Below are 72,089 nucleotides of genomic sequence, written 5' to 3' on the forward strand. Positions count from 1 at the left end.
AAGACAGAAATGGAAGGTGCGCACACCTAGTGCATTATGAGAGATAATTTAATAATAAGAAATATTCGTATAAAAGTGGGTGCTCACAAAATGCAACTGACAAAAGGTCATAAACACGGGGTACAGCTAACGCATTTCAGGGGCGCACCCCCTTCCTCAGAGGTAGGCTAGTGAGTACCCACTTTTATACAAAAATTTCTTATTATTAAATTATCTCTGGTAATACACTAGGTGTGCACGCCTTCCATTTCTGTTTTTCTTGTAGTTCCTTTCGGATTACCCCATCTGAGGAAGGCAGCATCCACCTAGTTTTGGGATACCATATATACCTTTCACACCACCATTTTATCTGACATCTGTTACTCCACACCTTGGAAGACCTATTAGCGCTGGAAGTGACTGTGTTTTTTGAGGCTCCAAAATACTCAAAACAAACGCATGTGGGAATGTGAGTTTTCGCTACATGGAGATGTGAATAGGGCCTGACAACTGAGTGTCTCTGTCCACTCCCTCTTATGTATTTGTAAAAATGGTCATACACTATTCAATCTGATTGTACAATCTTTGTACAATTTCCTTTAGATTTACCAGAACTATAGAATAAGAGGACACACCTGGCCCTAGTACTACATAGCTGATGGGAGGTCTAAAGGAGATTGTACAATTAGATTGTATAGGAAGTGGGTGGAAGATGGTATTGTAATGAGGGAAGTGTGGTCCAGAGTGGTTAACACACCCTACCACACCCTCTTCTATGATGCAACAAGGAAGTGAAGGCTTCTGGGGGATGACCTGACAGAAAGTGAAAGCTGAGGAAGTAATGGACCAGAAATGTATTGGAAAACAATTCTATTTATTCTAAAAAGTGAAAATCTTCCCAAAAGGGTGAATGTATCATTTAAAGTGAATCATGCACACTAAAATATTTATGTAAAAACAAGCAGTACAGACACTTTAAAATAAACCCTCATTCATCTCTCTATCTGTAAGCATAGTGAACAAATTATTTTTCAAAAATCACAGGCTTAGCTTTTTTTTTTGGCTTTGAGAAAAAAAATCTTGACAGGCTGCCAGTCTATTAATGTAAACAAATAGCAGGTATTTCTAAGCTGTTGGAAAACAGACCTCAAAGTCTTTGAGCTTTTGTGACCTTTGAGGATCTTTGAGAAGAATTAAAGTGATTGTAAACCCTCGATTTTTATTTTTTTAAAATAACAAACATACTTACCTTCACTGTGCAGCTTGTTTTGCACAGTGTGGCCCGATCATTGTCTTCTGGGGTCCCCCGGCGGCTCTTGCAGCTCATCCCTGCATCAGATAACACCCTAGGAGAAGCGCTCTCCCGGGGGGGTTACCTTGTGGGCTTTCTCCCAATTCCAGCATTTGCATCCATAGACACGAATGCTGGACTCAGCCCCGCCCCCCGACGCCCCCATCATTGGATTTGATTGACAGCAGCGGGAGCCAATGGCTGCGCTGTTATCATTGTATCCAATCAAGAGACGGGACCCCGTGGAGAGAGGGAGAGCGTGTCTCCGCCAATGGAAATACGGGGCTCAGGTAAGTAAAACGGGGGCTGGGGGGCCGGTCACTGCCAGGTGTTTTTTCACCTTAATGCATAGGATGCATTAAGGTGAAAAAACAAAAGAGTTTACAACCCCTTTAAAGTGGGAGTAAACTGCATGATTTTTAGCTATAAGTAAGCCTATAATAAGGCTTGCCTATAGGTACTGTAAATATCTTCTAAACAGTGGAAGGTGTTCACTGCACACAGGCCTCAAGGGGGGAGGGGGGCACTGTGACCCACACTGCACCCATGGATGATCGTCTCTGGTTGACAGTCAGGATGATCGGTGCAGTGAGGGGGACAGATGCAAGCACTGATCTCCCTGTATAGCTTTCAGTGAAGCAGCTGACAGCCATTTCTCCTCCTCTCCCTTCCGCGGCTGTCAGCCAAAAGCCATACAGGGAGATCGGAGCTTGCAGTTGTCCCTCCTGCCTTACCAATCATCCCCTCTGAGACCTCCTCTTCTGGCCCCACGTGTGCTCCTACGGCCCCGTGTCCTCCTCCTTCAGCCCCTGTGTGCTCCTCTTCCGCCCCCCCTTCATCAACCTGCATCTGGCTTCCCTCCTCTCCTCTCCCCCTGCTGGGGGGATCTGTCAGGATGGAGGGCAGAGGAAGGGGCCGGTAAATATGTCATTTACCCACCTCTTCCTTTTCTGAATTGAACACAGTGAGCAATTGCTACCGATTGCTCCAGTGTCCTTTTGATAACTGAGAATAGTAAACTGTGTTTACTCTACTTTAATTTATGAATGAACAGAAGCCTCTGTCTTCTGTTCATTCATTTTCAATGCTGAGAATGCTGAGAAAGGGACTGGGGAATCTCTGTCCTCAGTCCCTTTCTCTGTCTCAAAGGGGAGATGTCAGGGGTCTGTTTAGACCCCTGATATCTCTCCAAAACCCACCAACAGGGCTGATAAAAAAATGCAATAAATATTAAAAAATAAAATTGTAAAACAATTATATAAAATAAAATACAACTGACTAAAATCACCCCCTCCCCTTCCCGCCCTACCGACACTGTCCACTGCCCCACCTCCCTCCCCCCCAAAAAAATTCTTGTGAAATAAAATGAAAAAACAATTAATTTGTAAAAAAATAAATACAAAAAAATAAAATACTACTTTGACCCCAATTAATGGTAACCCAGAGTTTCCCCCCGATCTCCCTCTTCACAACGTTAGCCACAGAACCCCAGAGACATCTCCCCGGGCGGAAAACTTCTTTGAAAGAGGCAAACTTTTACAATTCAGTGATCTCCCATCTAAAATCCTTGACCACTCTATCCCTTTCTTCAAGTACCTACAGATTAGGCATTTTCTATATAGCACCAAACCACTATCCACATGGTGTAGGGATCGCACCCCTTTCAAAGCTAGCTGCTCCAGCTCAGAGCTCCAAAGACATGTGATCTCAGATCTTTATTCACTTATGTTCGCTGACCATGATCCTAAAGCAAACAAAACTAGCCAACGCTGGGAAGGGGAACTAGCTATAGACCTATCAGTAGAGGACTGGGAACATATTTATACTCACATTTTTAAAGGTTCAACGAATGTTTCCATACATGAAAATGGATTCAAAATTTACTCAAGGTGGTACAGGACTCCAGGTATACTTCATAATTACTTAATCTTACTTAATCTTAACGTCTCACCACTCTGCTGGAGATGTAACACGGCTAATGGCTCACTTCTCCACATATGGTGGGAATGCCCACTGATACAACCCTTCAGGAAAGAAGTACACCACCTTATTACCAAAATAACAACTTTTTTTGTGATAAAAAAAATTACGTTTATTGAGCATATTAAAAGGGTATACAAACAAGTACAAAGTGCAACAGGCACTATTCAAAAGGAGAAAGCATTGACATAACTTTTCTGTATAGCAAAAATAAAAAGTCTAAGCAGCAAGGATAACCTGAGCATATACCCAACAAGGCTGCCCACACCCAGCAGGGGGATCAACAAACAGTTCTGTACAGTACTACAATGGATATGATATACCCCGATGTGGGGCAGCGATCAAACATTGAAATGAATGGAGTAGGGGGGGCGTGGCCTGGAGAGCAATGGAGTAGGACACAGTGAGAGCTCCACTTGCCCACACTGCTGTACTTACCATCCTGCATCAATCCTGGTTACCTTTCAGCATCTGCACACCTGCAGACCCCCCCTCTGTCCAGCGCCATCCATAGAGCCTATCAGCTTGTCAGAGCACCGCTCTGGGCCACCATCGCAGGCCCTCTTCACCATCCTGCATCAGCTGCCAGGAAAGACTGGGGATTCGGCCTACCCCCTGGAGCGGCGGCCATCTTGCTCCACCCTGCGGCAGCTCTCACAGGTCTGCCTGCCCTCCCTGGATGCTCAGAGCCTGGCCTTTGCTTCACACAGCCACCGGACTGCCTGGAGCCCCTATAGCAGTACCTCCGAGGCGGCTGATAAGCTTGCTAAATACCGCAGGCTTGGAGAAGACCAACAGGCTAAAGATGGTGCTGGCACCTCCCCGGGCATGGAACAGTCCGAGGCAGCCACTAACAAGGTGCTTGATGCCATCGCCTTGTGCCAGAGTACGCTCACCACCAAAATTGAGGAGGTCAAAATTGATGTATCCCTTATCCAGCAGGACCTCTCTACTCTGAGAGACCGCGTTGCTGAGACGGAGACCCGTATTGGTAGAGCGGAGGATATCCTGCACCCCTTACAACACACTACTGACGAGGTACGCCGTCAGCTACAACAGCTTAGTGCGAAGCAGGACGATATGGAAAATCGCCTCCGAAGATGTAATCTCTGCTTTATTGGCCTTCCCGAGACTGCTGAGGGCAACGACCAGGCGAGCTTTCTCAAAAACTTCCTGATATCCAACTTCGGCAGAGACGCATTCTCAGTGATGTTCGCGGTGGAGAGAGCCCATCGAATCCCTGCCCGTCCTCCTCCCCAAGGAGCCCCACCGCGTACCCTTATAGCAAAATTCCTAAATTTCAGAGACCGAGACAAGATCCTCCGTCTAACTAGAGAAAAGGGAAATATCCCACATACCAACACGCATGTGGCCGTCTTCCCGGACTTTTCCAATGAGGTACAGCGACAACGATCCAGGTTCCAAGATGTCAAGAGACGCCTCCGCGTTTTACACCTCAAATACGCTATGCTGTACCCTGCAAAGCTTCGCGTGGAGTGTGATGGCCGGACCCATTTCTTTGAAGACCCCGAACTGGCATCCACTTGGATCGATCAGAGGGACCGTTCAGCCTGACCATGCCATGCTGTCCATAAGGTGTGAGTACTTTTCTCTCCCCCCATCTGCCCCCCCCCATACCCACAATGCTGTACATTTTCATCCTAATGTTTCGCCTCTCAGTGGGTGTATTGTTTGCGTATAACCCCTGGTGGAGCATGGGGAGGAGACTGGAAATCCTTCCACGTACTACCCTGGTCCTCACAGTAGGCCTGCTGCCTCCGGGTGATCTCACGGACTTGTGGTCCCCGCTCTCCCCACGCTTGAGTAGGACCAGTGGAAGATAGTACACTGACCGTTGCTGAGACTTCCTCCTTTACTTTACTAACTGTCCTGATGGCAAGAGGGGCCCCCCTCCTACATAGCTACAATGGCGTTGTACCCTTGTGGCTCCTACACCCCATGCACTTCTCAGAGAAGAAGTCGCCCCCATAGGATGTTCATGAACTTTCTCACCCCCCGTTTACCGGACTGTTTTTTTCTTTTCATTATGGGTATCTATGCTTCCTTGCAACTAAGTCCCTTGCCTCCATTGGGTCCTACCCATTGGATGTCCCCAGTTGATACCTGGTTATGGGGTACTATGTCCATGCCGAGTTGGGGTGGCAGTGGACTGGGTGGGGGGAAAACTGTTATGGGTATTTGTTCCTTTACACCAACGTATTTCCAAATGCCTGTTTATGCTTTAGGTACTATGCTATTGCCATACATACATTATTGATGTTGGATGTCACTGTGTTTTATGTTATCTGATGTGTTTATCTCTGCTCTGCTGGTCCTGGTACAACTGCGGTCTATTATACATGCCTTATATCCACCATGAGTTCCCTGAAATTTCTTACGTGGAACGTCAGAGGCTTGCGCAACAAGGTCAAACGTACAGCCGTCCTGAAATTCCTCAAATCTCAGCGTGCTGACATTATCACGCTAGTTGAAACTCATGTTACGGGCCACCTACAATCCTCTCTTAAAAAGTCTTGGGTAGGTTGGGCCTATCACGCTACCCACACCTCATATTCCAGAGGGGTGTCGATTCTGGTTGCAAAAAGGGTTCCCTTCGACCTAGTGTTGCTGCAAACGGACCAGCAGGGCAGATATGTGTTTATACATGCCACCATTAATGGATCCCCTATTCTGATACTAGCTTGCTATGTCCCTCCCCCATACAACTCGCTTGTAATTAAGGAGGGTCTTGCTTTTATGACGCAAGATCCCTCTATACCGGCAGTATGGATGGGGGACTTTAATATGACCCTCACCCCCGCTCTAGACCGAATGGGCACACCAGACCCTCCCCTTGACCCACGACCCATACCAGACTATACCGCATACTGACTGATTTCGCTATTGTTGACACCTGGCATCACAAGCATCCGCACACTAAAGCTTTCTCCTGCTTTTCAGCCAGTCACAACACAATGTCACGTATCGATTTCATTTTACTTTCCAAGTCCCTGACACCTAAACTGGGAAATGTGGGATTTGCTCCGAGAATACTTTCGGATCACGCCCCCTACTGGATCACGCTCCAGCTCCTGAAAGCCTCCCCTGCTCCATCTTGGCGGTTGAACCCATTTTGGCTGACGGCTCTGGCGGACCAGGAGGATATCCCTGCAGAGCTACAATATTATTTCACAGCCAACAGGGACTCGGCCACATATGACTTGGTATGGGAGATGTTTAAAATCCACGCCCGCTCCCTCCTTTCCATGCGTATTAACAGAGTTAAAAGGTCATCGAAAATTATTGTCCAACAGGCTACAGAACATCTGCAGGTGTTGGAGGAGGCGTTCCATCGGGACCCCTCGCCCAGCACTGCTAATAATCTTAAAATTCAGGCGCGACAAGTTTCCCAACTACACATTGAAAAAGCTAAACAACACATTTTTTTCGGTAAACAAAGGGTGTTTGAATATGGAGAAAGATCGGGCAAACTGCTTGCGTATCTTGCTCATTTAGATGCGCGTCCCCCTGTGGTGGTGTCGTTGACGGATCCGCAGGGGAACGACATCACTGATCCCCAACAAGTAGCGGAGGAATTTGGGAAATTCTACCGTACTCTCTACACTTCCCGTGTCACTCACACTCCCCAAGAGACCAGGGACTACTTAGCGGGAGTTAAATTCCCTAAACTGACCAAAGACCAGCTTGACCTTTTGGAAGCCCCTATCACTAAGGAGGATATCTCTGAGGCTATCTCCTGCTTGGCCGCATCTAAGGCCCCAGGATCAGATGGTTTACCACTCGAATTCTATGCCACCTACTCTGAAATTCTAATCCCTAAACTTTATGACCTGTACAAATCCATATTTGATGCGGGCATTTTACCCCCCTCCATGAGAGAGGCCCAAATTGTGGTAATCCCTAAGCCTGGTAAGGACCCTAAATACCCAGAATCATATAGACCTATTTCCCTGCTACAGGTCGACATAAAGATACTGGCCAAGATTTTAGCCTCCCGCCTTAACCAGGTCATTCTGTCACTGATCCACCCTGATCAGACTGGCTTCATGCCAGGGAAAAATACCGCAATGAATATTCGCCGCCTATTCATGAACATTCAGGGATCCCACGATGAAATCGGTTCTAGGGTCGTGGTGGCTCTGGATGCCGCCAAGGCCTTCGATTCTGTGGAGTGGAACTACCTATGGGAGTGCCTTTTGGGATTCGGATTTGGCCCCAACTTTATCCGTTGGGTTCAGCTCCTCTATCAATCTCCAAGGGCCAGAGTGTTCGTGAACGGCTGGCTCTCTGACCAATTCCCGCTAGAAAGGGGGACCCGACAAGGCTGTCCTCTTTCCCCTATGCTATACGCACTTGCTGTAGAGCCATTGGCCATTATGATTCGTGCAGATACTAGCATCCATGGTCTCAAGATAGGGAATCTGGAAGAAAAGATTGGCATGTACGCCGATGATACGCTTTTGTATCTGGCGGACTCTGGTCACTCTCTGATTGCAGCCCTCCATTCTATAGAACGTATCGGTACCCACTCGGGCCTGAGCATTAACTGGTCTAAGTCCCAGATCCTTCCGATTGACCATTTCCCCTCCCCGTTCACATCCCCTCCTCTGACCCTCCCAAGGGTCTCCGTGATCAAGTACCTTGGTGTGCAGGTCACTAGATCACTCGCAGACTATACACTCTTAAACATTGAACCTTTGTATGCCCTGATCAAGACCAAAACTCAGATTTGGGCCAGACTTCCCCTAGGTGTTATGGGACGCATCAGTTTAGTCAAGATGATACTCCTCCCAAAGATACTCTATCTGGTGTGGCATGCCCCCCTATACATACCACAAAAATTCTTCAAGGCAATTGAATCTATTCTAAATTCATTTATATGGGGGCACAGTAGACACAAATTATCTTGGAAAACTTTAAAAAATCCGGTGACACTGGGAGGAGCTGCCCTTCCAGACTTTCAGGAGTATTACCTTGCTTCCCAGCTGTCCCATTTCTTTCATTTTGATAAAAGTGAGCGACCTCGATACCAGTCACTGCTATGTGAGCACCCTGATGACCTAGCCCACACCCCGCTTCAATCAGTCCTTAGAGCTCCCTTGACAAGACGTTCCCCCCACCACAACACAGACATGCTGACACACCACCGGAGGGTGTGGCGGGTGGCATTACAAAAACTCGGAACCCCACGGATCCATTCCCATACACCTCTCTGGTTTAACACACATATACCTGAACTGTTGTCCATCCCAGACCCTGCGGTGTGGATACGCCATGGGATTTTGTACTTACATCAGGTCATGACCACTACGGGACTTAAAACATTCCAAACGCTACAGGACGAATATTCCCTCCCTAACTGTCTTCTCTTTAGATATTTACAACTTCGTCACGCTATACAATCCCAGTTTACCAGTCTTAACCCTTCCCTGGCAGTTCCCTCTATAGTAGACACAGTCACTGGTACTGAGTCTGCCAAATTAATCTCCACTCTATACTCCGCTATCCGTCTCCCCAGTACCACGGCCTTGGCCTATGCTGTCAAGACAAGGTGGGAGGCAGACATCGGACAGATTGAGGATGAGGATTGGGATGAGATTTTGGAAGACGTGAAAAAGGTATCCCCTAAGTTATCAGACCGCCTTACGCAGTTGTATATCATACATAGGACGTATCTGACCCCCCAGAAGATAGCGCGTTTTAAACCCATGTACAATCCAGGGTGCTGCCGATGTGACCACACCCCAGGCTCCTTCTACCACCTTTTATGGTCCTGCCCAACTATCCAAACATACTGGATACAGGTGATCCGTTTCTTGCATGATCAGATGGGCTCTCCTGCTACACTAGACCCAAAAATGTGCCTACTCGGTCTGCTGACGGGTTTAGACACAGACAAACCCCTCCGTACCTTTTTGCACGAGACGCTATTCTTGGCGAGGAAAGCGGTAGCCCGTATGTGGATGCAGGCCCTGCCCCCTACAATTCAATGCTGGAAGAAGGAGGTTAATGACACTCTTCCATATAAAAAACTGATTTACGTCCATAGAGGGTGTTCGCTCAAATATGAAAGGGTCTGGAGCAGATGGTTAGCAGATGGTGAAACGTGCACCTAATAGCCTCGTCTCCTATTCCCCCCTCCCCTTTTTGTATTCTCTCTTTCTTTTATACAGTATATGTTGTACATTGACTCCATTTCTATTGATGTGTTTTACTGTAGGCTATACAGACATTTCAATATATTCATGTATGTACTATTGTCAAGGCTATGTTGGTCTATGTTGATTTATGTACCATGCATACTTTTTTCAATAAAGTTGGTTTTTCCAATTAAAAAAAAAAACATTGAAATGAAGGGTCAAGGTGTATGGCAGGAGATACATCTAGTTCCCATTTATAGGTGAAAGCTACTCCTCATCTGTGCAGGTAGAGGGGTCCCAGATTTTGTTATATTTGGCAGGGCATCCTCTATGTGAGTACAATACTTTTTTGTAGGGGAGAGTAGTATTAACAGCCCTGATCCACTGCTGAATAGTGGGGGATGAGTCCCTGATCCATGACCAGCTATTTGCACTCTGGCCAGGAACAAGGACTCCTGCAAAATATGTTTAGGTATTTTTCTTCTGCAGAGATGGAGAGGAGGCCTAGTAGACACTGACAGGAGCATAGAGTAAGAGGGGAGCCCATGCGGTCATGAAGAAATGTAACCACCTGTGACCAGTAGCCCTGAAGGGAGGAGCAGGACCATATTAGGTGATAGAATGTTCCCCTGGGGTCCCCACATTTAGGACAGGCTGGGCTGTGGCCCAGTTTGTATCTGGAAAGGTGTATCGTGTGAGATGGGACCTATGGGGAACATAAAGGTGCGTAAGGCGGTCCGACAATTTAGGGGACTTTTAGGGAATTTATTTCAATATTTCATCCCAGTCCTCGTCCGTCACATCTCCCAAGTCCGTCTCCCACCTGGATTTCAGGTGATAGGACTGAGTGGTGGCCTCGGGTAACATAAACTGGTTATAAAAGGTTGAGATCAACTTCTTGGGGTTTTGACCCAGGACCACCTCCACCCAGTGCAGCGATTTAAGGCTAGGGATGAATTTGCTAAATTGGGAGTTGAGAGCGTGACGGAGTTGGAGATAGAGGAAGAATATATGGTTAGGTAGACCAAAAGAATCCTTGAGGGTTTAGAATGATGTAATTGAGCCAACAACAATGACTTGTGACAGAAATACTACCCCCGAGTGATCCATAGTTTGTAGTCAGGGATGGTCAACATTTCGGGCAGTTGTGGGTTGTCCCAGAGTGGTGTGTGGAATGTGGGAGCCTTGGTGATGGACATGGTCATCTGCCAAATTTTACAGTGGTGGAACATCATGTGGGCCCTGTTGCCCCTATGAGGCGACTCCTGGGTGCCCCAGAGTAAAATTTGGAAGGGGTGAGCCACTGGGCTAGAAGCAGAGGAGCATACAAGAGTGGAGTACCTGTCCCTGTCTGCTTGATTGAAATAGAAAAAGTGGAATAATTGGGAGGCAACATAATACTGGGCTAGGTCGGGTAAAGCAGTACCACCCAGGTGGACAGGACACTTCAGAACTCGCCATGAGAGTTTGTGACGGGAGGGACCCCATACGAACATATTGAGGATGGATTCCATGGATTTGAAGGACCTTGTGGGGATGTATAAAGGGGCATGCCAAAAAAGGTATAACGGCTTGGGAAGAAGTATCATCTTCACCAAGTTTATACGTCCCATGATTCCAAGGGGGTGACGGAACCAGGTCTGGGTTTTAGTTTTAAGTAGGTTGTATAAGGGTTCTATATTCAAGTCTATGTATTCTGTGAGGGTACGTGAGATCTGTGCACCCAGGTATCTGATCCTACTGGTTCTGACCAAGGGGAGTGCAGCTTGGTCCGCTGTAGGAGCATCTACATCTAACGGGAGAAATTGGGACTTAGACCAATTGATCTGCAACCCGGAGTATGAGCCAAACTATTTGTTGAGTTGCAGAGCCACTTGGAGTGAGGCGCCAGCATCCTCAAGGTATAGGAGCATGTCATCCCTAGTAGAGGCTGAGGACTGTGGTCAACCAGCCCATGCGGAGACCTTTGATGTCTGTGTGTGCCCTGAGGGCAATGGCAAGGGGCTCAACTGCAAGGGCATATAGTAATGGGGTGATGGGACAGGCCTGACGGGTACAATGGGACAGGGGGAAAGGTTCGGAAATCCTACCATTGACTTGGATCCGGGCAGTGAGAGCCTGGTATAGAAGCTGGAGTCATTTAATACATTTTGGGACCAAGCCAAATCTGCATAGACATTCCCACAGATAGCTACATTCCACAGAGTTAAACACCTTGGCGGCATCCAGGTTGACCACTACCCAGGATCCAATATTATCACGCGTAGTGATAGTCTAAAAATAGATGACTAATACTTAATCCATAAATGCAACTTGCATATGAAGAAGTTCCAAATGACTCCAGATGCATTCTTGCTTACATTAGTCCAAGAATACCTCGCCTACCTTCCCCTCCCCCTTCCCATATCCTTTTCTCACCACAAAGGGGTCTAGACTCCCCAGTATTGGCCCTTAATAATACTTTAGGGAAAGAAAAATGAAGAAGAAATAACTATTGGTTCTAAATACTCAATTTTTACAGTTATTTAGATAAACAAGTTCTAAACTAGATGACCTGCATCTCGCAGACTTCATTTGTTACACAACAACTTATTGTTATTATGAAATGCAAACATTTCTTGTTTTCTGACTAATACACTATTAGGAGGCAGGAAGGGATAAAAGACTGAGAGCTGGTTGGATGTCCACAGTTTGTTCCCACGTGTGGTGGATGAGTGGACTGGAGGCATATCCGGCATACTCAGCAGAACTGACACAAGGTTCCTTATTCCCAGTACTTTATCTTCTTCATTGCCCAGCTTTATTTGTTCTCTAAAGTCCGCAAGGCTTAAGTTTAACCGTGTACCTTTGTTACCACCACCATCACCACATTTATTGGAAATGGAATATACTCAAAATATATAATAAAAAACAATCAGTGCAAACAAAATAAAGCCACAATTAATGCCAGCTGAACACTTTAGGTAAATCACATCACCTCATAAACATATAAAAAACAAAATAAGTGCAGCGCAATGAGAAATAAAGTCCGTAAGCACAATAAATTATGCAGAGGAACCACAAGTCCCAGAATAAGGAATGGAGAAAACCTCATGCAGAATAATGCAGGTTCCTGTGAGACACCACCTCCACCAGCTGATACAAATAAGGCGCTTACCAGATTCGGTGGACCTCTGAACAGATGGTCAAACGAGCATATATCCTCAATGGGATAATGGTAACCAATCCAATGCTCAAAATGGGACAGGACAGCCAGATTTGGTGGACCTCTGAACTATCAGATGGTCAAAGAAGACCATGTGAATGCTATAGGGCCTGGGATGGCATGGGGTGTCTGTGCAAAAAACAAGCAGCTTCAACCATTTTCAACTGGCAATATCAGCAGAAACCCGGCCTGGCTCGGGACGAGCAGTGAACTTGGCGAGCTTGGCTGGTCGGACCGTGACATCTGAATGAACCCACCCATTCAACGAACACCAGAATTATCGGGGTGTTCGACCATTTGTTCAGCCTGCCGAATGACCATAATGCACAGCACCGCTATGCATTGGAAGCCCTGATTGGCTGAAGCAATGAAAGCTTTGCCCAATCAGGGCACAGAGCACTGCTGCAGTGCATGTTTAACAAAGTTTATTTCAGTGCTTTACTGCACGTTTAATGTAGTATATTTCATTGCGTTGCTGCACGTTTAACACTGTATATTTCAGTGCATTACTGCATGTTTAATGCAGTATAGGTCAGTGTGTTAGTACACGTTCAACAAAGTATATTTCAGTGCGTTACTGCTCATTTAACGCAGTATATTTCAGTTCATTAGAGCACTGCTGTAGTGCATGTTTAATGAAGTATATTTCAGTGCATTACTGCACATTTAACGCTGTAAACTTCAGTGCATTAGTGCACGTTTTCTCCAGTATATTGCAGTGTGTCAGTGCAGTTTTACTGCAGTATATTGTAGTGTGTCAGTGGAGTGTGTCTCTGTAGTGAATACTCAAGTTAAAGTGCACCAAACACCACTTTCCATTGATTAAAGTGCACATTTTTACACCTCTATTACATTTTGTAATAAGCACTCCCCCCATCATGTCTGGGAGACCAACAAGGAGATGCAGATGTTCCCATGGCACTGTGAGGGGGGCCAGCAGCAAATGTGTCCACAGGCAAAGGTGAGCATTGTCCGTCCTCAGGCAGGGCATCATTTCCTTTGTTTAGTGATATTGCACGTGCTATCCAGCCACAGCATGCAGAGGAGGTGGTAGACTGGCTTACTAAACCATCTTCATCCTCCTCATCGGCACCCAAGCAGAAACTAGGGTGCAGTCCGCTGCAGCTGCCAGTTATTCTGCCTGCTTGTCCACAGCTACTCCTATCATAGCCCCAGCATCAGGCATGAAGGTGTCAGCTACGTTATTTGAACACATCATCAGTCACTTACTCCTTGACAATGCACAGCCATTAGTTGATTGAGATCTTGGTTCTGAGGTTGAGGATGGTAGGAACATGAGCCTACAAAGAGGGAAGAACACTGGTAAAACAACAAATTGACAGTCATGTTTCCCCAGCCGCAACATATTTCCAAGATGTCTCCAGTGATAATGAGGATGGATGGGGTGATACTGATAAGGTCACTAATGTGACTTGGGTGCTGGATAGAGCAGAGGAGGAAAGCGGGGGTGAGGTACAACCTCAAAGAGGCAGCAATCATGGAAAAGTAGAGAGCAGCCACACTATTCCACCAGATCTCCTGACCCACGTGCCATAGCTCAGTTGTTTGGGCCTTTTTTTACCACATGTGCAGTCGATCGCACTGTTGCAATTTGCAAACTTTGCCTCAAGCGCATCAAGCCTGGCAAAAAAACGTCATTTGGGTATCACATGATTGACAAGGCATTTAACCTCCCACCACTCAGCCCGTTGGCAAAAGCACCTGAAAGGCACACAAAAGGGATGCACACCACCAGCTGTAAAGTATAGCCAGAAAATTTCTTTGCCCCATCTGCTGCAGCGAAAAAAAATAATACAGTCACTGCCACCCACATGCCCAGCGTCTAAATTCAAGCTTGTCAAAGCTGCTGGCTTTACAACTCCTGCCTTTCCATTTGGTAGATTCTGCCCCCTTCTGTGATTTTTCAGACTGTGCTGTACCACAATGGCAGGTTCCCAGCTGCTATTTCTTTTCACGTAAGGTCATTCCAGCTCTCTACCTTCATGTGGAAGGCAATGTTGTGGCATCGTTGGGCAAGGCAGTCAGCCGCAAGGTCCACATTACTGCTGACACATGGTCCAGCAAGCATGGTCAGGAATGATATATTTAGTTCACAGCACACTGGGTATCTTCTTGCAAATCGGAAGGATGCAGGACAGGGCTCAGTTAGTGGTGATGATGTGAGATTTGTCAGCTCTACCCCCTCTTCCTCCTTCTCCTCCATGCCCTCCTCTGCTGAATTGTCTCATGAACCACAAGTACCCCCTAAGCGTTCAAGGGACTATTTAATGAATCAGGCTAAAAGATGCCATGCAGTGCTTCAGCAGGTCTGTCTAGATGACAGAGGCCACACCGGGGCAAAGATTCTTACAGCTCTGCACGGGCAGGCCCAGGGGTGGTTCATGTCATACCAGCTGGAGCCAAGAATGGTGGTGTGTGATAATGGCACAAACCTCCTGTCCACTCCTAGACAGGGAAAGTTTACACATGTGCCATGCCTGGCACATGTCCTCATTTGGAAAGTGCAACGTTTCTTAAACAGGTAGCCAGGGTTGGAAGACTTGCTAAAGCAGGCTCGGTTGGCTGAAATTCAGCAGGAATTCCTCCTGCCCGTAAACCGCCTGATTTGTGATATGCCCACCAGGTGGAGCTCGATTTTGGCAGTCAACAAGTACTTGTGTGAGTATGGCACAACGACAGGCCGACTCTGCTTTTTTTTCCCCATGCCAATGGCTGCTTATAAAGGATGCATGCACTGTACTGTCACCATTTGAGCAGGCCACAAGGATGGTGACTTGGTGAGCTGTGACAATGCATGCATCAGTGACACAATCCCTGTTGTGTTCCTGCTGGAGCAGACTCTACATGGCATTATGAACAGGGCACTCGAGGCAGAGCATCGGGAGGAAGAGGACTTACTTTCCTCACAAGGCCCGCTTTATGCAGACGCCATTCTTGCCACGCCACAGAACACACAAGAGGAGAGGAAGGAGGGGGATTCTGACAGTACTGGAGGCATTGACGCAGAGCAAGACATACGTCAACCCTTAACAGATGGTTTTCCATAACCAGACCCCCTGGGAGTAGTACGTGGCTGGGAGGAGGATACTGTAATCCTCAGTGACCCTGAGGAGTCTGCTTCTCATGCCTCTGCAAACTTGCAGTGCATAGGCTTCCTCATACTTCAAAGCCTGTGAAAGGACCCAAGAATATGTGACATCAAGGAGATGGGTCACTATTGGTTGGCAACCCTCCTTGACCACCATTACAAGGAAAAAGTCTCAGAACTCATCCCGTCCCTACAGAGGGAGCAGAAGATTAAATCTCTTGAGGACACTTTAACGATGCATTTATGTAACACCTTTCCCGACTCTGGTAGGTTACAGTGTTGTGGAAAATGTAGTTTTGAGGCTTCTGTTGGTCAGGAGAGGAGCGCGGTGGAGAAGGGGGCCGCCTCAGTGATGCCTTTCAAAAAAAATGTAATCCTCTACGCCTGCACTTTCAGATTCCACATCTCATTGGCAACATCTGCATCATATGGTGGAAGATAATCTAGGTGCGAAAACAGACATGGAGAGCTTTTCAGTTGATGATCCACTAAGTTACTGGGTCATGAGAATAGACCACTGGCCAGAACTTGCCTAGTTTACAATTGAGCTGCTGGGCTGCCCTGAATCCAGAGTGCTTTCACAACGGGCATTCAGTGCTGCTGGAGGTTGTGTGACAGATAAAAGAGCATGTCTGTCCACAGACTCCGTGGACTGGCTGACATTTATCAAAATGAATCAGTCCTGGATTAGCAGAAGCTACCATCCCTAATGCCAATGTCGGTGATTAGGGGTTTCTGGATATGGAATCTCTGCAAGACTGTCTAGGTTGCCTAGCTTTGTGGGTGTTTATTTCATCTGGAAGAATTTTTTTGTGTAGGCTTCATGGGCCCAATTAACACCCAAGGACCAATTTTTCCACCCGAAAGGTGCATATCATTTCAATTTTTGACAACATGGCCAATTCTTGCTTTCATCAAGAGTACCTCTATAGGTTTACAGTGTGAAGGCACCACCGACACCCAAAGACCAATTTTTCCGTACTTCTATCCAAAGTCTGTGAAAGAGACACCTGAATTTATGCAAAAAATCTGTAATCTTGTTCTGAGTGCACAAAATTGTGGCCTCATCATGCAGACTGGCTCCCCAAGCTATTGTTGATAAAATAAAGAAAACTTGAATGGAAAATGTCATTTTTGGGCTTTATAAATGTCATTATTGCTGCAGCAAGCTCTATACACAGTACAGATGCGCCACATTACAGGAAGACTAAGGGGACCCCCCAGGCACTGATGGGGTTACTTTAACAGGTGCAAGGAAACTCCCATATCCTTCAAACATACTCATTCCCATATTCTTCAAACATACCCCCCAGGCACTATATTTAAAGGTTTTATTCATTTTTAATGTTATTTCTTATTTTTATGGTTTCACTTTAAGCATCAGTAAATCAGTGCCCATCTCTACTATCTATCTGTCTCTCTGTTTTTCTGTCTGTCTGTCTGTCTATCTGTCTATCTATCAAAGGATTCTCTTGATCAGAGACTAGCATGTTTAAATCAAAAAGGCAATGTTTAATGCAAGAAAATTTTATTTTGATGAGGTTACTTTAACAGATGCAAGGAAAATCAGATGTTGAACAACTAATATTATATACAAATTTACTGAATCAATGTATGAATGATGTATCATTTTATTTATGTATTTTAGATGAGGAGACTAATATTACATAGTTACATAGTTAGTCAGGTTGAAAAAAGACACAAGTCCATCTAGTTCAACCAAAAAAAAAAAATCATACAATCCCATACACGCAATCCTTCACCCACAGTTGATCCAGAGGAAAGCGAATAACCCAAGCACAGCATGCTCCACTTTTCTATAACAGGGGAAAAAATTCCTTCCTGATCCCCCGAGAGGGAATCAGATTTTCCCTTGATCAACTTTACCTATAAATGTCAGTACCTATTATGTACATTTAGGAAAGAATCCAGGACTTTTTTAAAAAAATCTACTGAGCTGGCCAGAACCACCTCTGGAGGGAGTCTATTCCACATTTTCACAGCTCTTACTGTGAAGAAAACTTTCTGTATTTGGAAATTAAATCTTTTTTCCTCTAGATGTAAAGAGTGCCCCCTTGTCCTCTGTGATAACCTTAAAGTGAATAACTCAACACCAAGTTCACTATATGGACCACTTTTGTATTTGTACATGTTGATCATATCCCCCCTTAATCGCCTCTTCTCAAGAGAGAATACATTCAATTTCTCTAATCTTTCCTCATAGCTGAGCTCCTCCGTGCCTCTTATCAGTTTGGTTGCCCTTCTTTGCAGTTTCTCCAGTTCCCCGATATCTTTTTAATATATTTTAATATAGCTCATCTCCAAGTATCACACCAAGTCACCCAAGATGGAAGGAGGGTCTAAAAAAAGCTTTGACTGTGCAAAGATATCAGGACCAAGATTTTGGAATTTTCAGTTTCCAAAAGAAATTGTGAGATTCTCTTTAAAAATGTGCATTAAGACTGTAGACTACTTGTAAGTGTCTATAAAAGTAGGTAATTTGTAAACTGTACAACTCTTGCTTTCAATGGATGAAAGCGGTCTATTATTTATATAAATGTTAAATAATTACCATATGCTATCAAGGTATGTACATCATGGATTTAATCCACATTGTAAAATGTGTATGAAATGATAAGAAGGAGGGTATGGAAGCACTTTAGTTTGATTTGCTAATGTGGGTTTTTCAAAGTATATTCATATTTTCAACTACTACTGTGGCGGCCCTTTTCAGGGGTCCTAAAAGTTATTTAGTTTCATAGGACTTGGGGGTGTACTATGTGATGCAGAAGTCTCATAAAATAAACAAAAATACCTTTATCTCTTATGAGTGAGATGACTCCTTTTCCCTTGTGCCTCCTACGCCCCCTCCCAGACACTACAGCTCACACTGGTAGGATCCCAGCAGCAGAGGCAGTACTGTAAGTTCAGCTAAGAAATGGCCAGCTGCTAATTAATGAGAAGGCCTCTATTTGTAGGAGTTGGGCTGTATTTAAGACCGCCCTCTAGCCTCCATTTTCTGTTGACGTTTCTCTCATTTACAGTCGACAAGCGTCATTTCCGGCGCGACCTTTCTGACGTCACTTCCGCATTTTAGTTTCTACTGGGTGGACATGCGGCTGCAGCAGGCTCTGCTTCTCCCCGCTCTCATCTGCGGGATACAGGGTGGGGTGGGTGGACCGGATTTTTCGTTGTCATATACATGGTACATGATTTTGCCTTCATGTTTAGGTCACGGCATACACCACTGCAGTAGTTACCAATCACGTTTATAGGTATTGACAGGTTGAGATAATCGTTTCTTTTTGGCTTGCGCGGTGGCAAGTCTCCTTATACGTTTCTCATACAGCATACATTCGACTGTTTCATACGTTTTTTCTTTGCACTCACTTCGCAGCCCTGACACGCTTATCAGGTTTTGTAGGCTCGAGTTTACGTTTTTAATTTGCCTGCTTCGCTTTGGGTTACTCGGCCTCTGTAACTTCATGTGACTTACATTTTCTCAGTCTTACACAACACATACGTCGTCTTTAGCTGCGGTGGAAAAAAATAAGTAAAATAAAATAAAATAAAAAATTAAGAGGGACAAAGAAGGGTTAATCCATGTCAAGGTAAGACACAGGTTCGGTTTTTCAGTTTTCAGTCCATTTCAGGTAGGTATTGTTTGTTTCTGCCAAATATCGGAAATCCGTGGTGGTGGTTAAAAATGTTTTTGGAACTGACATCATCGGTCTGTACGCATGGATCTGAGGGGTAGCTTTTCATGTGGTTGTGTCCCTTTTTTATAGTGTGGGTTTCTACATATCAACAGGTTGCATGGAGTTCATCCTTGCAGTTCATTTCAGGTTGGTACCTCTTGTCTCCCTTTAACATCAGGTTCGTTGTCATTGTATACACAGTTTATGATCATATCTCCACATTGTAGGTATTACGGCGTCACACCACTGTAGTGTTACCTATTACGTTTATGGGTACCAATGGATTGAGATGGTCGTTTCTAATTGGCTTGTACGGTGGCAGGTCTCCTCATCCATTTCCTCACTCAACATACCTTCTTAAATCACGGTGTTTTCCCTACTGAGGTCATTTGGCTGACACATTTTAGGTTTCCTAGGCCGGACTTAATATTTAATTTGCCTGCTTCGCTCTGGTGATTCGGCTTTTGTCTAAATCCCAAGTCTGACACGTTTTAGTCCTGCAAACGTACTTTTCATTTTTCATTGTCATCTCATACATGTGTCAGGTTCATATCTTCACGTTTTAGATCTTGCAGCAACACTCCACTGCAGGTTTACCTGTCACGTTCATGGGTACCAACGGATTGAGATGATCATTTCTAATTGGCTTGTGCAGTGACAAGTCTCCTCATCTGTTTCTCACACGGCTTACATTGCGATTTCATATGTCATGACATCTCACTACTCATATCACTTGCCTGACACGTCTTTAGGTTTTGCAGGCCTGAGTTTAAGTTTTTAATTTGCCTGATATGCCTCGGGTAACCCGGCCTTGCTAGTTTCTTGAGACTGACACGTTTTCAGTCCTGCACAATGTATACTTCGTCATTTAATCATGGTCACCTTTAAGAGGTTGTTTAAAAAAAAAAAAAAGCAAAGAGATTTTCCTTTCCTTAGGGTAAGTTGGTTTTAACTCTTGCTTATGACAGTGATGTTCTCGATTATATAGGTCATGTCACAGGCAGCGGATATCAAAGACTTTGCCTCCATCCCTCCTGCTCAGGCTAGGGGTTCTGAACATGGTATCACGCCTTCCTTAAGAACCTGGACCGTCCCAAGACTCATGGCAGAACTGCAACACAGGGGTATTTCGTACCTGGCTCGCAAAGTGGAGCTATTCAGATTATTAGTCCCCTGTGCTTCAGGCTCTATTACTGAGCAGGTTACCCTATGGTCTGTTGCCTCATCCCTTTCACAGATTCACGACACCCTGAACTCACTGGCAACCGAGTCCGGCCCCATAGGCTCCTACCATTCTAGGAACATCAGCAGGTTTTGAGACCCCCTTGGTACCATGCCCTGTACCTTTAGCTTTAGGTAAAGTACAAGTGCTCCTGCTAATACACCGGCGTTCTACCAGGTACGTCCAGGGCATTCCAGAGTTTACTCCTGGCACCAGCTCAATCGGCTGACATAGCGGATGCTTTCAAACTTCTGCCATCATTCTGGCAGTGGCATGGGATAAAGTGGAGGGATCTGTTTTTTTGTTTTTTTTTTTTTTTTTTACTAAACTTACCTTTGGGTCCAGAAGCAGCCCCTGACTGTTTGATACTTTCGCGCACGCACTCAGCTGGATACTCACCCATATAGAACGCTGTCAAAAAGTCATCCACTATCTAAACTATTTCTTCCTCATCGAAAGTTCCAAACAGGCCCCCGCCGATCTACAGAAGCTGACATCGGTTTTCTCTGCTTTCACTTCCCACTGGCGGTAAGGTAGATGGAAGGCCCGGTGACTGCACTTACATTCCTGGGTATCACGCTGGATACTCAGGCTATGCAGGCCAGCCTGCCTGCAGACAAAGTAGAGAGGATCAGAGACTGGATACATGCGTTCACAATCTCCCAAGCCTGTTCCAGTTCCAGGGTAGAATTGCAGTCACTGTCAGGCATGCTAAATTTTGCCATGAGGATCATTCTCCATGGTAGGTCATTCATTTCCCATTTGTTGTCCTTGTTACCTTTAGCCCCTGACTCTGACTCTCGGGTCAAGTTAGATTCCGCGGCTCTATCCGACTTACATATGTGGGACGAGTTCCTCTAACATTGGAATGGAATCGCCATGTTCGTTCCTGCAGAGTCGTTTTTTTCTCCTCAAGTCTAGACTGATGCAGCAGCTACCAAAGGCTATGCGGCTATTTTTTGGCACTCACTGGCTAGCTGGGCCACAGCCAGACGAGATCTTGGCTATTCCAGGGTTTGGGGAGACGTCCGCTTTGTTCGAGATTTGCCCCATAGTGTCGGCAGTGCAGGCATGGGGTCGCTTTTGGACAGGTTAAACAGTTGTTTTTTCCACGGACAATCAGGCTACCTCAGAATTTGTTAATAAGGCAGATCCAGGTCTGTACTCATTATGTCTTTTGTACATAGCCTGATTTGACTGTCGCTTCAGTTCCATTTCCACATACACTGTAGGTTCATCAGTGGTGTATAGAATACAGCACCTGATGCTCTGTCCCATTTTAACTACCCACTATTTTCTGACAGATTCCAGACACAGACACCTGTGCCACACCATCCCCATATTTCACACTGCTAACGATGGTCTAGATCCCCACTGGGCCGACGCGGCAAGTTTGATCTACAAGTCATTGTCAATTGACACCAGGAAGGCTTTTAACATGGCCTGGAATACTGTCCAGGCTTTCCAGTGTCAGTATCCTGGGATTGATTGCCACAACATTCAATATGTACTGGCTTTTGTAGCCTTCTGCCAATCATAGCTCAAGCTATCCTACAGCACTATCAAGACATATCTGGTAGGAATCCTACTCCCTGGTGCTCCCCTCTCCTTAGCACAGTTCATGATACATTGACGCAGCTTGCTGTCAAACCTAGGTTTGAACCCCAAAGCTTATTCCGGACATTCTTTCAGGATGGGTGCAGCTTCCATTGCTTTTGCCAAGGTGCCCCAGTTCACGTGATCAAGAAGTAAGGTAGGTCGATTTCAGCATGCTTCTCCAGATATATCCCGGATCCACATGATGAGATGTCACAAGCTTTCATGCATTGGGCTGTTTAATGTTACATACAATTACTTTCAATAATTTTTTTTTTGCTAGTTCCTTCTGTCTTTATTTTTGCCCCCTTTAGGTATACTGACCACGTGACTACGGCAAACCCCAGGTTCCCGTTTCCCCTCATACCTTTCCTAATACAGTCTACTAGAGACTCCGAGTACACATGGGAAGGTTGACCGCAGGTCAGCCTGTATTTGTAGGAGGAGTCGGGCTGTATTTAAGCCCGCCCTCTAGCCTCCATTTCCTGTCGACGTTTCTCTTGTGTTCCACTCGCCCTTTCCCTTTTCTTTCAATTTCTTCTCTTTTACTTATACTTGGGTATGTTTCCTTTAGGCATACTGACCACGTGACTACGCCACACCCCAGGTCACTTTTCCCATTTCTTCTCATACCTTTCCTAATACGGTCTACTAGAGACTCTGAGTGCAAATGAGGAATACACTTGTGAATCAGAAGTGACAATTAAAGTCACACCCCTTGCAACATCTTATTGCATGCAGGTGTAACCCAATGAGAGTGTCAATGCTGCTTTGAATTTAGGAGCAGTGTGGCAGCATTTTTACCCCATCAAAGGAAGTTGTAGGTGGTGGATCTTACTGGCAGGATCAACAGGTGTTTGCTTTTTCGGGGGGGGGAGGGGGGCTGAGGAAAAACTATAAGTGCAGATACACATTCAAAAAGCCAAAAAAATTCATTTTGCAAAGAGTAGGAGAAGGTTAAACACGATGTCAGTTTTTTTGCCATCTATGTCTCATTAGGGAGATTTTTCTTTACTTCTTTCCTGCCCTATAGATTAAACAGGAAGTGAGAGGATAGCTTTCCAATGTGAGGAAAATCCCCTCTTAGACACTTGTCATGAGAAGATCTACCCTCATTTTCACTCTCAGTGACCATGGTGATCAGTAGAGTTGGAGATCGTAAGGTTGATTTACCAAAACTGGACAGTGCAAAATCAGGTGCAGCTGTGCATGAGTAGCCAATTAGCTTCTAACTTCAGCCTGTTCAATTAAGCTTTGACAAAAAAAAAACTGGAAGCTGTTTGGTTTCTATGCAGAACTGCACCAGATTTTGCACTCTCCAGTTTTAGTAAATCAACCCCAGTGTCACAAACCTGGTAGAGGCTGAGTTGACAAGGGGGCATCCTCTACACCTTTTGTTGAAAAACTCCTGGAGTTGGTAACAGAGCATAGCAAGACAGGGAGTGGCACGGGTGCCTGCAGTGAATCCAGACCCAGTGGGTGATCCAACGAAAAACTGGTTACTGCTGGAAAGCTGTGGATGTGCGGACCAGATCTGATGCAGAATGCAGGCACACAGGTGGAATAGGAACCTACAGATGTGAAAGGCAAGCTATAGTGAAGATGAACTGAAATCAGCAACACCCAGGTAGCAGCAGTACCAAACAAGAGGATAGAAGCATGGTCAGAATCCAGGTTGGGGACGGGTCAATATCAGGCAAGCAATACAGGTATCAAATCAGACTGCTGGTTGGAAGCTAAACAGTGGGAACCTTGAGTGGAGAGTGTGAACAAGTTTTGCTTTTGACTGTTGGTGATTGCTGTGTTGTATTTTTAGGTTATTTTTGGGGCTTTTTCTTGTAGCTTTTTAACACCTTTTTCTGTCACTTTTTAAATAGCCTTTTTTTTCTTTGCTTTCTTCAGCCTACTAATTAAGGGGAGTGGTTAATTGGTCACAGGTGCTTGAGGCCTATATGGCTAATTTCACACCAGAAAATTCGGAAATTCAGAATTAAAAAATTAGAAAATTCGGAAATTCGGAGATTTGGAAATTCAAAAATCCAAAAATCCGGAAATTCGGAAATTCAGAAATTCAGAAATCCAAAAATAAGAATGAAAATCCGAAAATTCCAAAGAACAAAAATCAGAAAAAAAGAACAAAAATCTGAGAATTCAAAAACCCGAAAACTTGAAAATCTGAAATAATAACTAACTAATCATAACTTAACTATTAGTAACTATTAAATTATAGGTATTGGAGTTTAATTTTAAATTTGGCTTTTAGTGAACGTAAAGAATATGAATTCATCAAAAGAATGGAACGTAACAAATTATTAATAATAAATAAAAATAATAATAATAATAACTTATTATTATTATTTATTATTATTTAGTTTCATTCCATTTGTTTAGATGCGGCATTCTTTATTTTGGATAATTCTTAATTTCAGATAAATTTTCATTTTTTTGAATTTCCGAATTTTCGAATTTCCAAATTTCCAAATTTACGAATTTATGAATTTTTGAATTTACAAAATTCGAATTTACGAATTTTCAAATTTACGAATTCCGAAATTTCGAATTTACGAATGTATGAATTTTCAAATTTACAAATTCTGAATTTTCAAATTTACGAATTTACGAATTTATGAAATTTTTGAATTTTTGAATTTACGAATTTTCGAATTTACGAAAAAAACAAAAAACAAATGAAACCAAAATGAACAAATTTTTTGGCAGTGCACATGTCTAGTTGGCACCAATGACAAAGTCAGAGGCAGATGGAGTGTCCTAAAGAACGATTTTAGGGACTTGGGAGATAATTTGAGGAAAAGGACCACCAAGGTAGTATTTTCAGGAATACTACCGGTACCTTGAGCCACACCAGAAAGGCAGAGGGAGATTAGGGAAGTAAACAAGTGGCTGAGGAGCTGGTGTAGTAAGGAGGGGTTTAGGTTCCTGGAGGACTGGGCCAACTTCTCAGTCAGTCAACAGTACTATAGAAGGGATGGACTGCACCTAAATGAGGAGGGTGCAGATCTGCTGGGAGTGAAGATGGCCGAAAAGTTAGAGGGGTTTTTAAACTAGGCGATGGGAGGAGGGGGTCCAGAGGTAGAGATAGTCAGGGAGGAACATATTTTAGAGGATTGTAATGGGGGCATTAGTGGTAGGTTGACTAAAGCACATAAACCCAAGGTACGTATAGTAACAAGTCCTAGTTGCAATCTCGGAACACCCAATAAGAAGATAGTATGCGACCGGTCTAAACTAAGTGTCATGTTCACCAATGCCAGGAGCTTGGCGGACAAGATGGGTGAGCTAGAGATACTGTTGTACGAGGAGGATTTGGATTTTGTGGGAATTTCAGAGACCTGGTTCAACAGCTCTGGCATCCATTGAAGGGTATATCCTTTATTGCAGGGATAGAGAGGGTAAAAAAGGGGGAGGGGTATGCCTATATGTCAAAAACAATGTACAAGTGAATGTGAGAGATGACATCACTAAGGGAGCTAGGGAGGAGGTGGAATCCTTATGGGTAGAGTTCCAGAGGTATGAAGCTCAGATAGCTTGAGGTATAGGTCTCCTGCATTTAGGGGAATGTCCATGTCTGGGCCTCCAGGGGTAGTGACGGTATCCAGGCGGGCTGGGGTTTCCCCCATAGGGGATAGCCTATAATTGTCCAGTGATCGCTCAACGAGCGATTCTGGAGATGGGGATATGTTGTGGGTGATGCTGGTGGATGCCAGGGGAGTGAAGGCTAGTGTTGCTGGGGCAAGGACTTGCCTGTGTTCTGTTTGTCCTCCTGCATGCTGATCTCGTGGCTGAGGCGCGGCCACCATCTTGGATTCGGCCTGTTTCCCCTCTGCGGATAATTGTGGTCCCAGGTCTCGTTGAGCTGAGCTGCCAGGCATGTTGGTTGCTGCTGGGGGTTCCCCGAATGATTCCCGCTGTTTGCGGGTGTCCCACTGGCTATGATCCGGCACTAGGGTGGCTCGATGACTGAGGCAGTGTGGAGCTCCCAGCTTACGTGGCTATCTCGGAAGCTTCAGCGCATGCGCCCTCATAATGGGGGATTTTAATTATCCAGACATAGACTGGGTGGAGGGAACCACACATTCGTCTAAGACTCACCAGTTCCTAAATGTCTTGCAGGACAATTTCATGGTTCAGATGGTAGACGCACAAACTAGAAATAAAGTGTTACTGGATTTACTGATTACCAACAATACAGACCTGATCACGGATGTGGAAATACTGGGCAATTTAGGAAACAATGATCACAGATCTGTTGGCTTCAGTATAAATCACACAAATAGGAAACATAAGGAGAATACAAAGACCAGTGGCGGCCCGTCCTGTCCACCCAGCAGTCATTAAAAAAAAATTAAAAAGGCCCCTTTAAAAAAAATAGAAAAAATGTTCTTTAACCACTTGACGACTGCCTCCCGCCGATATACGTCGGCAAGGTGGCACGGACAGGCAGAATCACGTACATATACGTGATCTACCTTCCGCGGGTGGGGGGTCCGATCGGACCCCCCCCGATGCCCGAGGCGGTCGCCATTTCTTCCCGGGCGATGAGAGGTGAGGGGGAGGCCATCCATTTGTGGCCACCCCCTCCCGATCGCTCCCGGCGAATGAAAACACTTCCTTTCCCTCTGTAATGTAAACGGAGGGAGAGGAAGTGATGTCATCCCTCCTCGAGCTGGTCTTTTCGATCCGGCGCCGAGGAGAGAAGACATCCAAGTAAGTGCACCAACACTACACTTCCAGTAGAACACGCCAGGCACACTTTTCACCCCCCATCACCCCCCGATCACCCCCCTGTACCCCCTGTCACACTGACACCAATAGCAGTTTTTTTTTTTGCATTGGTGTCAGTTTGTGACAGTTATAAGTGTTAGGGCAGTTAGGTTAGCCCCCTTTAGGTCTAGGGTACCCCCCTTTAGGTCCAGGGTACCCCCCTAACCCCCCCAATAAAGGTTAACCCCTTGATCACCCCCCCGTCGCCAGTGTCGCTTAGCGATCGTTTTTCTGATCGCTGTATTAGTAACACAGGTGACGCTAGTTAGGGAGGTAAGTATATAGGTTCGCTGTCAGTGTTTTATAGCGATAGGGACCCCCATATACTACCTACTAAAGGTTTTAACCCCCTGATTGCCCCCTAGTTAACCCTTTCACCAGCGATCACCGTATAAGTGTTACGGGTGACGCTGGTTAGTTAGTTTGTTTTTTATAGTTTTAGGGCACCCACCGTTTATTACCTTATAAAGGTTTAACCCCCTAATTGCCCGGCGGTGATATAAGTTAAGTTTTTAGGGTCAGATAAGGTCTGCGTCGCCCCAGGCAGCGTCAGGTTAGCGCCAGTACCGCTAACACCCACGCACACAGCATACACCTCCCTTATGCCCCGTACACACGGTCGGATTTTCCGACGGAAAATGTGTGATAGGACCTTGTTGTCGGAAATTATGACCGTGTGTAGGCTCCATCACACATTTTCCATCAGATTTTCCGACACACAAAGTTTGAGAGCAGGATATAAAATTTTCCGACAACAAAATCCGTTGTCGGAAATTCCGATCGTGTGTACACAAATCCGACGCACAAAGTGCCACGCATGCTCAGAATAAATAAAGAGATGAAAGCTATTGGCCACAGCCCCGTTTATAGTCCCGACGTACGTGTTTTATGTCACCGCGTTCAGAACGATCGGATTTTCCGACAACTTTGTGTGACCGTGTGTATGCAAGACAAGTTTGAGCCAACATCCGTCGGAAAAAATCCTAGGATTTTGTTGTCGGAATGTCCGAACAAAGTCCGACCGTGTGTACGGGGCATTAGTGCTATAGTATCTGAGCGGATCGATATCTGATCCGATCAGATCTATACTAGCGCCCCCAGCAGTTTAGGGTTCCCATAAACACAGTGTTAGCGGGATCAGCCCAGATACCTGCTAGCACCTGCGTTTTGCCCCTCGGCCCAGCCCTGCCCAGCCCGCCCAAGTGCAGTATCAATCGATCACTGACACTTACAAAACACTAAGCACACATAACTGCAGCGTTCGCAGAGTCAGGCCTGATCCCTGCAATCGCTAACAGTTTTTTGGTAGCGTTTTGATACAGTCGCTGACAGTCAGGAGCTTTTTTGCCTGTGAGTCTCACTAGTGTACACCTAAATTTAGAGCCCAAAATGGCAAATCGAAGGTACACTAGTGAAGAGGCCTACATGTTTCTGAGCATGACAGATAGTGAAGAGGAAGTCACTCATCTGTCAGATTCAGGATCAGAATACGATCCTGTAGAGGACAGCGGCTCCATGACAGATAGCTCTGACGACGGAGTTGTGGTCCCTGCCAAGGTCAGGCGTACCAGACACCAAACTTCTTCTTCTGTCCTTGAAGTACAAGAACCGCAGGTCCCTCGTATGGAGCAGAGAAGTACTAGCGCCGCTATTCCTTCTGGTGAACTGGCAAGCACCAGCGGCCTAGTACACCCTGGTCTTACATCCAGCACTGCAGTATCACGTGGTGACGTGGCGAGTCCCATAAATGCAGTTCAAGCTAGCGAGCTGGCAAGCACAAGTAGTGTCCCGCTGTCACCAAGAAGACAAAGACAGGCCCGTCGTGCCCATAGTGCCCTTCCTGCTGCATTCGTCAATCCGAATTGGGAACCCACCACTTCTGCAGCACCCGTACTTCCCCCATTCACTGGCCAACCCAGAATTCAGGTGGAAACAGTTGATTTTACGCCACTGGATTTTTATTCGCTGTTTTTCACAGAAGATCTCTATAGATCTATTGTTGACCAAAGCAATTTATACGCTGGTCAACACATCGCCGCTAATCCCCAGTCCTCCCTTGCCAGAGATTGGAGACCAATTACGGTCTCCAAATTTAAGATCTTTCTGGGTCTTTCCCTCAACATGGGCATAAATAAAAAGGGTAAGTTGCGGTCATATTGGTCCACTGACCCAGTTTACCATATGCCCGTGTTCTCTGCTTCCATGGCCAGGGCACGATACGAGCAGATTTTGCGGTTCATGCACTTCAATGACAATGAACTCTGTCGTCCTCGTGGAGACCCTGGATACGATCGACTCTACAAAATTCGGCCCCTCGTAAACCACTTCAACCAATGTTTTGCAGACTTGCTTACTCCCCATCAAGTTGTCTGCGATGATGAGTCCCTGATTAAATTTTCTGGCCGCTTGTCATTCAAACAGTACCTTCCCAGCAAGCGTGCCAGATACGGGGTCAAGATGTATAAGCTCTGTGACAGGGCCACAGGCTATACATGTAGTTTTATAGTTTACGAGGGCAAAGATAGTCACGTAGAGCCGACAAACTGCCCTGACTACATAGGAAGCGCTGGCAAGATAGTGTGGGACTTGGTGTCACCCTTATTCGGAAAGGGGTACCACTTGTACGTGGACAATTATTTTTTAGTCACTTGTTTGATCAGCAGATTGGAGCATGTGGCACCGTGCGACCTAATCGCTGGGGCTTTCCCCAGCGGCTTGTAGATTCTCATCTTAGGCTGGGGGAGAGAGCCTGCTTGAAGTGTAATAACTTGCTCGCTATGAAGTGGAGGGATAAGAAGAATGTTTTCGTTCTCACCTCCCTTCATGCAGACACGACAACCCAAATTACTACGGCGACTGGTGTTGTGGAGAAACCCCTCTGTGTCCACGAATATAACCAAAATATGGGAGGGGTGGACCTCAACGACCAGTTGTTGGCGCCGTACCTAGTTGCCCGTAAGGCCAGACACTGGTACAAAAAAGTGTCTGTTTATTTATTTCAATTGGCTTTGCTGAATGCTTATTTGCTATACAGAGCTTCAGGACAGACTGGATCCTTCCTTAATTTCCAGGAAGAGATCGTCAGAGCCCTTCTGTATCCAGAAGGTGCTCCACCTCACCATCCCCAACCAAATGCAGTAAGCCGGCTGCATGAGAGGCATTTTCCTTATGCCCTCCCGAGTACCCCTACCCAAAAAGCCCCCCAAAAAAGATGTCGTGTCTGCAGCAAGTGCGGATTTAGGCGTGACACCCGGTGTTATTGTCCCTCCTGTCCTGGCAATCCTGGTCTTTGCATGGGTGAATGTTTTGAACGCTACCATTCACTAGTTGAGTATTAGCGTGGGGTACAGCACTGCACAGACTAGGACACACTTTCACAGGGTCTCCCAAGATGCCATTGCATTTTGAGAGACCCAAACCTGGTACCAGTTACAAAAGTTAAACGTTACTAAAAAAAGTGTAAAAAAATAAATAAATAAATAAATAAATAAATAAATAAATAAAAAAAATAAAAACACAAAAAAATATAAAATAAAAATACCAAAAATAGTTGTTGTTTTATTGTTCTCTCTCTCTCTATTCTCTCTCTATTGTTCTGCTCTTTTTTACTGTATTCTATTCTGCAATGTTTTATTGTTATTATGTTTTACCATGTTTGCTTTTCAGATATGCAATTTTTTTATACTTTACTGTTTACTGTGTTTTGTTGGTAAATTGTTTTCAGGTACGCCATTCAGCTGCAGAGCGGATTTATTTATCTTGACAGCAACAGCGTTTGCTCCCACGATACATAAAGCCGTGACTCCAGCGCTGTCGGAGGTGATTTCACCACCACAGTTACATACTTCAGCATATATGCCGAAGCGTGGGGGCAGCAGTGGGTGGAGGAGCGATTTACTCCTGCCTTTTGTGGGAGGATGCCCCCATGCTTCGGCATATATATATTTTAGGCACAGGTTGCGTTAAATGTTTTATTATTTACTATGTTTTTTTTTGTATTTGCTTTGCAGGTATGGTAAGTCTTACTGTTATACTGTAATGTTACTTTGTTTTATTGTTAACCATCATTTGCTTAGCTGCGCGGATTTATTTATCTTGTCAGCAACAGCGTTTGCTCCCACTATATATAAAGCCGTGACTCCAGCGCTGTCGGAGGTGATTTCACCACCACAGTTACATACTTCAGCATATATGCCGAAGCGTGGGGGCAGCAGTGGGTGGAGGAGCGATTTGCTCCTGCCTTTTGCGGGAGGATGCCCCCATGCTTCGGCATATATAAATGGTGCATGTATGCCCATCATTAGAAGTGGGTGGATGAAGGGAGGTATTCTAACGGTGGGCATACCCACCGATCAATATCTTTTTTTCGTTCAGCCCACAGGCTGCATGAAAAAAAAGTTTACAATATATGCCCAACAAGGACCAGCAACGTACTGGTATGTTGCTGGACTTTGAGTGGTTATACCAGAATGATGCCTGCAGGTTTAGGTATCATCTTGGTATCATTCTTTTCAGCCAGCGGTCGGCTTTCATGTAAAAGCAATCCTAGCGGCTAATTAGCCTCTAGACTGCTTTTACAAGCAGTGGGAGGGAATGACCCCCCCACCGTCTTCCATGTTTTTCTCTGGCTCTCCTGTCCCAAAAGGGAACCTGAAAATGCAGCCGGTGATTCAGCCAGCTGACCATAGAGCTGATCAGAGACCAGAATGGCTCCAAACATCTCTATGGCCTAAGAAACCGGAAGCTACGAGCATTTCATGACTTAGATTTCGCCGGATGTAAACAGCGCCATTGGGAAATTGGGAAAGCATTTTATCACACCGATCTTGGTGTGGTCAGATGCTTTGAGGGCAGAGGAGAGATCTAGGGTCTAATAGACCCCAATTTTTTTTAAAAAGAGTACCTGTCACTACCTATTGCTATCATAGGGGATATTTACATTCCCTGAGATAACAATAAAAATGATTAAAAAACATAAAAATGAAAGGAACAGTTTAAAAATAAGATAAAAAAATAAATAAATAATAAAGAAAAAAAAAAAAAAAAGCACCCCTGTCCCCCCCTGCTCTCACGCAAAGGCGAACGCAAGCGTCGGTCTGGCATCAAATGTAAACAGCAATTGCACCATGCATGTGAGGTATCACCGCAAAGGTCAGATCGAGGGCAGTAATTTTAGCAGTAGACCTCCTCTGTAAATCTAAAGTGGTAACCTGTAAAGGCTTTTAAAGGCTTTTAAAAATGTATTTAGTTTGTCGCCACTGCACGTTTGTGCGCAATTTTAAAGCATGTCATGTTTGGTATCCGTGTACTCGGCCTAAGATCATCTTTTTTATTTCATCAAACATTTGGGCAATATAGTGTGTTTCAGTGCATTAAAATTTAAAAAAGTGTGTTTTTTCCCCAAAAAATGCATTTGAAAAATCGCTGCGCAATTACTGTGTAAAAAAAAAAAGAAATATCCACCATTTTAATCTGTAGGGCATTTGCTTTAAAAAAATTTATAATGTTTGGGGGTTCAAAGTAATTTTCTTGCAAAAAATAATAATTTTTTCACATAAACAAAAAGTGTCAGAAAGGGCTTTGTCTTCAAGTGGTTAGAAGAGTGGGTGATGTGTGACATAAGCTTCTAAATGTTGTGCATAAAATGCCAGGACAGTTCAAAACCCCCCCAAATGACCCCATTTTGGAAAGTAGACACCCCAAGCTATTTGCTGAGAGGCATGTCAAGTCCATGGAATATTTTAGATTGTGACACAAGTTGTGGGAAAAAGACAATTTTTTTTTTTTTTTATGCACAAAGTTGTCACTAAATGATATATTGCTCAAACATGCCATGGGGATATGTGAAATTACACTCCAAAATAAATGCTGTTGCTTCTCCTGAGTAAGGGGGATACCACATGTGTGAGACTTTTTGGGAGCCTAGCCGCGTATGGGACCCCGAAAACCAAGCACCGCCTTCAGGCTTTCTAAGGGCGTAAATTTTTGATTTCACTCTTCACTGCCTATCACAGTTTCGGAGGCCATGGAATGCCCAGATGTCACAACCCCCCCCCCCCCAAATGACCCCATTTTGAAAAATAGACACCCCAAGCTATTTGCTGAGAGGTATAGTGAGTATTTTGCAGACCTCACTTTTTGTCACAAACTTTTGAAAATTGAAAAAAGAAAAAAAAAAAATTTTTCTTGTCTTTCTTCATTTTCAAAAACAAATGAGAGCTGAAAAATACTCACCATGCCTCTCATCAAATAGCTTAGGGTGTCTACTTTCCAAAATGGGGTCATTTTGGGGGGTTTTTTGCTATCTTGGCATTTTATGGCCTTCGAAACTGTGATAGGTAGTGAGGAGTGAAATCAAAAATTTACGCCCTTAGAAATCCTGAAGGCGGTGATTAGATTTCGGGGCCCCGTATGAAGCTAGGCTCCTAAAAAGTCCCACACATGTGGTATCCCCATACTCAGGAGAAGCAGCAGAATATATTTTGGGGTGTAATTCCACATATGCCCATGGCATGTTTGAGCAATATATCATTTAGTGACAACTTTGTGCAAAAAAAAAAAAAAAAAAATTGTCACTTTCCCGCAACTTGTGTCAAAATATAAAATATTCCATGGACTCAACATGCCTCTCAGCAAATAGCTTGGGGTGTCTACTTTCCAAAATGGGGTCATTTGGGGGGGGGTTTGTGCCATCTGGCTATTTTATGGCCTTCAAAACTGTGATAGGTAGTGAGGAGTGAAATCACAACTTTACGCCCTTAGAAATCCTGAAGGCGGTGCTTGGTTTTCGGGGCCCCGTATGCGGCTAGGCTCCCAAAAAGTCCTAAACATGTGGTATCCCCATACTCAGGAGAAGCAGCAGAATATATTTTGGGGTGTAATTCCACATAAGCCCATGGCATGTTTGAGCAATATATCATTTAGTGACAACTTTGTGCAAAAAAAAAAAATGTGTTACTTTCCCGCAACTTGTGTCAAAATATAAAATATTCCATGGACTCAACATGCCTCTCAGCAAATAGCTTGGGGTGTCTACTTTCCAAAATGGGGTCATTTGGGGGGTTTGTGCCATCTTGGCATTTTATGGCCTTCAAAACTGTGATAGGTAGTGAGGATTGAAATCAAAAATTTACGCCCTGAGAAATCATGAAGGAGGTGCTTGGTTTTTGGGGCCCCGTACGCGGCTAGGCTCCCAAAAATCCCACACATGTGGTATCCCCATACTCAGTAGAAGCAGCTAAATGTATTTTGGGGTGCAATTCCACATATGAACAAGGCCTGTGTGAGCAATATATAATTAAATGACAACTTTTTGTAAATATTTTTTTTTTTTGTCATTATTCAATCATTTGGGACAAAAAAAATAAATATTCAATGGGTTCAACATGCCTCTCAGCAATTTCCTTGGGGTGTCTACTTTCCAAAATGGGGTCATTTGGGGGGGTTTTGCACTGCCCTGCCATTTTAGCACCTCAAGAAATGACATAGGCAGTCATAAACTAAAAGCTGTGTAAATTCCAGAAAATGTACCCTAGTTTGTAGACGCTATAACTTTTGCGCAAACCAATAAATATACGCTTATTGACATTTTTTTACCAAAGACATGTGGCCGAATACATTTTGGCCTAAATGTATGACTAAAATTGAGTTTATTGGATTTTTTTTATAACAAAAAGTAGAAAATATCATTTTTTTTTCAAAATTTTTGGTCTTTTTCCGTTTATAACGCAAAAAATAAAAAGGGCAGAGGTGATCAAATACCATCAAAAGAAAGCTCTATTTGTGGGAAGAAAAGGACCCGAATTTCGTTTGGGTACAGCATTGCATGACCGCGCAATTAGCAGTTAAAGCGACGCAGTGCCAAATTGGAAAAAGTCCTCTGGTCCTTAGGCAGCATAATGGTCTGGGGCTAAAGTGGTTAAGCGGGAGAGGGAAGAGGGAAACCGAAAGTGACGTTGGCAGCTCTGTGGAATGCACAGCCCGAACGGAGCTGCCTGTATGGTAAGTAAGTATGAGACTCAGTGAGGCTGCATTGATGGGGCACAGTGAGGCTGCATTTGATGGGACACAGTGAGGCTGCATTTGATGGGGCACAGTGAGGCTGCATTTGATGGTGCACAGTGAGGCTGCATTTGATGGGGCACAGAGAGGCTGCATTTGATGAGCACAGTGAGGCTGCATTTAATGGGCACAGTGGCTACATAAGATAGGCACAGTGGCTGCATAAGATGAGCACAGTGGTTGCATAAGTTGGGCACATTAGCTGTATTTAATAGGGCACAGTGGCAGCATTAAGGGCACAGTGGCAGCATTTGAAGGCACAGTGGCAGCATTTGATGGCACAGTGGGAGCATTTGATATGGCACAGTGGCCGCATTTGATGGGCACAGTGGCTGCGTTTGATGGGCACAGTGGTTGCGTTTGGCACAGTGGCAGCAATTGATGGGCACAGTGGCTGCGTTTGATGGCACAGTGGCTGTTTGATGGTACAGTGGTGGCAACTGATGGGCACAGTAGCTGCGTTTGATGGCACAGTGGCTGCATTTGATGGTGAAGTGGCTGCATTTGATGGTACAGTGGCGGCAATTGATGGGCACAGTGGCTGCGTTTGATGGCACAGTGGCTGCGATTGATGGGCTTTTTTTCAGAACTTTTCAGTTTGTTTGCACCCCCCAAAAAATTTTGAGCACCAGCCGCCACTGACAAAGACACTGAATTTCAAAAGTGCAAACTTCCCTAAACTACGAACCTTGCTAGAAGGCATGAATTGGGATAAAATATTAGGAACAAAGAACACGGAGGGGAGATGGGTTTGCTTTAAGAGCATATTAAATAAGGGCATTAGTCAATGCATCCCATTGGGTAATAAATTTAAAAGAGCAAACAAGAGTCCTGGATGGCTTAACTCCAATGTAAAAATGCATATAAAAGCAAAGGAGAAGGCCTTCAAAAAATACAAGGTTGAGGGATCATCATCAGCATTCAGACTTTATAAAGAATGCAACAAGAAATGTAAGGGTGCAATCAGGGCGGATAAGATAGAACACGAAAGACACATAGTGGAGGAGAGCAAAAAAATCCCAAGAAATTTTTTAAGTATGTGAACAGTAAAAAAGGGAGGACAGACCATATTGGCCCCATAAAGAATGAGGAAGGACATCTGGTTACAAAGGATGGGGAGATGGCGAAGGTATTGAATTTATTATTCTCCTCAGTCTTCATGAGGGAATCGGGGGGCTTCAGGAACCAAAAACTGCAGTGTTATCCTCATGGCACATCACAGGAAACACCTCCATGGTTAACAGATTACAGAATTAACCACTGCAGCCCCGGAAGATTTGGCTGCTCAATGACCAAGCCATTTTTTGCGATACAGCACTGCGTCGCTTTAACTGACAATTGCGCGGTCGTGAGATGCTGTACCCAAATAAAATTTAGAGCTTTCTTTTGGAGGTATTTGATCACCTCTGCATTGTTCATTTTTTGCTCTATAAACAAAAGAAGAGGGACAATTTTGAAAAAAACACTATCTTTTACTTTTTGCTATAATAAATATCCCCAATTTTTTTTCAAAAAACAATTTTTTTCCTCAGTTTAAGCTGATATGTATTCTTCTACATATTTTTGGTAAAAAAATCGCAATAAGCTTATATTGATTAGTTTGCGCAAAAGTTATAGCGTCTACAAAATAGGGGATAGATTTATGGCATTTTTATTATTATTTTTTTTTTGCTAGTAATGGTGGTGATCAGCGATTTTTATTGGGACTGCGATATTGCGGCAGACAAATTGGACACTTTTGACACATTTTTTGGGACCATTGAAAATTATACAGTGATCAGTGCTATAAAAATGCACTGATTACTGTATAAATCTCACTGGCAGGGAAGGGGTTAACACTAGGGGGCGATCAAGGGGTTAACTGTGTTCCCTAGGTGTGTTCTAACTGTGGGGGGGTGGGACTGACTAGGGGAGGAGAGAGATCGGTGTTCATACTTAGTAAGTCACTGCTTCACAGAACAGGCTTTTCTGTATGTGTGCTGGTTGCACATGCAATTTCAGGTGTTTACACTACAATATGTACCTTTTGTAAGTGTATTATTAAAAGAAATAAAGCATGAGGATTTTTACTCTGTATATTCTATTCACATATTTTTATATTTTTGTCACTTTTTGTTATGCACTCACTATGAATATTCTTGTTTTTTTCAATACCTTTAACGCAGCTTATTTTGTATGTAGCAATGAAAAGTTGACAGATGTTCTATCACCTTACTTATTGAAATCTAAGAAAAATGATTTGCTCTTATTTGTACTGCAGCACATTAATTTTTTTAAGGCTTTAAAGTTCTACTGTAACCTCTTCCCGCCCAAGCTATAGCTCAAAGATGGCTACAGTATGGACTTCCAGTTCTGTGAGGGCGTCCTGGTTAAAATTAATCTCTGGACAAAACCTTTTTTTTTTTTTGGTTATGAATAGAGTGGAGAAAGGTTTGGCCCTTTATTGCTGTCTGTGTCCCCTTTGGGGAGATTCAACCTTCTCTTTGTACCGCTGCCCATTGTTACTAAGAAAGAAAGTGAGGAAAAATCCAACATTTCATAGCTGTCCCCAAAACAAGAGGTAAAGGGGAATCTTCCAGTGGGACATTTGCACCAGGGACAAGTCCATAAGAGGGGAATTTCCCTTTGGATGATTTCCTCTAACTTTCTGTTGTATTGGGTCTCTGGGACAGGAAATAAAGGGGATCCTCTAATAGGACAAAGACAGAAAAAAATAAATGGTGGGTTTACCCATTCCTTTTTCTATCCAAAGGTTTATCTTTAAGCTGGCAGATGCTGAGCACAGTGTCTTTTAAAATAGTTATACTGTTAGGTTGAAAAAAGACACATCTGTTGAGTTCAACCAGTAGAAAAGTAAATGCAACCATTATGTGTTTTTATTTGAAGCATCATACTTAATTCCAATGATTCCTCAGCTACAAATATGATCTAATTTTGGTTCTAGGGGAATACTTTTGGAAAATCACTTTTTAGCACATTGTTTAATTTGCAACAAACACAAGTAGGGAAGAGGAGTGATTATTGAACAAGTATTGCATTTGGAGAATAATCCTTTGATGAACTTGTTATAGTTGCCACTTTAAAGTTTCACTTTATTTACTAATTGCACTTTACCTATGAGTTGGACACTATATTGAAATCTGATATTGGATGGGGCTATTATATAATTTAGTACAAAACATTTTTTTTCTTATATATTTACAAGATAAAAGACACAGAGACTGTTTGTTTTATCACATGTGTTTATTTAGTTAGTAATACTTAAAGAGGAACTGCAGTCTGCTCACATAAATTTTAATAAAAACATCTTTGCCATTCTGAAGCTTCCCTCCAACCACTTTAAATATTATTGTATGTTGCAGAAATCTCCCTCCACTGAGTCTGGCTGCAACCATTTTTACTGCGGGCTGCTAAAGTTGCTGCCTGTTCACTTCCTGGATTTACACAGACACACAGAGGCACACCTCCAGCTCTGCAGCTCTCATCGGCCCTCTTATGAATCATCCCCCTCCCTTCCTGGCAAAGTCTCATGAGAGTGAGAGAGAGAGATGTGCATGATGTCATAAGCCTAGGCTTTTTACCAGACAAGAAACAGGAAGTGGGCGGTATAAGGTATTTACTAGCAGAAAAAATAATGTTTATTTAGTATCCAAAGTTAAAACAACAAGGGCAGAAGATATAATAGATGTAAAGTTAAAAAAATTACTGAAGTTCCGCTTTAATTTAATGTATGGTTATATTGAAAAACAAGCTGCCTTCCTTTAAATTATGCTAAGTGGCGCATCCAATCCAGTTGGGAATGTTACTCGGTCCTGATCTGAACTGTGATCCGTTATTTATTGATGCCTGCCCTATAAGGTAATGTCAGCTCTGAATGAAAGGTGCCATGTCTCTGACAACTGTTCCTATACACTGTACTGCTTGAGATAGCACTTACCAATCCATTTTCCCGCACTTCTCTCAGCATGGACACTAATATAAAACAATGCCAATTCTGTATCTGCAATGTTTCTTTAGTCTTATTTAGCAACAAACCATGTTAAATGCAACACCTAGAGAACTCTACCTGAGAAAAATTTCTGCAAATACTTCATAGCAGATTTTTGTCAATGTGTAAATTAAGGCAGATGAAAAAATGTGTCCACTGTACTTACCTTGAATGAAAATTTTCAAACTGGCCAACAATCTACTGTATTTTCAGGTGCAGTACCTTACTACTATAAGTACTTTACTACATATTAGTACCATATTATTTTAATAGTTGCTTAAATAGTGATGTATCATTGTCTAAAGACATTTACAGCTGCAGGAACACAATGTTGAGCCTATCATGTCTTTGAGATGGCTAGAAAAAAGTGGTCCCAAAATACAATCAAAATTATCTCTCAGAATTGTCCTGGCTTGCTGATTATTATTTTTTTCTACATTTAGCGCATTCTTTGTTTGTTATCTGTTTTTCCACTAACCAAATCACTTTAAATTCAGTTATTAGGACCTTCAAGCACCAAAGGGAAGTTGTGTGATTATTGAATTCAGTCCGACCTGCAATTTTACATATAATAATTTGATTAAATATATTAGAACCCAGAAGGCCTAATTTGAGCCTCTTTAACAATATTAAACTAAAACGTACCCGTACACATATGTAGAAATAAGACACTTTTCTTGCTAGTTAAAATGTAATTTCCATATAAAGCAATTCTTTTAATGAGAGCATACAGTTCAAGACAACATAAGTGAACAATCACATTACTGAAATCATGTGCAATGTAATTTAAATCTGGCCCCAACACTGTATTGTAGAATCAGTGGAAGCAAAGAAACTTTCATCGATTTCAATTTACACATTTTCTCTGTTTTAATGGGTACCTTAATAAACAATTTACATGTGTTTACTGGTTCAGAGCTTCACTTATTGTAAAGGAGGATTTGGGATATCCAATAGGTAAGATTCCAAGGCCTGTGTTTGAACACCCAAACACATTTGCTAAGTTGATTGAAGATACCAGGGTGGCAAACTCAAAGGTGATGTTACTGCTCCCCCTAACAGTTTGGAGTGCAGCCCCTCTAGTAGAAGAGTGAAGGTAATGCAGGTAGGCATAGATATTTGGTGGCAATAGGTGATTCTATCTTCAGGAGGACTGGTAGACTGATTTGCTGCCTGGATTGCCTCAGTCTAATTATTCGCTGTCTCCCTGTGCCAGGGCTTGGCATGTGATGGGCTGAGCAGTGGCGGAATTATAGGGGTCGCTGAGGTTGCCATGGCGACCGGGCCCCTTGCTGCAGGGGGCCCTTGAGGGCCCCCTGTATACACTACTTTGATAGGGGAGCGGAGACAAGCTGTACTGTGAACTGTATTCGGCACTGTGCACGGAGCTGCTCACATTGATTACAAAGTGAAAGCAGTGTGTGCTGTGCTCTTTGTCTCCCAATACAGTGCAGTACCCAGCAGGAAGAGCTAAGGTAAAGTTCTGCCGTTTTTTATCTACTGTATGTGTGTTTATGTGTATGTGCATGTATGTGTGTGTGTATGTATGTATGTGTGTGTGTATGTGCATGTGTGTGTATGTGTGTGTGTATGTATGTATGTGTGTGTGCATGTGTGTGTATGTATGTATGTGTGTGTGTATGTGCATGTGTGTGTGCATGTATATGTGTGAGCATCTGTGTGTATGTATGTAGTGGCGGTGCGTCCATAGGGGCGCATGGGCGCCACCCCCTCTCTCCAGGCACCCCTCTATCACAAATAGATAGATTCATGCATAGTGTGAATCTATCTATGGCCGCCATTGCCCCCCCTATTCAGACGCCTGGCCCCTTTTTGGACGCCAGGCGCCTGAATTACATTGGCAGGGGTGTTTTTAAAGCACTAATAGGCTTCAAAATAGGTGAACTGCGAGTGCCATGCTGGGCATTCACAGTCCACCCAGGTGTGTTAGAAAAGCGAATAAATATTCGCTTTCCTAACACTGAACCGCCTCTCCACCAATCAGGTGCTCGGGTCTGTTACACGTCACCTGATTGGCTGAAACGACAGGCGCCGCTATTGGATGCCTATCAGGAGGAGAGGATGGGAGGAGACACATGGAGGACCCCGCTCGTCGACGTCACCCGCTGCCCCACCGAGACAGGGTAAGTGCCGGGCAGACTGCGAGCGGGCAGGGGGGTCACAGTGGCAGCATTTGATGGCACAGTGGCTGCGTTTCAGGGCACAGTGGCTGCGTTTGATGGGCACAGTGGCTGCGTTTCATAGGCACAGTGGTGGCAATTGATAGGCACAGTGGCTGCGTTTGATGGGCACAGTGGTGGCAATTGATAGGCACAGTGACTGCGTTTGATGGGCACAGTGACTGCGTTTGATGGGCACAGTGGCTGCGTTTGATGGGCACAGTGGTGGCAATTGATAGGCACAGTGACTGTGTTTGATGGGCACAGTGGCTGCGTTTGATGGGCACAGTGGCTGCGTTTGATGGGCACAGTGGCTGCATTTGATGGGAACAGTGACTGCATTTGATGGGCACAGTGGCTGCATATGATGGGCACAGTGGCTGCATATGATGGGCACAGTGGTGGCAATTGATGGGCACAGTGGCTGCGTTTGAGCACAGTGAGGCTGCAATTGATGCGTTTTTTAAAGAATTTTTGCTGGCGCCCCCCAAAAAATTTTGACCACCATCTGCCACTGGTTTATATGTGTGTGTATTTGTGTGTGTGTGTGTGTGTGTGTGTGTGTGTGTGTGTGTGTATGTATGTGTGTTTACATGTATATATGCACATTTTATGTATGCACTTTTAATCCTGACCCCCTATATGTGTCCCATTAGAACCGATTTTTTTTTTTTTTTTGCTTGTTCATAGTACCAGCAAAAAAAAAAATGCTGTTCCTCTGAAAAGTGATCCATGCTCAGATCGCTTTTCAGAGGCATTTGACAGCCGGTAAAGAGGCAATATGTTGCCTCCTGACCGCCTGTTTTAACCCCTTAAATGCATCATCACTATGCTGCAACTGCATGCAATGCACACAGTTGCAGGGTGGTTGCAGTGCAGCCACTTCAAGGGTGCTCTGACTGGAAAAAGATTGAGAAACACCGACATAGAGGAACCCATCTCTCCATTTTCCTCCTGCAGCCGCTGAATGCATTTGGGAGGGAGAGGAGGAGAAGCGGGGGCGGGGGAGAAATCTATTCCTTTACATGCAGCCACCCACTTGCGACCGGACCCTGGTGTTCCGCCATCGGGCTCGGAGAAAAGAGCCCTGTCCGGGGGTCAGGGGGGCCCTTAATGGTTTCTTGCATCGGGGCCCTGAAGATTCTAGTTACGCCTCTGGGGCTGAGTAGACAAATTACAGGGAGGGGGCTTGGCAGGACTCTTGGTCTGTCTTGGTACATTTTGGGACAAATGACAAAATGCGTGGAAGATAGAGGATCCTTAAAAATCAATTGAAAGAAATAGCATTTAAGTTAAAGAGAAGGACTTTCAGGGTTCAGGGTTATATTCTCTGGAATATTAGCTGTGCCACACACAACACAGGAAAGATATTGGAAGCTTAGAGCGCAAAGTGTATGTCTAAAGATGTGGTGTAAGAGAAAAGGATTTGGTTTCTGGAGCACCGGGCTGACTTTTAATTAGAGTACAACCTGTTTGCCAAATGGAAGGAGGTCTGCGGTGCTAGGGGGAGGTTCATTAAGGCTCCATTCACACCTGAGTGTAGCGATTTACTGGCGAGTTTCAGGAACCCAGAAACCGGACTTTCCTCTGAGGAAGTAGCTATTGTTCCGGGGTTTGTGGGGAATAGGTGAGATGACCCACATAAGACCACAGCAAAGACTGAGAAGAGGGAAACAGAAAAAAGGAAAGATTTAGCACAGGGATATGCAATTAGCGGACCTCCAGCTGTTGCAGAACTACAAGTCCCAGGGGGCATAGCAAGACTCTGACAGCCACAAGCATGACACCCAGAGGCAGAGGCATGATGGGACTTGTAGTTTTGCAACAGCTGGAGGTCCGCTAATTGCATATCCCTGGTTTAGGAGATAGTAGGGTATGTCCCTGTGCACCGCATCCCACCATACTGAAGCTGCTCTAACCGGCTATGGTTTGAGGATCTCCAGTCAGTCAGGCATTTTTTTAAAGCTTTTTTGCAGCTTTTTACAAGCATTTTTAAAGCATTTTAGAAGTGTATTACAAGAGTTTTACAGCTTCAAGCACTTTTGTTTAGCCAATAGAAATCACTAGGGGGGTTATTTACTAAGAAGAAGGCGCTGCACCAGTTCATACATTAATTGGTGCACCGAAAAAATCATTAATTGAACGTGCGAACCAGCGCACATTGAAACACAAAAAATGATAATAATTACGTAAATATGTAAACTGTCACTAGGGTAACTGCAGTTTTCTCATTGATAATAGTGCACGCCCAATACAACTGATTAATTTCATCTCATTGGCTGTGTCTTGTTAGGCAATTAGTAGGTGTACTCAGTTAATTAACCCTTTTGATGCTAATCTCATTCATATCACTTCTAATATATCTTTGAAATGTGTTTTTTTTTCTTTTTTTACCCAAATCCTTCAATACATTACAAAGAACAGAGAAGTGTTTCTAAACCCAATAAATTAATATTTTCAGATCTTGATCTTTAAAGGTGACCATACACTGCAATCAGTTAGATCTTAAATAAATTTGATTTAGTGCAAGAGCCTGTTTAATTTCCTATATTTTGAATTAATTGTTCAAGTGCGTCTTCCTATTACCTATTTTGCCTAAATATCATAGTTACATAGTTACATAGTAGGTGAGGTCGAAAAAAGACACAAGTCCAACTTATGTGTGTGATTATATGTCAGTATTACATGGTATATCCCTGTATGTTGTGGTCATTCAGGTGCTTATCTAATAGTTTCTTGAAACTATCAATGCTCCCCGCTGAGACCACCGCCTGTGGAAGGGAATTCCACATTCTTGCTGCTCTTACAGTAAAGAACCCTCTACGTAGTTTAAGGTTAAACCTCTTTTCTTCTAATTCTAATGTCAATTTGTACGGAATTTTAATATTGAGTTGTACAGAGATTGGCCAATCAGATTGCATAGTGCATGACCATCTTAAGTGCCAAATTTGGAATGTACTGTAGATGTGCCATGACCCACTTGTATTTTCCTAACGATATTTCTTGGACATTATACAAGGCACATGAAAAACAACCTTTTTTCAAGACATGCTAGAGTGACCAGGAATCTTCAAACTATGGCTCTCCAGCTGTTGCGGAACTACACATCCCATAAGGCATTGTAAAAATCTGACATTCACAGACATGACTAGGCATGATAGGAATTGTTGTTCCTGAACAACTGGAGGGCCGTGGTTTGAAGACCCCTGTGCTAGACCATTATTATGCCTCCAGAATTGGGAGTGTGGCATCTACCCAAATTCTCTCTGCTGGTGGACACAAGAACCTACATCTATAGATATATCTATATATACACACACACTGAAGCAGGAAGCAATATATATTGGCCCAGAAGGGAATCTGTACACAGGAAGTAGGTGTGTGTTTTGAGGCCAAATCATTTAGACATACACACATGACCCACACAAACACCACCCCATGTAAAAATAAATAAAAAATTACCTTAATTTGCAAATAAGGATCATCTGTTCCTCAGAGAACAGTTATCAGGGCATGGTGGTGGAAAGAAATTAGCAGCAGTAGAAGCAACTTCCTGGAGGGGGCGTGATGTCATTCCTGAGTGCTGGCCACCGCTTCCAGGTACCAGATATGCGCCACCAGTACATACCCTTAGCACACACAGCAGTCGCTTATCTCACACACACACAGTGTTGCACATCTAGATGCATTTGGCGCATCTAGCTGCAGGAACCCAAATTTTATGGAAATTAATAGTAATGCAGATGCAGATTTCCAGGACTGGACTAACAAATGTTTATAGTGAAAGGCAACTGGTGTTTTCTATTAAACAAGGTCTAAATGGGTCATTGACATGCATCACAGTTGAATTTAGGAATGTGTCTTTGCAAAGTTAAACTAAATGAAATCCTTTCTTATCTTTGCTTGGGGATAGAGAGGAGAGGGATTAGAAGTCTTGTCAGTGTTTGGGGATGTCTGCACCCCCCTGATAGGGTGAAGACACCTCCCACCTTTTGCCAGTTTCTCCTTCAAATTTATTCACTTCCTGTCACATAGCCAAACAGGAAGTGAGGGTAAAACCCTACCAATGTCTTTCCTTGGGGACACACAGCTCAATCTAAATAGTTTCCCCATTAGGTAAATTGCACTCTAGCATTTTGCTGTGTACACCCCAAATGATTAGGTATCTTGGACTTTGGGGTTTATTTACTAAAGGAAAATCCACTTTACACTACAAGAGCAGTTGCTGGAGATCTGAGGGGGACATGCAAGGAAAATAAAAAAAACAGCATCTTTGCTTCTACATGTTTGGATGATAAAACCACCAATGCTTCCCCTCAGATTGACAACAAGTACACTTGTATTGCAGAGTGGATTTGCCTTTAATAAACCCCAAAATACCTAATAATTTGGAGTGTACACAACAAAGTGCTAGGCTGCAATCTGCCTAATGGGGACACTAGTTAGATTGACCTATGTGTCCCCAAGGAAAGACATTGGTAGGGTTTTACCCTCACTTCCTGTTTGGCTATGTGACAGGAAGTGAAGCCAATTTTAAGAAAAGGGACACAAAAACCAACCTAAAAAAGACAGGCAGGCGTTCTTACACTCACTTGGTTTCCCTTAAATGCCCACAATTAAAATAAGATTGTCTTGAGCTAGATTTTAGCTCAGTGCTCTAAATCAGTGGTTCCCAACCCTGTCCTCAAGTACCCCCAACAGGCTATGTTTGCAGGTTTACTTCCATCTTGCACAGGTGCTTTAAATCACAGTCAATGGCTTGGTATTTTGGACAGCTATTTAGCTAATATAAATTCTCAAAACATGTTCTGTCGGGGGTACTTGAGGACTGAGAACCACTGCAGTAAAATAGAAAATTGAATACTTACCTCTCTGTAATTTTCCTTTCCTGGTGCCTGCATATGCTACCATGAAGGCACCAGGAAAGTAGCTTTTAGACAAATCACACCTTTTTTTGTTTTGCCATGCCCAGTTAAGCTGCAGCTGGGAAATATGTTGCATGAAAATTGTTTAGGTGGGGGGGGGGGTAAAATGCATTACTTGGATTGAGCATGCATCTGCAAAACAAATTATTAACAAAACACATAAAAACTTACAAATGTGCTACAAATTTTATTGGTCAACAAAACAGGACTTAGAAAAGAGCAAGGAAAGCAAAAAACACATGTAAGTTATTTTGAGAGACTAACGGAATATGGTTTGTTTTTGAGGTCTGACCATTTTGCAGAGGAAATTAACAGGAGTTAAAAGAAATGCATCCACAAACAGACAGTCTCTTAAGGATTTAAACATTTAATAGTCACAACAGCCTGAGGAAGATTTTGCAAAATAATGCAGCACAGACAAATCAAAGTGAAACTAACAACCTACAAACAACACAGATTGACAACATCAAAAATATTTCAGTGAAAAATACCCCCCCAAAAAAAACCCCAAAAAAACAAAAGTAAAAAATACTTGCTCTAAAACATATCTGTTTTGCAAAGACATAACAAACAAAACACAAAGAGAAAATACACGTGTTACAAAATCTATAAAACTCCCAAATGTAACTCAAAGTGGGTACACCTGTTAAGGATGTCCTTAAATTACTAACTCAAAAAACACACTCTCTGAGCATGCCCAGAAAAATCCAAGTGCTGTTCACACACAAAAAGTTAAAAAAAAAGCATGCCAAGACCATGCCCAGACCAAGACATGCCCAGACCAAGACAAATGCATTTGACACACCAAAAGCCACAGCTAAAAACCAAAGTCCATGAGCATGTCCAGAACAACCCAAATGCAGCTAGCACAAAATAAGCCACCCCCCTGTCCAAAATTAAGCACATCACCCAGCATGCTACAAAAATACAGATGGGACAAACACCCCCCGGTCCAGGGGGGCAAACAAAGAGCCTAACATGGGCAAAAGTCATACAACAAATACCATTGCTGTCTATGGGAATTGACTTGTTATTTTGAGAGTCCCCACTCGGCTGGCTTATATTCTAATTATTGGCCTTAAAATGGGTATGGGGGCCCAGGTCCCACCCTGAGGGACATATATCAATGTCACCAATTTGGACAACCCCAAAAACGAAACAAGAAGTGCCTTTAAAAATGCAAAAATTGCTTAAAAGCTAGTAACTTCGGGGGGGGGGCTTACTCTTCCTGTAAAGTGTTGCATCTGTAGCATGTATCCAAAATGCTGCTTCAAAGATGTACGGCTTTAGAGAAAACTTACAAATCTACATTGCAGCTGCAAGATTTCAACCCAAAACAAAAAATAGTCTGTCCCCCAATACATACAAGGCCATTTGGGTCTGTTAAAGTGGATGTAAACCCAATGTCATCCTCTGTAAACTACTGCCATAGGGGTTATCTATAAGGTTATACATGCCTCCTGCATGTATCTTTACCTGTCAAATGTCTCCCCTCTGTCTGTTATGAGAGGCGAAAAACTGCATATTCTGTGGGTGGGTCTGTTGTCTGGAGCTCGGTGGGTGGAGTCGTGATGTCAGTAGACTCCCCACCCACCTCTACACTCCCCTTGTCAATATGCATTTTCTCCTGTGTATTTCTTACACTGAACTTCTGCTATGATCTCTAACATCCAGTGAAAAGACAGGAAAGTAACCACATGACTTCAGCATGCCCAATTATGCTGAGGTGTGGAACATCCAATCCTGGCAGAGCAGCAGAAGAAAGGAGTGGGAAGGAATTTTAAAATAATGCATGTGTCTTAGGCTAGTGCATGAGATATGTAAATCACCTGTCACTCACAGCAAGGGGGAGTATTTGACAAAGTTTTTCTCTGTTTGTCAAGATTTATCTCACTGAACAATAAAAGAGGATTGCTCAGAGATGGATTAACTCTTTGTGGCAAGACTGGGCTCAAATGATAGGAAATCTTATACTCTTATGACATAAAAAAAAAATTTGGGTTTACATCCACTTTAAGGGTTAAAATGAGGACCCCCACGTGAAAAATACCACCCTAAACTCAAAAAATATTGTGCCCCTCCCACACACTAACAAACCCCTAGCCACACAGCAAACCATCCCATGAAATGGGGGGGTGGATGCTTGGGGGCAGGAGGGGCTTGGGCACCCCAAAAGTCAACCACCTTGTTCCCATATTCAGGGGAACAAGGGCCTCTTCCACACAACCCTAGGCTGGGGTTGTGGGGGGCTGCAGACAGGGGGCTTTACAGAATGTGGAAAACCCCTAAACTAGTGGGTACAAGGCACCTTGTGGTTGGTATTGGGCTGAGCCCAACATGCCCCAAAGGCAGCCAGCTATGTTGAGTGCATGTAGCCTTGTATGGTTCAGGAGGGGGTTGGGCGATCACTCTTCTTGCCCCTTTCCTAGCTGGCCCTGTTGTATGCTCCAAAAAAGGATGTGGTTTGGATTGGTGAAGGCAGCTTACAGCCTTGAGAATAGAGTGGAGTTAGCCCATGGAAATCCAAGGGGTTAGAGGGAGGAGACAAGAGCATTGTAGCATCGAGTATGGAGTTCCCCTTTAAAAGAAAAGGTTAGCCAATGGAAATCCATTTAGTACCATTTAGTAAATATGGAAATGTGTGTTGCGCCTCGCCGTGCGCCTCTACTGATGGCGCACCGCTTTTGTAAATCGCCTCCTAGGTGGAGGAGAGGGAGAGGATATTAGGAGTGGAGAGCTGCTATTTGAGCAGAAAACGTTGTAAACCTCTTGTAAACTTCTCATAAAATGCTCAAGTCAGGTGTTTCTATTGAAGTCTATGGGGCCCAAAACGATTGTAATCTGCCAAAAAGAAGCTCATGTACTTTTTTGAGTGGCAGGCGTTTTGCTTCAGGAGACAGGATGAATAGATGTGAACAGAGGCCATTGAAATGGATGGGATTTGGATTGTTGAGCATTTTAGAGCTACATGCTTCAAACAAAAAATCGTTCAGGTGTGAACGGGTGTTTTGCTTGCGTCTATCTAGCAAGGTTACTTTGTGGTATAAGCAAGGAAGCTGAGACTTCTGCAGTGTGTAAATGTGCTTTTACTATACAAAGATGCTGTACATACAAAACTATTACAATATTAGAAATACAATACAAGACTGACAGATATCTATAACAAGCAAAATGCCTAGCAAATGAACAGCCTATGGTCTATAACAGTACAAATACACTTAAGAGTTACTTAAGTTTGGTTACTGTATGTTCGTGATCTCCATTGGCAACGATTCTCCTTGAGACCAGGCACCTTCTTGTATCATGAGTGGCTTCCGATCTTAAAACATGATGAGCTCCTTCCCATTCTCTACTGCCTTTTATGAGTACAAGTTTGTTGACAAAAATTAATAGTTACAAACTTGTTTCCATAACAACCGACTAACAGTCATTCTTTCAGTTTGAGAGCCCCTCTTACCTGCTTACTGTAGCTATAGAGACAATAGCCTATTCAAACTGTCAATTGAATACAACAATGGTATCTACGTACCCATTGTATGCAACAGCATTTGTTTGAACCTGGCAGTAATCTGACCAACTCACTATTGTAATATTGTCCCATGTAATGTTATGTCTGATTAATATAAAAAATCATATTTTAACAAATGCAACACAACGGGGCCTAAAGGTTGGAAAAGTATTTAAACTAAGATAGTAGGGTGGAGGGTGAGAGAAAATAATGAGACAGATAAGTTAGACAAGCGTCAAGCACTACTAAAGTGTGGGATGGAAGAAGATGTGGGGTTATGGCAAGTGATAAGGAGATTACTATTTAAAAAGCAAGCATTGGCAAATACAGTACTGTTTGTGCATACAAATATATTGTATATATAAGTGCAAAATGTCACAATGGATTAACTATTTGACCCCCAGGCCAATTCTGACATTTCTCCCATACATGTATAAATGGACCTTGTTTGTGCACTGGTGCGCAGTCATGTTGTTCCCACTAAATTTGGGAGCATCAAATGGTCCAAAATGTCTTGGTATGCTGACGCCTTAAAAGTTCCCTTCACTGGAACTAAGGGGCCAAGCCCAACCCATGAAAAACAACCCCACACCATAATCCCCCCTCCACCATATGATTTGGACCAGTGCACAATGCAAGGTCCATAAAGACATGGATGAGCACGTTTGAGGTGGAGGAACTTTACTGGCCTGCACAGAGTCCTGACCTCAACTCGATAGAACACTCTTGGGATGATTTACAGCAGAGACTGCGGTCCAGGCCTTCTCATCCACATCAGTGCATGACATCACAAATGCGCTTCTGGTCAAACTTTCCCAGAGACACACTACTAAACCTTGTGGACAGCCTTCCCAGAAGAGTTGAAGCTGTTGTAGTTGCAAAGGGTGGGCCAACTTAGTATTGAACCCTACGGGCTAAGACTGGGATGTCATTTAACTTCATGTGCGTGTTAAGGTAGGTGTCCCAATACTTTTGACAATATTATATATATATATATATATATATATATACATACATACATACATACATACATACATATATACATATATATATGTATGTGTGTATATATATATATATAGATATATATATATATATAGATAGATAGATAGATAGATCTATATATATACACACACACTGTATGTTAGGTAGAGGCCCTAGAGAATAAACTTGTAAGTGTTGACATTTTTTATGTAACAGTAATTGTGCAGTGGTTTTTCAAATGTAAATTTTTGGAAAAAAGACACTTTTATGAATTTTAGTGCACACAAACACAATATAATACCCATTTTTTATGCAATATAACAGATGATGTTATGCCAAGTAAATAGATACCAAACATGTAACACTGAAATTGCGCACGCCCGTGGAATGGTGACAAAAATGACAGTACATTAAATTATCCATAGGCGATGCTTTAACCCTTTCGCTGACGTTTTTTGCACTTTTATTTTTGCACACGTGCTTAAAAAATCATTTTACACCTGAAGATTACATAAAACCCCAAAACAATATATATTTTCTGAAAGCAGATACCTTAGAGAATATAATAGTTGTAGTTCCATTTTTTTATTTCACACAGCATTACTGCAAAGGTCTAGGAAACGTAAAATGTCAGAAAAAAAAAATACACTAAAGTTTCTTTTAGGGCACACAAATGGACTAAATGATCCAATTTTTTAGCAAAATATAAAAGACGAGGTCTTACCAAGTACCATATTTATTGGCGTATAACACGCACTTTTGTCCCCTTAAAATCAGGGGAAAATCGTGGGTGCGTGTTATACGCCGATCCCTGCTGTTTGTGAGGGGAAGAGGAGCGAGTGCCGCCGAAAAAGCCTGAACCGAGCCAAGTGTACTGTGTACTCAGCTCAGCTTCTCTCAGCTGCGCTCGCAGTCACGCCGTCCCGCTTCCCTGCTGTCTGAGTGGAAGAGGAGCGAGCGTCGCTGAAAAAGACAGCCGAGTGTACTGTGTACTCGGCTCGGCTCAGCTCGCAGTCCCGCCTCCTAGCCTTTACGTCCTGCCATTGGACCGGTGATGTGTCCATCAAAGGAGCCGGGCCAAGGGGCGGGACTGCGAGGAGGCGCAATCATTTAAAAAACGATAATGCTGCAATTTTGGGCAAGGCTGCAGATGGACACTGGGCAAGGATGGACACTGGGCAAGGCTGCAGATGAACACTGGGCAAGGCTGGACACTGGACAAGGCTGCAGATGAACACTGGGCAAGGCTGGACACTGGGCAAGGCTGGACACTGGGCAAGGCTGCAGATGAACACTGGGCAAGGCTGGACACTGGGCAAGGCTGCAGATCAACACTGGGCAAGGCTGGACACTGGGCAAGGCTGCAGATGAACACTGGGCAAGGCTAGACACTGGGCAAGGCTGGACACTGGGCAAGGCTGCAGATGAACACTGGGCAAGGCTAGACACTGGGCAAGGCTGCAGATGAACACTGGGCAAGGCTGGACACTGGGCAAGGCTGGACACTGGGCAAGGCTGCAGATGAACACTGGGCAAGGCTGGACACTGGGCAAGGCTGCAGATGAACACTGGGCAAGGCTGGACACTGGGCAAGGCTGCAGATGAACACTGGGCAAGGCTGCAGATGAACACTGGGCAAGGCTGCAGATGAACACTGGGCAAGGCTGCAGATGGACACTGGGCAAGGCTGCAGATACATACTTCAAAAGTTTTTTTCCTTAATCTTCCCTCCTAAAATTTTTTTTCCTTAAACTTCCCTCCTAAACTTGGGGTGCGTGTTATATGCCGGTGAGTGTTATATGCCGGTGAGTGTTATACGCCGATAAATACGGTAAATAGATACCCAACATGTCAAACCTTAAATTTGTGTGTGCCCAGGAAATGGCAACAAACTTCAGTACCCTATATTTTTCATAGGTGTTTAAAGCCCACTATAGGTCATCAGTTTAGCATTATGGAGGAGGCCTGGTGCTAGAAATATTGCTCTGACTCCAGCATGCGTGGCGATATGCAACATGTATCGCAATTGGCGTCTTAATGCATAGGCACCCCAATGCGTGTTTATGTGCATATATGTAGGGGTGGGGGACCTAAAACATTTTGGGGGGGTTGTGCTTGGGTGTAACTTTAAGTTTGTACAATCGAAAACTTTTTTTTTTACTTTATTTTTTACACACTCACATGTGTGGTGCTCTCACTGTTTACATATGCATGCAGGACCCACAAGCGTATGAGCACGGGGGGGGGGGGGGGGGTGGATAGGTGTAATAGGTGTAGAATAAAGGTGTAGTCCATTTATGTACCTCCTGAAGATTGACTAAAAACCTCCCAGAGATTGCATCATCCTTTCCTGTCTTGTTGCCAAGAGACTCCTATCCCTTATTGCTCAGCTTCACCATCACAGGGACGAGCTCACAAACGCTGAACTCAGAGCTACTGCAATAGGAGGAAGAAAGTGCATGTGGGGGGGGGGGGCAGAGAAGTAGTATGCTTATGTGATGTGTAGGTGAACAGTAAGAACTGGGAGTCTCATAGCAACATTCTAGAAACCAGGGAGGTTGGGATAATGTGATCTCTGGGAGTTTTCAATCAGTCTTCAGGAGGTATGTAAATTTCCTACACCTACAGCAAGTGCATTATTCATCTTTGGTCAAAGCTGCACCATTCCTTTTTATCTACAGGCATCCCTTACCTGCATAGGCAGTTATTTGGTAAAGGTGAACTATGTGCAGCGGTACCCCCCGTAGGGGCTGCTGGTGATTGTGGTCCATCTCCCACCCTGAACAGTCAGGCACATGAATTTCCAGACACACTTTTTTTTTAACTCCTTTATTTTTTAAATTTTTACAAAAACATAAACCACTGATCGAGAGGCACCTCGAACCGTATACATACTATTATAACATCTTTACAATGTCGTGTATAAATTCACACTTAAATAACCTTCAATACATTATTATACCCAGTTCATATTTACTTCCTTTAAAAAGGGAAAAAAAGGAACATTTGGGAGACACACAACTACTACCAATACTTCAGCTCCCTCTCCTCTGTGGTTCTCTAACCTTTTGTGACCCCTCTATCCTTTTATAACCCCTCCCTCCCCTCTCCTCCCTCCTAATCTCCCTTTTAATAAAGTGCAAACTGTTCCATCCATACACCGTGTCTATTTAAATAACAGATATATTATGTATTCTTTTTTCTCTCTTCTCACTCTTATTTGCCACTTCCCTTCATCCTCTCCACTCCCCCCTTATTTTCCCGATAATATCCTCGTAGTCTTTGAATATGATCTCCTCTCCTTAAGTATTCTCTTTAAGGGGGACATCCCATTTTATCTAACCAGGGCTTCCACATCATTAAGAATTTGTCCAGGTTCCTCTAACAAATACCACTTTTTCCCTCCATACTGTGGCATCCATCACTTTAGTCCATTCTTCTGATGTCAGGGGTCTCACTGATTGCCAGTTCTGAGCTATTATCTTTCAAGCTTGGAATAAACATCTTATTACTGCAATCTTACTATTTTTGGGCACAGTATTTTCCTCTATTTTCCCCAACAGACATATAGCACCATTCAGGTCTATCTTAAGCCCAAAGGTACGATTAATATCCTCCAATATCTCTGTCCAGTACCTGAATAGTTTTGGGCCCCTCCACATCATATGAATCAAAACCCCTATTCCTTGACACCTTGGGCATTTGTCATCAGCTCTGTATCTGTACCGAAAAAGCTTCTTTGGAGTGTGGTAAACTCTATGTAGCAAAAATAGCTGTGATATTTTCTGTGAAGGGGAGATTGACACCTGGGAGCTCAAGTCCAATATCCTTCTCCATTGTTCTCCTGTTATTTTTTCCCCCAGGTCCTCTTCCCATCCCTTCTTATTTATAGCCAGTCTTTCCCCATTCATGGTTCTACTACATATCTGTTCATATATCTCTGATATTAACCCTTTGGAGGATCCTGTCATAGCTATTTTTGTATAAGCGGTACTTTACACCATTCCACCCTTTGTGTTTTAAAGTGGGCATTCGATGCATGTCTAATTTGAACATACCGGTAGAATGATTGGTTTGGGATACCGTACTCACCCCTCAACTCCTCAAATGATTTCAACGTACTCCCATCATATAGTTGCACAAGTTTTCTGATACCACAACCCTCCCACTCATTTATTTTACCCAAGGGGATCAAATCTGGAAATTGCTTGTTTTGAACCATCTCATTCCAATCTACACTGGAGAATTATGTAGCTGATACAAGAGTTGGGGCATCCAGATCATTTTAATGAGGTTAATTCTTCCAGCTGCTGAAAGAGGAAGACGGCTCCAGATATCACACTTCCACTTAAATTTAAGCAGAAGGGGAGCAAGATTATCCTCAATATACTGACCTGGGTCCCTTGTTAACCACACTCCTAAATACTTCATCCTGTCTACCACCCTTAGTTGCCCGACCGAGGATGGGAAGAGGTCTATTGTATCTACAGGCATCAGGGCCGATTTCTCACAATTAATTACCAGACCTAAGCGCTTCCCAAACTCCTCCACTATTTTATAACCTCCACCAGGGATGCGTCTATATCTCCGAGGAAGAACAAAATGTCATCTGCATATACTGCAATGCTTTCTTCTCCCATCTCTCTTTTAAACCCCTATATCCCCCTCGCAGATCTAATTGCAATTGCTAATAGCTCTATTGCTAAAGCAAACAATAGAGGTGACAGGGGACATCCCTGCCATGTTCCCCTCTCCAGCTGGATCGGATCAGAGTATGTATTATTAATCCATCTTAGCGCTTGGTGTCTTATAAAGTGTTTCACCCAGCCTATAAAAGTGGGTCCGAACCCAAACGCCTCCAGAGCCCGCCACAAATAGTCCCACTCCAAGCTATCGAAAGCTTTGGCAGCATCCAAAGAGATGACCGCTCGTAAACCCCCATTTATTGTCGGGATCTGAAGGTTCAGGTATACCCGCCTTACATTAATGTTGGTTGATCTATTGGGGATAAACCCAGATTGATCTGGATGTATAAGCTTTTGTATATATTTATTAACCCTAGCGGTCAGCACTTTTGCCAGTATTTTTTTGTCTGAACATAGTAGGAATATTGGCCTATAGGACGAAGTATCCATTTGATCTTTCCCTTCTTTTGGGATAACCACTATTGTAGCTTCTGCCATTGAGGAGGTCATCCTCCCCCCCTGCAGCCACCTCCTCTAGCATTCTCAATAACTCTGGAAGCATCACCTCACTGTACCGCTTATAAATTTCAGTGGGGAGACCATCTGGGCCAGGGGACTTCTGGTTAGCCATCTCAGCCACTACCCTTTGCAATTCCTCCAGAGTTAAGGGGGCTTCTAGCTCGTTTTTTTCCCTTTGTGAAAGAGCTGGTACCTCAATCCCCCCAAAGAAGCGATCTATATCTCTTGCCACTTCTCCCCTCCTGGATTTGTATAGATTCGCGTAATACTGTCTAAATGCGTCAAGTATTTCAGGGGTCCGAGAAGTAATTTCTCCCCCTGGAATCCTGATGGCTGTGATTACTGATGAGGAGTTATTGGTCTTCACCAACCGAGCCAAAAAACAGCCTGCATGCTCCCCCTCAGCAAAGGTACGTTGGGTCTGAAAAAGACGCTTATTTTCTGCCTTTCTAGTAATGATGTTATGATACCTTTGTTGACTTTTAAGCCACCTCTCTTTTTTTCCGGAGTTGGGTCTACCACGTACTGATTTTTAGACTCCACAGCTTCCCTCCCAGTGACCTCCTCCCACTCCCTGGACCTCCTTTTGATCTTTGCAACCTGTTGTATTATTAACCCTCTGAGGAAAGCTTTCAAAATATACCACACTATCCCAGCGTTTGCGGAGCCCTTATTAAATGTTACAAATTCCTTTAATTTTAGTGTTACCTCTGTTGGTTCCCTCATTAACTCCAACCAAAATGGACTTATACTCCACGCTCTTGGGGGTTCTGACCTTCCAACTGAATCGTCATTATTAATGGTGAATGGTCAGACACTCCCCTAGCAGAGTATACTATGCTTTTTACCAACTGTACCATATCCCCGTTTCCAAAAGCCATGTCTATTCTTGACAATGTTGCATATGAACTAGAGAGACATGAGTATTGCTGCCTCATTGGGTTTCGGGTTCTCCAGACATCACACAATCCCAGGTCTTCCATAAATTGGAACTTCCAGACACACTTCAATCAAGAAACAGTCCTTGTACTTTGCTTTGTTTTGTTTATTTAGGGGAATAGAACTTGAATGTGGACAGGGTGCATATGAGATGCCCACTTGATTGAAGATAGGAAAGTTAGGGACTGAGCTATATACACCTCTGGTATATACAACCTCTTCTCTTTACCTCCAGCACATACACTTGCTTGCAGACTATCACTCCTGAGACCAGCTAGCACTGTGGTTGGGGCCTGATACTGGCTCAGCCAGGCCCAAAGCAATTGCCCTTTGCAGTCAGGGAGCGCGGGCCCCTATGGTGTAGCAAAAATGTAGTTCTTAGTGCTAGCTGTCCCACATGAGGCTACTGCTCCCAGTACCACCTCTTCAGGCCCTGCCCGCCCTCCTGGCTGCAGCTGCCTCTTTCCACTGCCCGTGCCACCACAGTCCTCCTGACTGGCTCTGCACTCATCCCAGACCACTCCATCCCAGTCCTCTCAGGTGTGTCACTTACCAGCCCTCTTGGCTGTTCCTGGTTTCTCCTGAAGACTTGCCTGGCAGTGTTCTCCCACTGTCCTCCTTGCTCCCATGCCTCCTGTCCAGGGCACCTCCGTGGTTTTAGGAAGGTCCCGTCTGCACTGCCCTCTGCCAATCCAAGTTGGGGATTGGTCAGGGCCCTCAGAATACTCCAGGCAGCTCCGCCTTGCTTCCCCTCCCATTCTTCTATGGCACCAGAACATTCCAGAAGTAGGGGGGAGGTCTCAGTGATGCTGCCTGTGAGTCACCCAGCTCTCCCTGCATTTCTGCCCAACCCAGTACAAAAACAGACAGGCTTGGCTGCCAGCCAAGCCTGCTTTACTAGAAAAAAAAACTATTTACACTTCTAGCACTAGAGGGTGCTTACAGCCGCCATCAGGGGGGTACAGGCAGTACTCAAGTAAGGGGCCCGAGTGTCCCAAGGGGCCCAGCTGACCAGGGCCCGGTCCACCTACAGCAGCACATGAAATTAATCTATCACCTGCGCAGCCGCTAGCCTGCATGGTGGCTGGCCGCTATAGAGAAAAAGGCCTCTGCCTTCTTTAACCCCCCCCCACAGCTGGACACAGTCTGGAGTCAGGCCCAAGTTACAGAGCTGCAGAGATCCCCACCCCATGGGGGACAGAGAACCAATCGTCAGCTAGCATTGTCCAGGGTGGGGGCAGAGACACAGAGCCTGCAAAGACACGCAGGAGGAGCCGGCTCGCAGATCTTCTTCAGCGGTAAGCCCGAGTGTTGTGAAACTGAGTCCCTGTCTCTCTTTAACAAAGATTACAAGCAGGCAGCAGCTTACATACAGTGCCAGTCCTCGGCTCTGGCTCCAAACACCTAAGTCAGTGAGGTGACCATCCATGGCATCATGCAGTGTGGAGTCCACAATAGTAAGATTCCCCAGTCCCCATTTTTCTTTGTGTACACCCAGCACAATGGCTAATGCTGCAGCTGTTGCACACTGTCATGGGTATAATACATTATGAAGATTGAACCAGTAAATGGGTTCCCTTTAAAGTAGAACTCTGGGGGAAAAATTGTGTCCCATGCAATGAGGCTATGCCCACACTGCATGGGTTGACTGCTTGTTTTGTCCAGGGGTGAACAAAGAGTCTATACTCACCCAATCCTTTGATCCTCCTGAAAACAGTGCACCCCCCACATCCAATGGTGGACTGTTCCTGCCATCCTCATATCCAGCATAAGGAACAGTCCACCGCACAAGACCGGTAGACTGTAGGGGGGCAGGAGTGCCATGGCCTGGTCTTGCGCTGAGAGGATTGTGGATTAGGTAAATCCACTCTCCACTCTTATCACCCCTAGACAAAAATGATCAGTTAACCCAAGCAGTGCAGGCACAGACCCCCTGCGTGGGTAGAATACATTGTTGTCAGGGTTCTGCTTTAACTCCAAATTTTCTGGTTCCATGGCTGCTCTTGTGGTAGGAAGGTGTGATGGACCTGTGATCACAGACAAAATGATCATTGATTCTGAGGGTTTTGTGATAGAACAAATATTCTGCTTTTTCCCTTTTTCAGAATATTTTATTAGGAAATTCCTAACAAAATGTTCTGAAATACAAAGTGTACATAATGATTCTGAGCTTGTTGGAGCAGCCTCTTCTTCCACTTACATTATATCTGGACTCTGGAGACAAGTAAGGACAGGTGGACTGGGATACTAAATTCTACTTAAAATGATTTCACCAACTGTATGGGAACACATTTTATTGTTGTCTGTTGCAATCTTTGATCAAAGTTGAATAATGTTGAATAGTGCCCCTGCTATACATATAGGCAATTTATGTACCTCATGCAGCCTGATTGGAAAACTTTTAGAACATGGCTAAGGACAATGCTAAGAGACACCAAGTTGTTACTTTTCTCCTTCACCACCACAGGAGTGAGCTCTCAGACGCTGAACTCAGAGCTACTGTATCAATAAAAAGGAAAGTGCATGTAAGGGGTTTGAATCAGAGAAAGAGCGCCCTGTGATGGTGAAGGTGAGCAGTAACAATTAGGCGTCTCTTAGCAATGTCCTGGGAGTATTCCATTCAGGCTTCATGAGGTACAGTATGTACAAGAAACAAACACAAAAGGGCACACCTGCCTAGTGCATTATCCCACAGTATTAATTTACTAAGAAGTTGTCATAGAACGTGCTCACAAACGTGTAAATAATAAACGCTCATCGATCTAATTGTCCGTAGCTCAACGGTCCTAGACACAGTGCACTCCAGAGTTTGAGGGGACCCTATGGGGGCCCAAACTGACTGGCACGCTTCGAAGGTAGCACCTTTTTCTTCAGAGCCAAACCATATATGAGGTATGTAAATGGCCGACACCTATAACAAGGGTATTATTCATCTTTACAAAAGCTTGGCTCAAGGGATGACTTTCAATAGATCGCAGCGAGGTAGCTGCTCTGCTACGCAAGAAACACTGACCCAGAATCAGGTCGTCTACGAATGATTTAGCACCGGGTTCCCAACGAACATGCGATGCGCTCCGGGAGAGAGGCGGCCCGCTTCCGTCCGCGCTCCGGTCCCGAGGCGAGCGGCGCTACGCGCCGGCCCCCGCCCCTGCGAAGGGGTGGTGGGGGCCGGCTATCCCAGGCCAACCTGGGCTCCGCGGCACTGCGGTATCGTCACCTTTAGGGGGGATTCTGACTTAGAGGCGTTCAGTCATAATCCCACAGATGGTAGCTTCGCCCCATTGGCTCCTCAGCCAAGCACATACACCAAATGTATGAACCTGCGGTTCCTCTCGTACTGACATTTGGTGTATGTGCTTGGCTGAGGAGCCAATGGGGCGAAGCTACCATCTGTGGGATTATGACTGAACGCCTCTAAGTCAGAATCCCCCCTAAAGGTGACGATACCGCAGTGCCGCGGAGCCCAGGTTGGCCTGGGATAGCCGGTCCCCACCACCCCTTCGCCGGGGCGGGGGCCGGCGCGTAGCGCCGCTCGCCTCGGGACCGGAGCGCGGACGGAAGCGGGCCGCCTCTCTCCCGGAGCGCATCGCATGTTCATTGGGAACCCGGTGCTAAATCATTCGTAGACGACCTGATTCTGGGTCAGGGTTTCGTGCGTAGCAGAGCAGCTACCTCGCTGCGATCTATTGAAAGTCATCCCTTGAGCCAAGCTTTTGTAAAAAATATTATTCATCTTTAGTCAGAGCTGCACAGTTTGTTTTTATTTACAGACATCCCATATCTGCATAGGCTTTTTTATGGTAATGGTGAACTATGCCTTTAAACTCTGGACTCTGGGTAATGTTGGTGGTCAGGCTGGGGGGGCCTGGCCTAAAGTTTGTTTAAGGGGCCCCAAAATTTCTGATGGCTGCCCTGAGGGTGCTACATATGCCTTTAAGGTCAATGCAAATTTCAAATTAGCAGTTTTTGTCCATGGAGTTAAAAAGATTTAACCATGCTATATAATTAATTTTTTTTTGCCTTATACTGGATCAGTCATGGGTTTAGGGTTCTGAGGCAGATGTGTCCTTAATATACATTGTAATAAGGTCTGGACACAGTTAACTCTTCTAAGTTAGATGCTTTTAAGTGGTTGTAAACCTCCCCTCCAAAAATTAAAAGTCAGCAGCTACAAATACTGTAGCTGCTGACTTTTTTACTTTATAACAAACTGTTTATTTGCAAGATCATACATAACATGTATAAAGTATTGGTACACATATTTTACATCATACAGAAGATATTGTGTATAAAAAGGTGATGATACATGTATATTTATATCATACATTTAGTTATTTAGATTCTGGTGTGATCCATACATTTCCATACTCATACTTATTAAGTAGCAGGATAAGCACTGTTTATGTGCATGTTGTGGACTCATGTAACCATCTATCCCATACTCTGTTATATTTATTTGGACAACCTCTATTGATATACAGGAATTTTTTATATGGAAGGGTTGTGTTTATATCTCTTTTCCAGTCCACCAAGTTAGGGGGTACAGGTCTCATCCATTGTCTGGCAATAATTTTCCTAGCCGAGAATAAAGATTCGTGTAGGAATATTAGTGTAAATTCATCTAGTACATCTGGGAAAATCCCCAGGAGGCATTGCTTTGGGTCAAGGGTTAGTGGGGACCACATATCCTCATGTAAGAAGGTAACTATTTGCTTCCAATAGTCTTGTATCTTGTGGCAGGACCATATGAGGTGAAAGAATGTGCCTGTTTCATTTCCACACATTGGGCATGTGGTGGGGTGACTTCTTTTATATCTAGCGACTCTAATAGGAGTGAGGTATGCACGGTGGAGTATATAAATCTGGGATAGTCTGTCTGAAAGCTTGGGTGATACCAATTTGCATGTTTCCAATGCCTCCTCCCACTCTTCATCCTCCATCCTCCCAATCTCCCTCTCCCATCTTGGTTTTAAAGCATAGGCTAATTTTGCAGAGATAGGAGTGGATAGCATGTTGTAGAAACAGGAAATACGTTTTTTCGGGTCTGTATCCTTGACTATGGCTATAATAGGGTTAGGAGTGGGTTGTGGGAGATTTTGTGAAAATTGTGTCTGGATCGCATGTCGGACCTGCAGGTAGCGAAAAAACATCTGATTCGGAATCAGGTATTCCATTTTAAGTGCATCAAATGTTTTGAGATTTCTGTTAGTGATCAGGTGGTGTAAATAATATATGCCCTTGGCTGCCCATAGATCTGAGCTCTGGATTCCATTAAGTTCCTGCAGCTTGTTGTTATGCCAAAGTGGTGTATAGTCATTATGTGATGGTGTTCCTAGTTTAGAAGATGCTAATTCCCATATTCGTCTATAGTGATAGAGCAAGGATTGTCTATATTCTTTTGACTGTGTGTTCCCAATACCCACCGCTATCCCGTTTATTGGGTCTCCAGTGTGTTGAGTCCACCCGGGGCATAGTAGAATGAGAAAGCATTCTTCGTCAGTTTTGTCAATGTGGAATAGTTGAGATAATTGTGATGCAAGATAGTAGTGGTTAAAATCCGGTAGAGCAGTTCCACCCATATCCGTTCGATTTTTGAGTGTTTGCCACGGGAGTTTGTGTCTAGATTTCCCCCATATAAATGGTTTAAGTAGTGCTTCTAATGATTTAAAATACTTAAGGGGTAGTTAGACTGGGTTATGCCATAGGATGTATAGCACCTTGGGGAGTATTACCATCTTTATTAGGTTGATACGGCCCCATATTCCTAAAGGCAGGCGGGACCAGACTTGGATCTTAGATTTTATTAGGGAGAACAACGGTTCAATATTTAGGGAAATATAATCTGCTGGATTTTTGGATATTTTAATGCCAAGGTATTTTATTATATCAACCCTTTGAAGGGGTAAATTAGACTATAATTCTGTGGGTGGGAAACTATCAATCGGTAGTATCTGTGACTTTCCCCAATTAATCCTCAGGCCCGAGAACTTCCCAAATTGCTCAATTACGACAAGAGCTGTATGTAGAGAGTGGCCAGGGTCTGCCAGGTAGAGGAGGGTGTCATCTGCATAAAGGCTTATTTTCTCAGTAAGGGATCCGCATGTCAAACCTTTTATCTCCTGGTTGGCACGGATAGACACGGCTAGGGGTTCCGATGCCAGAGCGTATAGCAGAGGAGAGAGCGGACAACCCCACCTCTGCTTAGACCAAATTCCCGAGAGGGGCATCCATTAGCCACCACTCGAGCAGTTGGCTGCTGGTATAATAGTTGCACCCATCTGATAAATTTAGGCCCAAATCCGTATCCCTCCATGCATCTCCAGAGATAACACCACTCAACCGAATCAAACGCCTTGGCCGTATCTAATGTTACTATTACCCTTGTGCTCACATTGTCATGTGTGGCCTGAAGGTTAATAAATAACTTCCTTAAATTAAAGGAAGTGTTACGGCCAGGCATAAACCCTGACTGGTCCACATGTATCAGGGATAGTATTACTTGATTTAGACGTTTGGATAGTACTTTGGCTAATATTTTGACATCTACTTGAAGTAAAGAGAAGGGGCGGTACAACTCGGGGTACCCTGGATCTTTACCTGGTTTGGGTATAAGGACTATCGTGGCCTCTCTCATAGTCGGGAGTAATGTTAGGGTTTCAAACATGTTGTTATAAAGATTCAGCAGTTTGGGTGTGAGTATCTCAGAGAAGTGTGCATAAAATTCAATGGGCAAACCATCAGACCCAGGGGATTTGGACTTGGCAAAATCCGCAATAGCAATCTTTATTTCTTCCGTCGTGAGGGGTGCCTCAAGGAGTTCAACTTGACTCTCCGAGAGTTGTGGAAGTGTGATGTTGCCCAAGAACTGATCCATTATGGTCGTGTCCTCCAAAACTGTCGATGTGTAAAGCTCTGCAAAAAAATCTCTAAACTTGGAGGACACGAGAGAAGGATCCGTGATTGGCTGACTGCCTTTATCATGTAGAGTTATAACAATTGGGGTTTATCTTCACTATGAACAAGGTATGCAAGCAATTTACCAGCTTTTTCTCCATGTTCAAACCACTTCTGCCTAGTGAAGAATAGTTTCTGCCTAGCCTTTTCATATTGCATCTGGGACACTACTCTTGTCTGAAGTTTAAGAGTATTGGAATTTGATATAGATGGGTCAGCTATATATGCCTGTTCTGAAGAAGAGAGTTCTATTATTGCTTTATCAAGAGCTTCTGTAGAGTTTGTTTTAATCTGATTAATGCGTGAGGTCAAGGTCGCCCGAGCATGCATCTTGAACGTGTCCCAGACTGCCGGCGCAGGAGCAGAATGTTCATTGTCAGCAAAAAACTGATTCCATTCCATTTCAAGTGTACCATCTTCTGGCAACAAGGACAACCAAAATGGGTTCAAGCACCAGGCCCGTGTTGGTTTAGTAAGGGACACGCCAAGAGTGATGGAATAGAAGCTATGATCAGATAGCAGCCTAGGTCCAAAAGATACTGTCATCAATCTAGGTAAAAGTTGTTGAGACATGAGAATGAAATCTATTCGGGACATCGAGTTATGCGTGGAGGAGAAGCATGAATAAGCATGTGTATGTGGGAATTTGTTTCTCCATGTGTCAATTAGATGAATGGATGAGGTTATTTTATGTAGCTTAGTTTCGCTTGTCCTCCCCGCAGCTACTGTCGGCGGGCGAAGTCTATCTAGGGTGTCATTCATTGTGGAGTTGAAGCCCCCCATCCACACTGCCTGTACCGCGGGGTATCTTGCCATGAAAGAAATAGCCTCAAGAATTATATTGATAGAGAATGGAGGAGGTACATAGAATGCCAAAATTAGGAAAGGTTCTCCATACAGTTTAGAAGATATGAAGACATATCTGCCTTGAGAGTCTGTGCATATCTCTCCCAGTTCAAAATGTATGGATTTTGCAATTAAAATAGATACACCTCTGGAATGGGATGTATACGTCGAATGAAACGCCCATCCCACCCAGGGGCGGCGCAGGGCCTTCTGTAGTTTGTCGTCTATATGAGTTTCCACTAGTGCTATTATATCAGCCCTCTATTTCTTAAGGAACGCGAGGGTCGCCGACCGTTTAAGTGGTTCACGCAGACCCCTCACGTTCCAAGTAAGACATTTTATAGACGCCATATGGTGTTATCCAAGATTGATTTTGGTATTGAGGTGTCCATTATGAGTCTCACTAATACCTCTATATAAAAATTGTGCGTGAGTATGTATAGGACTGTCAGACATAATAACAAAATCAAACCTTCAACTTTGTTCCAGATCGTATATTGACTCGAAATGTGTGTGCATAAAGCTTCTTGCAATTTATGAGGTAACTTCAGCATTATCCCCCCCCTCTCCCTCCCAGCCCTGCACTGTCCCCAACTGGTGCGGGCATACATCCCAAACAAAACTGAAATTGAAATCTGGGAAAAGACAGTCAGTTGCATCAAAAATAAAAGAAAAAACCAGTGTAGCCGTTGGGTTTTTAAACCCCAGGTAAACATTCCCCAAAAGATCATACATAAAAAGAGTAATTGCGCAAAATCTCTGGGATAACAATAAGTATACAAATGTATTTGGACGGCATCATTCCAGGTTCGGTGACTGATTTCCCTAAAGGTGCGTGGGGCAAAGTCATGCTGCACCTTACATGTATTCGGTAGGGCTATTGTTGTCCTGAGGTTCCGGTCGTCAAAATGGTGGATGATAAATTTAGTTTCTCCTAAGAAAAAAGAAATGTTTACATCCCCCTTCATGTAGATTCGCAGGTCTCTGGACATAGCACAATAATATAGCTGTCAGTTCCTGTACTGCTCATGGTCTTCCTAAAGATATATCAGCACGACCCAGTGGGGTATAAAATTTGCAGAATGTCAACTCCTGAGCAGTCTATGCCTTGAAGGAAGTCTGTAATATCTTTTCCCCAGAAGCAATAAACGGAAGGGTAGTGCGTTAACAACCGATAAGAGTTCTCTCTACATTGTAGTGTGAGACCCCATGTGCAGTGCGAAAAAATAAAAGAAAGGAATTCTCAAAAAAGAAAAGTCAACATACGAAAGTGAAGGATGGTAAGACCGACATGCGGTGTACTCACACTATGATCTGTCTGATTTTGGTGAAGTTGTGCGGCGTTCAATCCATGCAATCAGGTCTCCGGGATCTTCAAAGAATGATGCCCTTCCATCATGTTCCACGCGGAGCTTGGCGGGAAATAACATGGCGTATTTGAGTTGATTTTCTCTGAGCTTTCGTTTTGCCTCAGTAAAGCCTTGGTGGCGGCGCTGGACCTGTGCCGAAAAATCCGGAAAAACTGCGATCTTTACATTTCCGAAGGGAATATTACCCTTTTCTCTGGCTAATCTGAGCACTGCATCTCTATCCTTATAGCTGAGTAGCTTGGCAATAAACGTGCGAGGTGGTGCACCTTGTGGCGGTGGTCTAGCTGGCATACGGTGGGCTCTCTCCACTGCTAGCATGGGGGAAAAGGCCTCTCTGCCATAAGTTGTGGTCAGCAGCTGCTCCAGAAATGTGGTGGGGTCCTTGCCCTCAGCCCCCTCCGGTAAGCCAATGAGCCGCAGGTTACATCTCCTAAGCCTGTTCATCTCATCCTGCTTAGAGAAGAGCGGTTGGATTTGCTGCTGCACGCGGCCTGAGTCAGCTTGTAGCGGTGGGAGAATGTCCTCTATATCACTGATACGAGTTTCAGCAGATTTCACCCGATCCCGCAGTTTATGCAGATCCTGCCTTCTTAACGATATGTCTACCTTCACTTCCTCTATTTGGGCTGTAAGGGATGCTTGGCAAAATGTAAACGCTTCCAGGAGTTTATCAGTGTCTCCCGCCGTCCTCTCCTCCCCAGCCTGTGGCACGCCGCCATCTTCCTCCAGCTCCTCGCCATTCTGTCGGCGGTATTGTGCCAGCTTCGCTGCAGCGGATTTTTGCGCTTTTGGTGGTGACATGATGTCCGGGATCCAGACTGTCCGAGAGGGTAAGTGGGATATGTATATGTCGTCTGTGAGGCTCAGGATGCTTCGGATTGCAGGATCAATGGACGGAGTTCCTCGATGTGCGTCCTACTCCATGTAGCGTCAGGCCACGCCCCCCCAGCTGCTGACTTTTAATATCAGAACACTTACCTGTCCAGGGATGTCGGCACTCCAACCGATTTTTTCAATCGTCTCTGCGGTGCTGCTGCCACCATTCCTTGTAAGGGAAACTGGCAGTGCAGTCCCTACTGAGCGTGCGCAAGGCATGCTGCGCTTTCTGAATGGCCCATCTTCAGTGGAAGGATGAGGGGGGCCGAACTTCTGGGCAACCTTGCCGCGGTGAGATCTCCCGGAGGAAGGGTACCTGTCAAAGAAAGGGTACCTGCTCCCCCCCAAAAGGTGCCAAATGTGTCAGCGGAGGGGGGGGCAAACAAGTGGAGCAACCCTTTTTTTGACTAAAATAGAAAAGATGTTGTACTTATCTGCTTGGGCAATGGTATTGCACAGTGGCCCCTTACTTTTCTGGGGTCCCCCACAGGTGCTATCTAACATTCTCTTCTCTGAGCACCCCCATAGTAAGATGCTTGCTATAAGGGCACACATGCAGGAGCGCTCCCGAGCCGGGGCTATGTGCAACCATAGACACACACAGGGCGGCTTGACTCCGCCAATGGCTCTCGATGCCGTCACAGCCTTCTGTGAATACAGGAAGAGGGGAGAAGAGCTGAAGGGATGCTGGATCAAAAGAAGACTCAGGCATGTTTTTAAGGGGGTGACTGGGGGGAGCTGCGACTGAAAGGTTTTTTTAACCTACAGCAGAGAACACATTAAAGTAGAACTTTAATCCAAAATTAAAACTGGCATGCTTTGTCTCTTCTGCATTAAAGTTACTTTCCTGCCTGTCTGCCCATGTACAGCAAACAGCTCACTGTAAAAATTGGGCAATGCCGAATCTAACCGAACTCCCAAACATGCACGGGAGTGACCTCATACCTGCCCAGCCAATACAAGTGGGCGACGATCAAGACCGAAGATGTCAGGCAGGGAGCAGGGCAGGCAGGGAGCTCGGAGATGCTGCATCGTTTTAAGGTAATCCATTTTAAGGTAATAACCTTTGCCATTTAGAACCACTTTAAGACAAATCATGTTTGTTTTCTAGTTTCAGTTAGAACCGTGGGTCACTAAAACTGAAAGCTTACCCATAGTGTGCATGTGTCTGTAGGGCTTGGGTGGGGGGGGTGAAACAGATTACAATGATCAGATCAGCAGAAATTTGAATCAAAGGGGTTGTAAACCCTCAAGGATTTTCACCTTAATCCTATGCATTAAGGTGAAAAACCTCCTGTGTTGCAGCTGCTCCCCAGAGCCCCCCTTTTACTTACCTGAACCCGGTCTTTCCAGCGACGGGGACGAGCACACCAGCTCCAGCGGGTGTCTTGAGTCCTGATTAGATAGATTGATAGCAGTGCAGCCATTGGCTCCTGCTGCTGTCAATCAAATCCAATGATGCGCGAGTCGGGGGCGGGGCAGAGTCCTGCTGTCTGTGTCAATAGTCACAGCAGCAGGACAAGGGAGCACGCCAGCATGAGTGCTCAGAGGGAAGCGGCTCTCCAACGGGACACTCGAGAAGAGGAGGAGCCAAAAGCGCCGCTGAGGGACCCCAGAAGAGGTGGATGGGGGACATTCTGTGCAAAACCAACTGCACAGAGGAGGTAAGTATAACCAACTGTCCCTGATTTTCAGGGACTGTCCCTGATTTGGAGCAATGTCCCTCTGTCCCTCATTCCTCCTCATTTGTCCCTCATTTTGGTATGATCTATATAGATGTATATAAAATGCACTTTTTATCTATCATCTGATTTCTAAATTGCTGCATTGGTCAATTCCAAAAGCCAGTATAAAGGAATAGTAGTGGTAGAAAAACACTTGTGGGTTTAACCAATCTTGTTTTTTTGTACAATTCTCCTTTAAGGGGGCGTGGCGGAGGGATGTCCTATGCCTGCATACTTTTGCTGATAGGTGTCCCTCATTCCCAGATCAAAAGGTTGGGAGGTATGGTATAATATGTTTGTTTTTTAAAAACCTTTAGATATCCTTTAAATGGACTCAATATGCAAATTAATAACAGTTACACCAAGGTTACCCAGCAAAAATGCCCAGTAAAATGCCAATTATCAGCAATACACCATTATTAACAGATGTATTAAAGTAATGCTTACTATAGTTCCCACCACTAATAGCTGTATTTGGGAAGATGCACATAATTGGCAGTAACACCTATTTGTATTATCACATCGACAATAATGTCGGTTAAGAGGTCAATTCGGCAGAAAATCCAATGCAGTATAGCAATGATGATGCTTAATATTATGCACATCAGTAGCCGTAATGGTCAATAAGATGTAATAAAATAGCCTTGTTACATTTGTGGCAATGCCAAGTAAGATGCCTGCCGCCAAGTACAATTAACATAGGGTGCCGCCTCAGTCCTGTGGTTATGTAAAGGGTTTTTGGCAGTCGGAGCTTAGCCTATAAAATCAGATTTCAGAAATAGGTTATAATGATGATGAAACCTCCAATTATAGATTTCAACCCAATTAGCAAAGGATCTGGGGAAATATATTATACTTATGTGTCATTACATGAATGGGGTCTGAACAGAAATAGACTTTTCAGCCTTCCTAAAAATTTCCTCCAGCAATTGTAGGTTATCCATGCAGTACTGAGGAATCCTATTAAGTATTACTGTACATCCAATATGGGTTTAGTGCCTGTCAGGATGATGTGTGACATCCTACAAATGACATTATCTTAATAAAGTGAGACTCAGACATGGTAACAATGTACAAGTAAAAGGCACATTAGCACATAAAGGTCACAATACACCAATGTTTCTTTAATTTAATATTGTGCGTCTGTTAAGCAGGATGAAATTGTAGATTCTCAAATACAATATAAATCCTGAAATATTTGATCAAAGACAGGTATTCGTTCATGAGTTGCGAGTAACACAGAACAATTGAACATACAATAAATTGGTATTTTCTGTGTGTCTGTTACTTTCACATAAGCCAGATAACTAGAGCTGTGAGCTATTTCAGACAGGCAATAGATGCTTGTCATACATAAAACGCATTGCTCTTCTGTGCTTTTTCCAGGAAACTTGAAAGGCTCACATTGCCTTCTAGTGGTCTTTGTCTGTATATGCACTAGTTTCTTTTCTCACTGGGAAATTCTAATGCTTCTTTGATTCTATAGAGAGCAGCAGGTTTAAATGACATAAAGATCATCACTTACACTAACTAAAGCTAATAACTGGTAAATGTACATTACTCTACACTAAAACATATTTGTTTTTATCTTCTTCCAGATTTGGTATACTGGGATTTTCAAATACACCATATGCATGCAAGCCACTTTGCATCTTGCTGGCCTAGAAACACACGGAGATTATGGTAAATGTGGCCTTATCTATTGTATGTGCACAATGTATGCTGCTCTCTATTGTTCTGCCATGTTCTGCAATAAATTCTTTTCATATAATAAAGTAGAGCTGCACGATTTTGGCTAAAATGAGAATCACAATTTTTTTGCTTAGAATAAAGATCACGATTCTCTCATGATTCTCACGGTGTAACATCTTCATACACATTATACAAAAAAAAAAAAATTGAGCTAACTTTACTGTTTTTAGTTTTTTTTTTTTTTTTTTTTTTTAATTTAAAGTGTATTTAAAAAAAAAAAAAAATTGTGTTTGAAAAACAGCTGCGCAAATACGGTGTGACATAAAATATTGCAACAACCACCATTTTATTATCTAGGGCAGGGGTCTCAAACTGGTGGCCCTCCAGCTGTTGCAAAACCACAAGTCCCATGAGGCATTGCAAGGCTGACAGTTAGAAGCATGAATCCCACAGGCAGAGGCATATGATGGGACTTGTAGTTTTGCAACAGCTGGAGGGTCGCCAGTTTGAGACCTCTGCTCTAGGGTCTCTGCTAAAAAATATATATATCATGTTTGGGTGTGCCAAGTAATTTTCTAGCAGAAAATAATGATTTTTACTTGTAAGCAACAAATGTCAGAAAAGGTTTGGTCTTTAAATGGTTAAACTTCTCTCATCTACACACCAGAGTTCTTTCCTTTGATAAAAGAATGAAAAGTTACTTTGTTTCTACTTATTGGAGTTGTAATAAAACTTGGCAGGCTGCCTAGATTTTTTTTTTTCCAGCTGTGAGAACTCTCTGCACTTGTTAGAAAGATCGTGACATGCTGTTTTGAAGATCGGGAAAGGAAAAAGATCACAATTTTGATTCTTAATGATTAATCGTACAGCTCTATAATAAAGTAATGATTTTTCAATATATAAATGAATCAATTACCTACCAGCAGCCAGTGGGGCTCAGAGATCATCTTGCTATCCAGTAAAAGCATTGCATGAAACGTATACAGTAAACTAAATCTACTTGTCAAATCCTGGGGAAAAAAACAACAGAACTTTAACTATGAGGCAAACTGGAGCCTCTTGCTATACTAGACATGTTTCCCCTTTTTGACTATGTTTTGCTGATGATATATACACTACATTGTCAAAAGTATTGGGACACCTGCCTTTACACGCACATGAAATTTAATGGCATCCCAGTCTCACTCCATAGGGTTCAATATTGAGTTGGCCCACCCTTAGCAGCTATAACAGTCTCTTCTGAGAAAGCTTTCCACAAGGTTTAGGAGTGTGTCTATGGGAATGTTTGGCCATTCTTCTACAAGCACATTTGTGAGGTCAGGTATGATGTTGGACAAGCAGGTCTGGCTCGCAGTCTCTGCTCTAATTCATCTCAAAGAAGTTCTATCGGGTTTAGGTCAGGACTCTGTGCAGGCCAGTCAAGTTCGTCCACCCCAAACTCGCTCATCCATGTCTTTATGGACCTTGCTTTGTGCACTGGTCTAAACCATTTGGTGGAGGGAGGATTATGGTGTGGGGTTTTTTCAGGGTTTGGCCTTGGCCCCTTATTTCCAGTAAAGGTAACTCCTAAGGCATCAGCATAACAAGACATTTTGGACAATTTCATGCTCCCAACTAAGGATAAGCTGAACACCCCCAGGTTCAGTTCGCACCAGAACTTGCGAACAGGCCAAAAATTTGGACGAACGCTGTTAAAGTCTATGGGACACAAACATGAAAAATCAAAAGTGCTCATTTTTATATGCAAGTTTTTGCCATAAAAAGTGTTTGGGGACCCAGGTCCTGCCCCAGGGGACATGTATCAATGCAAAAAAAGTT

Source organism: Aquarana catesbeiana, linkage group LG08 (assembly GCF_042186555.1).
Source record: "Aquarana catesbeiana isolate 2022-GZ linkage group LG08, ASM4218655v1, whole genome shotgun sequence".
NCBI lineage: Eukaryota > Metazoa > Chordata > Amphibia > Anura > Ranidae > Aquarana > Aquarana catesbeiana.